Below are 71254 nucleotides of genomic sequence, written 5' to 3'. Positions count from 1 at the left end.
ACACTACCATGCCAACCTAAGACATCTGCCTTTTCATTTATCTTAAGATACACCTCGAAAGGGGTTGTGGTGATGAACATCTTTAATCCTAGCACTCAGAACTAAGGAGGCCAGCCTGCTGTCTTCTGCAGGAGATGAGTAAGAGCAGAGACAGAGCACAGGCTGCAAGGGAAGCCCTGCAGCAGCAGAGCAGAGCCCACCTGGCCAAGATCAGATGAGCCACAGGGCAAAGGTCTACCTTGGACATGAATCTCCATGTGCATGGAATGGCTGCCTACTACAGGTGTTTCTTGGCAGCTCTCACCTGGGTATCTTGCTCTGGGTTTCTCCATGGTCTTGGATGGGCCTAGGAGGAGAGCCTTAGCTTACAGGTTAAGGACGTGGGCTCAACATAAAATGTTTCCTGTAGCCTCATAACGCCCAATTCACCATGCCAAAGTCTACCTTCATGGTAGTTGGCAAAGATCTGTAGGGAATTTGATACTCTATTCTGGTGTCTATGGGTCATAAGTTCACCTGTGGTGCACACACATACATGAAGGCAAAACACTTGTACACAATGAAAAAGGTGGAGGATGGGAGCTGTGTGACATCAGTAGCAGAAGCAACAGTGTAGGTAACTCGAGTGTGAGGTATGCTCCCCGATGTGCCTGCAGGCGTGTATGTAAAAAGGATGAAAGCTTAAGAAAAATCGGAGCACTATATACTTTTATTTTTTTGCTTTGGACAAGGCGTTGTGTCAAGTGGATAGAGGGGACAGAGACAACTTCTCTTTCTTTTCCTGGTTGTTATTCCCTCTCTCAGCTATTCAGCTTCGTATTTGCCTCTTGTGTGAGCAGAGTATTTCTGGAAGAGAAAGACAGCTGTGTGTCTCCTCACCTGCAGAGGGATGGGGGGGGGGGGCGTCTTTTCAGCACCGTGGACAGGGCCTCCTCCCCTCCTGGTTGCCCAGGGTCAATTTGGGGACCCCATTTGTAAGGAAAGAAGGTACCCCAGGGATGGATGGGGTCTGCATAACCACTCTGGGTTAAGACCCAAATGTCTAAATATTCAGTCCAAGACCCTAGAACTGTTTTTCCTATACTGGATGTAACTGTATAGAACCATATAGAAAGCCTTAGGGCTTTCCTTCAACCTGACCACCTCTCTTCACATGCTGGGGAAGGGGAGGTGCAACACTTGACACCCACCCCCACCACCACACAAACAAACACACACACACACACACAGAGAGACACACACTGCTCCGCATAGTCCTGCTCTTTGGTCCACGTCCTGGGCGTGGCTGTTCTCCGCCCCACCCACCCACCCCTTTCCAGGCTGGGTTCTTCACCTTCAAGACACAGCCTTCAGGACTCACCCCTTCTCTTCTGCAGTTGACTTCATCGGTGGCTTTGACTCCTGTGGGTACCAAGGGCTGCAGAAGACGTCTCATTTACAGCTGCAGCCTCTGTACACGTGAGGCCCTGGCGGGGGCTGGGTGTAACTGGAAGGACAGAGACATTACTGTTGCTGGAAAAAAGGGCACAGAAAAGACGTGGGCATCCGGGTCTCTCTGCCTGCCTACTAGCAAGCCTGCAAATGCACTTTTAACCTACCTTTGTTTCCTGCAGGTCCTGGTAGCTTCTGGCCAGCACCCACCCTGGACCGCTGGAGCCTGAAGCAGTGCTGTCCTCAGGCTCAGATCAAGGTGGGCAGGCGCGCCCCCTGTCGGCCCTAAGGCTAACTGCAGCTTGTGCAACCTTCCAGATCTGCAGCCCCTGGAGCAAATGCAGACTCTCTGACTTGAACTTGGACCTGACCCTAGCTCTAGCTGGACTTCAGGGTTGGGACAGGACAGGGCGGAGGGGAGGGGGAATTGCTGGATTTGTATTTTTCTTTAATCTCAGCCTTGGTACATGCCGGGGTCTTCCTCTTTCTTCAACTCTACTCCTTACCTAGTATTTTGCCCTCAGTCCAAACAGCAAGACAGAGGAACTTACCCCATCTCAACTCCTGTTCACCTGCCCTGGGGAAAGATACTGTGAACTAGTAGCACAAGTACTGGGTTCCAGCTACAGCACCATAACTGACATCCTGTGTGACATCAGGCAGAGTCTTTGCTCTCTCCGGGTCTCAGTTTCCCCAACTCAAATAATTAAAATAATCCCTTAGTCAATGATGCTTCTAGCACTCTCGTTCAACTTTAAATTCCCTGGGCTACGCTGCAGATATGGAAACTAAGGCCCAGAGATGTAAGGTGTAAGATTTTAGCAGAGCCAGGTTTTGAATCCTGTGTACTCTAGTTTGAGACTGTGCAATCCAGTAGCTGGCCTCTGGACTTGGTTTACAAGCCCTTATCTAACTTGGGTATTCCCACACACTCACATGTCACCACCACTACGCACCGGCTCCACTCTTCAAGCAATGTACCAGTTCATTCTCTAGGGAACCAGACAGACGGAGCCTAAAGCCTTGAGTTTGGATTGACCCACAGGAAGCCTTTGTAGACTAAAGTCTGCTCATCTTTGGCAAACTTTTAAACCTCATCCTCCAGGAAAGTTGGACCACCACTCCTCCACCAGAACCCGTAAGCCTAGGTCCCCATGATCCCATGATCCCATCCCCCCCAAGCAATCCCACTAACCCTCAGTTCTTCACTTATTTCACTATTGTGATCTCTGAGGGGAAGAAGATGGTGTTCAGAAGCAAGCCTGGGGATATGAAGGGGCAGAATAAGGGTGGGCAACTATGGTCAGGAGGACCAGAACACCACCTTTCCTGAGGACAAGCAGAGAGGAGGGCTCTTCATCTTCTTCTTCCACAGATGCCCTGAGGACCCCTGGTCATCCTCAGTAGTGCTTAGTGAGTTATGTACAGAGAGGACAGACATCAGTGCCTCCAATCTGTGAAGCTGAAGCATTAGGAAGGGCAGCTAAGAAGCAGAGGGACCTAGCAGGGAGCTTGTGCAGTGGAGACAGTTCACACCACACTGTGGTGAGCACATCACTCTCCAGGTTTTCCTGAGCTAGAGTGGCAAGCTCATTCCACTATTCCATCCAGTATGCCACACAGGACAGCCAGGCCCAGGAGCTCCTCTGGCAATCACAGGTCCCTGGGTGTGAGCCAAATCAGATGAGAACAAATTTTCTTTAGGCCAGGCTACCTCTTGCCACTGGGCCAGTAATTCTGGACACAGGCAGCATCAGAAGAGGATGGCATAAACAGATAAGTCCAGTATTTCTCCATGCCAATTTTATGGTGCAAAAGGATGTTCTACAAAAATTGACTTTATAGAAAACCTCCATGAACCTCAGGATCTTTTCAGACAAATGCAGGGTCTATGGGTTAAATGCAGAAGGGCTAGGTAGTGTACCTTTCTAGGCCCATTTTACCTCCTCTGGTGAAGTGGAAGGCTGGCCATCATGAAGGAAAGTTAGTGTCTGGCTCCTTCTGACTTCCATAGTCCTACAAGAGTGCTCTGAATAGTTGGCCTGCCTCATGGCCTCATGCCTCAAGTCCTTAGTGCTCATAGTAGGGTGTGTTTATTGTCACTTGCATAGAACCCATGGACTCTGGATTTTACTCTGTGTGTGTGTGTGTGTGTGTGTGTGTGTGTGTGTGTGTGTGTGTAGGAGGGTCATCACATAAGAGAAGTTTCTTATAATCAGACAATAAATTTGAAAAGAGAGATGAGCCAGAATAGCAGACAGCAGACGAGTTAGTGTCCACCAGACAGAGCTCTCTACATGTTGCTTTCTTCTTTCTTTAGGTACAGGAGCAGAGCAGATGGAGACACACCTCCAGGACCCCTACTTCTACACTCCTTCTGTCTCCAGACCCCAAGCCACCTGGTCACAGGGCCACTGCCACTCTTCTGTACAAATTCCACGCCATGCAGAAGAATTTTTGGGGGGGGGAGGTGACCTGGTGGACCAGGCATGCTGCTGAGGCACTGTGGGCCAGCTGGGCTGACAGCAAGGCACTGGCAGGAGCAGTGGAGGGAAGGCACAGAGCAAGGGGATGGGGACAGAGCTGTCTTTTCCCATCAGCTGGCAACATGCGCAGGCCCTGCATCGTTTCTGTGTCACAGAGTTTTGCTGTCGCCATGACCCATGGGAGGAGGGGGGGTCTGGCTCTGCGCAGAGCTGCCAAGAGTGACCAGCATGACTGGCCGCGTCATCACCACCTGGCCAGGTCACTACTTTGCTCTCTTGTCCGAGGGCTCCCAGGGATGAGGGAAGACACTGGCTTCTTCCAGTGTCTCCTCCCCACACCCCTTGGGGAAGGTCGAGGGGAAAAAACATTTCCCATACCGAGGGAAGGAGCCAAAATCAGCACCCTGGCCTTCCTTAGTTTCTTCTGTTTGGAACTGGGGGAGGGGTCTTTCGTAGTCCTGGCTGAGGACATTCTAGTTCCTTGAAAAGTAGAGAAAGGTGTGGCTGGGGAATGAACTGTTTCAGGGTGACAGGTCCTCAAAAGAGACACAGAGGAACTTATCCAGCCCCAGCTTACCCCAAAGTCTGTTCAAATTGGACTGGAAGGCACCTGGAGGCCGAGGTGGTGTGTCTATGCAAATTATACGGTAATGAAGTCGTGGGTGGCCAATTTCAGGAGCTGAGTTGAAGGGTGGAGGAGGGGCGGCAGAAAGGGTGGGGCGAGCTCCTGTCCTCTTTCCCCCAACCCAATGGTCCCATCTGAAGTCTACCAGCTCCATCTTCAGCACTTAATGATTTTGATGGGCCCTACCCGTGTACCATCGGGCTTTTGAGTCTACCAGACCCACCCATCAGTAACCTGGAGTTCCAGTTGTTCCCAAACTACGGAGCAACCTCGCCTGCCACCACTACAAACTGGTTCTCAACAGCCGCTTGGAGACCCCTTTTCTGACATTGTCTCTGGACAAATGGCCTTTCCCCTGCACACTGCTCCTGGAGACCCAGCCCAGGCTTCCTGCTGCTTCTGGGAAAGGGGGTATTTGAGTTCTTCTAGGAAGCCCTCCTGACTTCGGGGCAATTAAAACCAACCCTTGTACCCATTCTTCCTGGAAACAAGACATAGAAGATGTTCTTAAAATATATTGGTTAATTCATTAGAGTGAATTTTTTCAAGAATGTAACAACCATGAATATTATTAGCATTAGAAGGCATTTCATGAGATTGTCTTTTTAAAAAGTTCATAATTATGACACATATGCAGTTCTACTGTGATTACTACTGTGTGTGTTTTATGATGAGCTTGGAAACCAAGTAGTGTGAGTTATTGAACCTTCTCAAAGTTTTGGCTTCTACAGGTTATTCCCATTTACCTATAAATTTTAGACCAGCCTGCTGACTGCCACAGAAAGGCCAGTGGGCATGTGTATTGGGATTATCTGGAATCTGAAGATCAATGTGGAAGAAACTGTCATTTGACTCCTCAGCTAATGAATATGCTAATGAATATGCTAATGAATATGCTAATGAGCACACGTCTTTCTTCACATCTTGCATCAGTGTCTCTGCTAAGTGTGTGCACAGGGCGTCCATATTCTGTCTCCTCACACACACATACTTCTTTTCTTTCTTTTTTGAGACATGTTTCTCTGCATAGCCCTGGCTGTCCTGGAACTTACTCTGTAGATCAGGCTGGCCTTGAACTCAGAGGTTTGCCTGTCTCTGCCTCCCAACTGCTGGGATTAATACTATGTGCCACCACCACCCTACAATTACCATAAAGTGATACTTTCTATTTTCTAGAGGATGCCCCTTGGTGGGTAGAGTGCTGGATGGTACACACAGGGCCCAGTGTTCACTCCCCAGCACTGCGTAAGTTAGATGTGGTAGTTCACATATGTCATAAAACTCAGTTGTTGGAGGCAGGGGAATCAGAGGTTCAAGATCACCATTGTCTGTTTGTAGCAAATTCAAAGGCAGCTTGGGCTACATGACACCCTGTCTCCAGACAAACAAAACCCTACCAATTCCCGCCCCCCTAATCCCACAAACATTTTCTAGATGCATACTATTAATCATTAGAAGCTATCGCATCTTGCAGGTGAAGAAATATAATTTTAAAATTCTATTTATTGATTTTGTGTATATATGTGTGGGTGCACATGACACAGTGCATATGTGGAGGTCATAGGACAACCTGTGGGAGTCTGTTTTTTCTTTCTACCATGTGGGTCCTAGGGGATAGAACTCAGGTTGTCAGGGTTGAAGGCAGCAAGTTTCTGTACTTGCTGAGGTTTGGAGGATGGCTAAGGCCTTTTGGGGAGATTTTTCTCCTTTTCTCATGGCTCAAAAACTGCCAGAGTCTTAGTCTGGGGTTGCATAGTGGTTGATGGGAGGAGCTTTGGACTATGTGGGGCCAGAAGGAAGCTCCAAGGCCAGAGGCAGCCATAGGTGCTGGCAGCCAGGAGACTTGGGGCCCTTTAGGATTGCTGACACTGAGAGGTGGCCAGTTCATGTTTGACTGTTTTCAAAATCTCAGAGCCCAGGGCTTGGAAAAGTGAATTTTGGATAGATAGATAGATAGATAGATAGATAGATAGATAGATAGATAGGGAATAGAGAGAGAACGAGAGACAGAGACAGACAGACACACACACACAAAGGAATTCAATTCCTCATGATCCTTGAACATAACATTCTTTAGGGCCTTAGTATTGAAGATGGGTGAGTCTGGGCAGTGGAAATAAATACAGGCATGACCTATGTCTGTCCTGCCATCTTAGCCGTTTATCTGTGGTGTCTACAAGGTATTTGCACTTGTTAGTTTCTTGTGTATACAGTCTCATGTGAACACTATGTCTGCATTCACACACCTGTCCCTGTGGGTTTGTGAGTCCCCCGAGCATGAGAACCCATGCTGTCTCCACTGATTACTTACCACCTTGTCTATATCCTCACCCAGAGAGAGGAAGGATGGTGAGTCCTGCCCCCACCCTGCACACATACACACATATACTGCAGCAGACTGCAGATGAGGGAGGGACCCTGTCACCAAGAGGACTGGGATGAGGGCTGCTCCAGGGGAGGCTCTTCAGGAACATTACACGGGCCTCTTCTTGGTATTCTTCAGTTGCTTTCACAAAGGTGATGGCTGTGGGCAGAATTAACTCCCTTCAGCTGTTCCTCTCCAAGTCCCCCAGGTTCTGGGAGACTATGAATCTTGGGGTTCATGAGGGAAGACCCCTCTTGAGGTAGAGCACGCCTGTCTGCCTTGTCACTGCCAGATGTTTAGAAGTGTGTAAATGTCACTGTGTGTGTGGGTGTGCGTGTGCAAGTGTGCATGTGTCTGCAAGTTTCCAAATCTGTGCTTTGATGACCAGGAAGTCACATTTCAAACAAGACTGATGATTCAGGTATCCAAGTTGATGTGGTTCTGTAAGCGCTTCCAAGTTCAGATGTGGCTATACATGTCCACACCCACATGCAGATCCTCACATATGTCAGGCTAGGACATATGCAGGTTTGCATCTGTAGAGGTGTGAGTGTACATGGTAAGGGTGGGAATATAACCTGTGTCTGTCCTGTAGTCTTAGGAATTTATTTGTGGTGTCTACCAGGTACATGCACTTGTAGGTCTTTGTAGGTAGCCTCATGTGGACACTATGCCTGAATTTAAACACCTGTCCCTGTGGACCTTTGAGTCCCCCAGCCGTGAGCTTCCCATACTGTCTCCATTTGAGACAATGACGGTTGAGTTTGGCTCTCAGGTACATTTCGATGTCAGCCCTTAACCTACCTCAAATGACCCTTACCAGGGTCCCTGCTCTGTGTGGTGATTTTTGCTCTTGTCCCTCACAGTGGCCCAGGTGTCTTGTCTTGTCTGTGTCCTCATCCTTCTCTGGGTGCAGAGGTTTGGCCACACACCTTCTTGAAGGGCTGCTGAAGGAAGAAACTCCCATGATCCTCTCTATACTCAAAGTAGACTCTGGTGTCTCAGATGTCAGGGTATGGAACTCTGAACCCATCCCCAATGTTCCATTAACATTCCTGCTTTGTTTCTGAGTCCTCACAGCCTTGAACTTGGATCTCCTCATCCACATTGTCTTCAGGTGTCCCCACTGTCCTCCCTCTGAAGCCTCAGAATCTACTCTGCCACCCAAACTTTGCTGTATCTCCTGGGTCTTCTGGAAACCAAGTGACTGCCTTCATCTCAGGACCCTCCCTATGGCATTAATATCTTTTGAGACAATTCCAAAACTCTCTCATGCTTCATAGCTATTGATCCCCAACCAGCTCACCAAGGGTCCCAGGCCAGCACCACTGGCCAGCCGGTATGGCCATTAGTGGGGGAACATAGAGCCGGTAGCCAGGCAGCTGTCACTCCTTCTTTCTTTCTTTCTTTTTTTCTTTCTGTCTGTCTGTCTGTCTGTCTGTCTGTCTTTCCTTCTTCCTTCCTTCCTTTTTTTTTTTTTTTTTTTTTTTTTTTTTTTTTTTTTTTGACAGGGTTTCTCCGCTCTGGCTGTCCTGGAACTCACTCTGTAGACCAGGCTGGCCTCAAACTCAGAAGTCTGCCTGCCTCTGCCTCCAAAGTGCTGGGATTAAAGACGTGCGCCACCACTGCCCGGCCTAAAGACTCTTACTATAGATTAAAAAAAATAATAATAATAACCAAAATCAACAAGAAACTCAATAAGAAATTTATGGATTCCTCCAGTCTATTTCCATGTTACAAAACAAGTTGCTAAAGGTGAACTTAATTACCTGATGATAACATTGTTTTATGGTTATTAAAACATCTAAAATTTTATTTTTCTAAACTTGGTCCTTCCTTATAGTTCTAGTCATAATTTGGGAGCAAAAATTTGGAAAGAAGTTCATTCAACTTTAAAAAAATGACTTAAGTTTGGATATTGTGAGATGTTGTTTTTGGTAAGAGGCTGTAGTGATAAATGAGGTGGGTTTGAAAGAAAAGAAGGAAAGGATTGATCTCTGGGTTCAAGGCCTGCCCCGTCCCACCTTGTGACCTAACTTCCCTAGTCTGGGTGGCTAAGGGTAAGAAAGCATATGGATCCATTCAGTATTTCTAAGGCTTGGCCAATCCCAGTCTAGTCTGGTCCACTCCCCTTTCGTGTGGACTGGAGAGAGGGACTCACCACAGGTTGAGCATTTTCAGGCAGCCATAGAATATATAAAGAGAAAAACATAGGAGGGGGAGAGAGAGAGAGAGAGAGAGAGAGAGAGAGAGAGAGAGAGAGAGAGAGAGAGAGAGAGAGAATAATTATTCCACAGGTGAGATGGAAGTGACTCCCTGTGAGCCATGCACACATGCAGTATGTGTCTGTGTTTAGTTTCCCCCAGGTGAGGAAGCAAGCCACTTGGTCTTCACATTTAAGAGAGGGGCGGCAGAAGCCTGACAGAAACATCAGTTTGGGAGCTGGATCTCAGGGGAATGCAAAACAAAAAAGAGCTGGTGGAAGCCTCAGGGGGGCTTTCCAGCGCTTCCAGAAAGGCAGCAGGGGAAGGAGCAAAGGACTCTGGCTTGTGAACCATATGGTTCCCATAACAGGTCTTCCACAATGTTCAGCTAACTTCCCTGAAACTAGCAAACAGCAAAACTAGCACTTAGGTCTTCTTAGAGGGAGGAAAATTTTATAAGATACTTTATCCTATTAGATGAGTTAATACACTGCTTGGGTATAACCACCAAAGAATAACCTACATTCTAATTACACTAATTCTCAGGAGAAATTGGGCACACAATTGTCAAGATATAGCAAAAGCATTGATTTAAAAAAAAAATCAACCTAAAAATCATTCACCTTCACTATTCCTTCAACCACATTTCAGAAAAGTGTCCTGTAGCTAGAAGAAAGGGGTGAGAGTTCAGAAAGTGGGAATATTATATAATTTATTGAGAATGACAGAAAAATATAAGCACCATTAAAAATCTCCCAAGCCACTTCGAAGAAAAGACCATGTTTAATTACTAAAAATAGTCTCCTGCTGGCATTACCGTCCCAGCCAACCCTGTCTACAGTATCAACAAGATAGAGCTGAAGTCATACTTATTCGACTTTGTAACCTGCTAAGCAGGAAAAGACCTTTTAAAGGCCAAGTGAGCTCACCAAAGAGATGGGCAGGAATACACCATGCAAAGTACATCTCGAAGAAAACCATAATTCGTGGTGACCCTAACTGATGCCCAGAGGTGTAAGATGTCCTCGTTTGTGCTAAAATATATTGCTTGCCCCAGAGAAAACATTTGGACACTGAAGTCCTCAGAGAGCTTCATAGAAAGGTCAGGATTGTCAGGAGTTACTGACTCGTGTCTCTTCAGCTTTCCCTTCCTGATAATATTTCTTGGTGTTTAAACTTGAATCTGAGTTTGGGATAGAGAAAAAATTCAAGTGGTAGAAATGCTGCGTGTACAGCAGAGTCAGCATCACCTTCCCGCCCAGAATGTCAAGAGTTTAAGCATAGACCATGCAAAAAGCACCAAGGAGCTAGTGGGAGAGCACAACAAGACATATGCATGCAAGAGAAGCAGAAAAGGAAGTGAGGAACTGCCTTGCTTCCTTGGAATTAGGGTTACTTCTTTGCTTTCCCAAGATTCTTGTATTTACATGCACAATTGTTTTGCCTGAAGTACTTAATTTTCCTGAGCCCAGACTGAAAGACAGCAAAATGTCTGCAAACCCTTTTATTCAGGACCATCCATCTGGAATGGTTAGTCAACAACTAGGAATGTGCTATCATACACAATCGCCCATGGTTTAACATTTATTTCTCTGTATCCCATAGGGAGTAAGAAGCTCCAGGGCCTCTAAGAAGCTCATGGCTACTATCTATTGTGGATTTTAATGCATCATTCCTCTTTGTTCACAATGTCTTTTGCCTTTAGCAGACTAAAAAGATGTAACTGTCTGCCCAGAAATAGGAGCTAAAAAGGGTGGCAACAACCTTAATGCACCATGCAAAAAATAAAATGGTCAGAAGAAGAAACCATGGACATAAGCATGAAGAATCCAGACCATGCTGAGCAGCACACAGAGGAGTCAGATGTTTCCAGCCCATGAGGAGACAACCCTTTTAAAAACAAGACAACCCCTTTGAAAGATGAACGTACTTACCTTCCTCCACTACCTCCACTTCAGAATGGGCTGTGATCAGTGCACTGGAGTGAGCTCCAGTGGAGTCATCAACATTCAGCTCTCCATTGGTTGAGCTAACCACCTGAAACAGAGATAGATTTCAATAACACCATGGTCACATGAAGCACCTGCTGCAACCAGAGTAGATTAAGAGAGATTAGGCCTCAAAGTACTGGCCAGGCAGGGCATAGAATGTGTGTTTACTTGGGTTATGAGAACAATGTCCTGATTTACAACAGGTTCCTAGACCTATATCATGTCAGAACATTTAACTTGATGATATAGTCACTGACAATTACCTACACTTTGAGTGCCTCTGTGCCTAGCACTTTGCTACACTGTGTGTATAAATTTGATCCTTACAAACCTCTTACTTAACATGTCACAATTATTTCTGTGTGCTCCTGTGTGTGTGTGTGTGTGTGTGTGTGTGTGTGTGTGTGTGTGTGTGTATTCGTGTGTGCGTGTGCCCATGCAGGCCAAAGGAATATTGGTCTCAGTCTTCAGGAGCCTTCTCCTTTGTTTTGGTCAGGGTCTTTCACTGGGACATGCAGGTTGCTGATTAGGCTACGCTGGCCTGTGAAACCCAGAGATTCCTGAGTCTCCACTTTCCCAGCACTGGGATTATAAGAGAAGCTACCACTAGTGTAGTCTTGAGGATAATGAAACAAACAACCAAAAAAAAAAAAAAATCAAAGAACAAAACAAAAAAACAACCCAACAACAACAAAAAAGCATAAACCAATAAACCAGAGGTTCTAGGGCTCCAGCTGAGGTCCCCATGTTGCCAGAAAGAACTTTATCAGCTAACATATCTCCCTGGCTCAATTACTTACAACAAAGCAAGTCATGCTGATGTGTAAGTAAGTGTGAAGGGGCAGTCTCAAGTGCCACCGTGTGCATGTGGAGCTTGGAGGACAGCCTGAGGGAGGTGGCTCTCGCCTGCTACTATGTGTTCCCTGGCAGTTGAACTCAGGACATCAGACTAGGTGTGCAGTCATTTACCGACTGTGCCATCGTGCTGTCCCTCAGCACTAATTACTCTCTTTTAATGGATGAGAACTCTACAAAGTGACTTAACCAAGGGTTAAGTTAGGGTCTGTATGCATGTACAGCTTCTGTCTGTTTGTCCACAGATTCTTTCATTTTTCAAAACTGTGCATAGCTCTGTATGAAAAAAATAAGTGTCAGCTAACGTCTAAAGATTAAATCATTCTGCCACTCTGTTTGTTATATTATAATTATACTATAATTATAGGGTTTAGGTAAAAATGGCTTTAAAATATTCTAAAAAGGAAACCAAGAGTGGGCACTAGAAACCATAAATAATCACACTTTCTTTGAGAAATTTCTTCAAGGCTTTCAGCACTGGTTTGAAGATACTCAAACAAGACTGCTACACCCCCTCTGGTGAGAGGGGGGACAGTAAGGACAAACTTCCCTTGGAAAACAAGTCTTATTTCAATGGCCTTTATTTCAGGTTCATTGTCATCCCACTGCTCACTGATGGTCCCTGAACTGTCAACGAGGGCTCTTTCCCACTCCTGTCATCTGGTTAGTGTAGACCTGATCAGGCTTGTCTGTCCCCGAACTGTCAATGAAGGCTCTCTCCCACTCCTGTCATCTGGTTAGTGTGGATCCTAGCAGGCTTGTCCCCGAACTGTCAATGAAGGCTCTCTCCCACTCCTGTCATCTGGTTAGTGTGGACCGGAGCAGGCTTGTCTTGTTGTGCAGCTGCTTCTGCCACCTGCTCTCATTTCCAGCACATGATTCCTGTTTATGTGGTGCTGGAGAGCGGGAAAGGAACCAGCGCAAACCTTAGTCTGCAGTGGGAAAAGGACCCAACACAAACCAGTCTGCAGTGGGAAAAGGACTCAACACAAACCAGTCTGCAGTGGGAAAAGGACCCAACACAAACCAGTCTGCTGTTAAGATCTTGGCTGAAAAGTGGGAGAGAACCACAAAATAGGATAAATGGTTCAGACAGCTTATGCTACTGGGTAAGTAACTTCATGTATTTGAGATGCTCTTACAGACCGATGTGAGGCTTATAAGGTAATGAACGGGACAGAAATGTGTATGATACCTTTACTGGAGGAAGTAAAACAAAAAATAGGAAGTAAGAAACCATGTTCTAAAATCAGGTAACCATGGGTTTGGAATCTAGCTCTACTGGCAATGGATGCCCAGGAAAGATCTTTGACCTTTCTATACCTCAGTTTTCTAATTTGTAAAATGGGGTAACAGTAATACTTATCCTATTGGGGTAACCATGCAAGATAAGCACAGTAAGTATTCAGCCCAGAGCCACACATACTAATGGTTCAAAAATGCTCACCTGATACTCTTATTTGCCTCAAGCCAGGGGTTTTTTTTTTTTTCTATCAGCTAATCTTCCAAGATTTTCTAATTTATCCTAAAAAGAAAAGTGGAAGGAAAGGTCCACTACTTTGGGGGCAGACTAAGTGACTCTATCTACTATTTTTGAGACAAGAATCTTATGCTGTAGACCTGGCCTGGTACCTACTATATAGCCTAAGCTATATAAACTTATAGTACTATATAAATTTCTCACACTGCTCCTGACTCAGTATCCATGGAGGTAGGTTATGACAGGTCTAGAACATCGGGCCTGACTTTTTTTCTTCTTAATAAGACATGATTGAAGGGAGGTTGGAGAGGTGGCTCAGTGGTTAAGAGCACTGACTGCTCTTCCAGAGGTCCTGAGTTCAATTTCCAGCAACCACATGGTGGCTCACAACCATCTATATTGGGATCTGGTGTCCTTTTCTGGTCTGTTTGAGACAGCTACAGTATACTCATATTCATATATATATATATATATATATATATATATATATATATATAAAGACATGATTGAGAAAATCACAATAATGATATATGGTTAGTGCGGGGGGGAAAAAGAAGCCTACATTAAATTTGGACTTACCTAAGGAAGACTCAAATTTTTGCTAGTGATCAAATTTAGTATCTCTGATTAGTGGACAGCCTAACCTTATAGATAGTATACAACACAGTATTTTCCTCACTCTGAAAACAGGTTTCTTCTGAATCTAGTCACAATTTCGAAAATTGGACAAACCCAGAATTGTATAAGACACCTGACTTGGACTCTTCAAAAAGAACCATATTAAAAAGATCTTCAAAAAATCCCTGGGGACTGATACTGATTTAGAGGGATTAAAGGGATGGAGAGATGACTCAGTAGTATTTGCAGGGGATTTAGGTTCAATTCCTAGTGTCTATAATGAGCACACATGCATCCATAACTCCAGTTCCAGGGCATTTGACATCTTTTAACCTCTGAGAGCATCAGGCACACATGTGGTGCCCTTACATTCATGCAGAGGAACAAGGAGACTAAGGAATTATGCAGGGTAGTAAACACCTAATATTACTAGGACTCAGGAGGCTAAAACAGGAGGATCAATTGCCATGAGTTGGAGGCTAGCTTGGGTTAAACAGTGAGACGTGGGTTAGCCTAGGCTACAGAGTAAGATTGTCAAAACAACCAAAATAAACAAACAAAACAGACAGAGATGAAAGGATTGAAAGAGATGGAAGAGGTAAAACAACCAATAGAATGCAGGAATCTTGGTTAGATTCTGAATACTATAAAATTTTAAGGACAACTGGAATTTGGGTTGTTAGGTATTATGAGATTATTTTCTTGGAGAAGGCAAAGTTGTCGTTGCTTACATGAAAGAATATCTTTGTTCTGAGAAGCCGTAGGTGGAAGTGTATGGAGCTAAAATATACTGTCTTAACTTTCAAAAGGCCTGGAAAGCGAATACATATATAGGCAGACATGCACATGCAAGCACACAAAATTAAAGTACATGTGGCAGAACCTTAATAAATTGTTAATCTAGGCTAAAGATATTCCCGACTTTTCTGTAGACTTGAAATTTTCAAAATGGAAGTTGGAGGAAGCCCAGCATTAAAAAATAGGCAGAGAAGGCTAACTTGATTGAGAACCACATTCTGTAGACTCCCTCGGTTCTGCTGTGATTCCTCTGGACATATTTTCTAGCATACACTACTGTTAACATTGGTAACTGGCTCATTCCATGAAAGCAGTCATCTTAAAATATTTGTTGGCAGGGACTGGAGAGATGGCTCAGCAGTTAAGAGCACTGACTGCTCTTCCAGAGGTCCTGAATTTAATTCCCAGCAACAACATGGTGGCTTATGACCATTTGTAATGGGATCTGATGCCCTCTTCTGTTGTGTGTGAAGGCAGTGACTCATATAAATTAAACAAATAGATCTTTTAAAAAATATGTTTGTTTGTTTGTTTGTTTGTTTAACTTATTTCTGTAGCATTGGGGAGTAAACCAAAGGTTGTGTGTGTTCTAGGAAGCACTGTTAGCTGAATTATATCCCAAGGCCTGAATCACTGATTCTTAATGAACCGGATAAAATGTAATGTAAGATGTCTTGGCTAAAAGCCAGGTGTAGTGGAGTAAACCTATAATGCCAGCATTCAGGTGTCTGAGGCAAGAGGATTTGAAGTGTGTAGCCAGTATGAGCTGAAGATGTATTCAAAGTTACCCTAGCATGGCTATATCTATTTATTTCTTCAACATGAAAGAACTACTAGTAAGAGTCACTACTGAGAATTACCTGTGACACTGGGTTATAGCACTTGCTAACAGCACTTCATGTCTTATACTTTATACTTGATCTCTTGCCTATGAATTGCTTCTGGTCCTACAAGCAATGTCCTTGGGCACTCTAAGGAAAAGGTTATCTCGCTTCATGGTCAACATTTTTATCTGTATCAGAAAGCACATGATTGCAAATAAATCAGGCACATACACATAGATCTACCTGCCTCTGCCTCCTGGGTGCTGGCATTAAAGGTGAGTGCCACTATGCCTTGTCTCAATTTATTAATATTTTAAACAATATCATTGTTAAAATTTTTTCTGCTGAAATTTTAGCATAATCTTTACTGAAAAACAAGACTTCCACATTATGTATATGCACATTTGTTTTGCTGTATCCATATTAGCTTTATTCACATCATTTTTCTGGCTACACAAAACCATGTAAGACTATCTATGAGGAAAACCAAGAAAATGTAATATATATATTACAACTCTCCAGCACAACTCTCTAGCACTCTCAGCTGTTAATTCTTAAGTCACACTTATATACATATATACATATATATATATATATATATACACATATATACATATATATACATATATATGAAATGAATATACAGACATATATTCAATATATATGTATACATACACACATATATTCATATACATACATATACACAAATACTATTGGTAATATCCCTTGTAGAAATCTCACAAGTTTCAATAATAATTCCTATTTTTTAAAATGTCACTGAGGGGGCTGGAGAGATGTCTCAGTGGTTAAGAGCACTGACTGCTTTTCCAGAGGTCCTGAGTTCAATTCCAGCAACTGCATGGTGGCTCACAACCATCTGTAATGAGATCTGATACCCTCTTCTGGTGTGTCTGAAGACAGTTACAGTGTACTCACATGAAAATAAAATAAATAAATCTAAAAAAAATGTAATTCAGGTGGGACCTGCGAAGACAGAGGGGCTTCACTATTCTGACAAGGTACTGACTGAAAAGGTGAAGTTATTGGAGACATCAGCATGAAATGTTTCAATCAATAATGAAGATGAAAATTGTATTTCTGGGAGCATCTAAGAAGTCAGGTATGGGTGTCATAGGCCTGTAATTCCAGCTATTTCAGAGACTGACACAAGAGGCTCCCAATGAGGCCAGCCTGGGATAGTTAGCATTTTGAAAATGATCATTAAAAGGGATTTAGGATGTAGCTCAGTTGGTAGAGCACCAGACTAGCATGCCCGAGCCCCACAGGGTGATCTCAGCAGCACTTAAACAGGCATCAATGGTGCCTGTCTGACATCAACACTCAGATAACAGAGACAGGAGAGTCAGAGGCTCAAGGTTATCCTCAGTTACACAGTAAGCTTGAGGTTAGCCTGGCTACATGCGATCCTGTCTCAAAGCAAAGTAAAAAGGGCCTGTGGATGTGGTTCAGAAGTAGAGCATTTGTCTAATATCTGCCAGGCCCCGAACTTAATCCCCGCACCATCAAACAAATAGTATCCAAGAAGAAAACATGCCATCTGCTCTGGTGAGAAGCAGGAAGGGAGAGCAGTGATTTGGTAGCAGCTTAAAGGTGGCGGAGATTCTGAAAAGCAGCTTTGAAGCCACGAAAGCTACCAATATGTTTCTGGTCCACACAGAGGAAAAGACAGCAGAGCATCAACACGGGAGGAAATTCTCAGGGGATAAACAGGGAGGAGGGGGATGATCTCGTGGGGCTCACAGACTGAACTGATGCTGTGTGTGAACCTCTCGCTGACAACACCCCTTCCACTTGTCAGCAAACACCTCCCTTTCCTCGAATCGGGTCCACAGTCCATGTCCTGCAGGAGCTCTGCCCCTGGACCATAGGAAGCAGCTCATCCACCCAGCACCACTTTGCGTTTCAGAATGCTGAGAAAGGTATGTGCTTTCCTGCTTCAGAGCTAGCTTTGCTATCCGAAGCCCTTGTTGCGTAGGTTGGAACCCCTTAGGATGAAAGTAGAAAGCTGCCTCACAGAACTGGTTTGCTCCTTAGCAGTGACTACCCCAGTGCTCAGCAGACCGTCTGAGTGGATAAAGTTAACATGTCTCCAGCAGTCGCTGTTGTCTCCGGGTTTATACAGTCTGCGCACAAGCAGATAAAATGATGGGCAAAGAGGGAAGAGAAGAATGCTGTGCGCCACCATGTGCCAGGGTCAGCAGGGACAAAGAACTAACCCCGAGTCATGGAGTTACCATGGGGATAGACCAGCGGTTCTCAACCTTCCCAATGCTCCAACCCTTTAATGCTGTTCCTCATAGTGTGGCTACCTACAACCATAAAATTGTTTTGTTGCTACTTCATAGCTGTAGTTTTGCTACTGTTATGAATTGTGATGTAAAGGCTTTCTGATGGCCTTAGGCGATCCCTGTGAAAGGGATCTTTTGACCCTCATAAAGATTGAGACTCGTAGGTCTGACGAGAACAAGGTGGAGAATTGAAGGAACTGAGCTGCGGAGGCTGGCAGAAGCCAAACCTTACAGGATTTTGTTTGTTTAGAGTCTTATTTATTTAATGTCTATGAGCACTCTAACAGTATGTATGTCCATATGACAGAATGGGCATCCAATCCCAGAATAGATGGCTACGGGCCATAATGTGTTTGCTGAGAACTGAGCGCACCAAGCTCTGTTTGAGCAGCCAGTGCTCTTAACCATTGAGCAGTCTCTCCAGCCCCTTGTATAGGGTCTTTTAAAGCAGAGACTCACTGTGGATCTATGGCTGCCAGGAGCTTGCTATGGACCAAGCTGGTCTCAAACCTGCCACAACTCTCTTAGCCCTGCCTCTCAGGTGCTGATATTATGGGCGTGTACCACTACATCCAGTCTCCTGTAGGATTCTAAGCTTTATCTAAAGGCATGAAGGATGAAAGAATTCAATGATATAAAATAAGGAATTTTATAACAATTTTTTGTTTTTAGTTTTTTAACTGTAGATCAGGCTGTCATTGAACTCAGAAATCTGCCTGCCTCTGCCTCCCAAGTGATGGGATTCAACGTGTGTGCCACCACTGCCCAGTGTATAACAATATTTTTATCTCTTCAGGACACTCTCCTGGCTTCTGTGAAAAAAGAACTGAAGAGTGGAAAGAAATTAATTTTTAGAACGACTAACATCATCTATTTTATCTACTTTTGCATAGATGTGACAAAACCCTTTACAGGACAAATTATCATCATCATCATCACCATCATCATCATGATTATGATTATGATTATTATTACTATTAACAGCAGGGTCTCATTATATGGCCCTGGCTGTCCTGGAACCCACTAGGATGAGGCTGTCCTCTCACTATAAATTAGGCTGTCCTCAAACTCACAGAGATCTGCTTGCCTTTGCCTTCCAAATACTGGGATTAAAAACATGTGTTACCACAGCCCTCAATGTAATTCTTAAAATGAGAATGTTGTCTGTGTTAGGGTTCCTCTTGTGTGTGATGAGACACCATGGCCAAAGAAACCTGGGAGGCAGCGGGGGTTATTCAGCTTACGTTTCCACATCACAGTTCATTATCAAAGGAAGTCAAGACAGGAACTTAAGCGGGGTAGGAACCTGGAGGCAGGAGCTGATACAGACTCCATGAAGGAACACAGCTTACTGACTTGCTTGCTTCTTATAGAAACCAAAACACCAGCCCAGGGGTGGCCACACCCACTATAGGCTGGGCCCTTTCCCATCAATTACTAATTAAGAGCTCCCCCCCAGGCTTGTCTACAGCTAGATCTTAATAGAGTAGTTCCCTCAACTGATGACTCTAGCTTGTGTCAAGTTGACATAAAACTAGCCAGGACAGTAACATATACAAGACTGGGGTGTAGGAAACACTCATCACTTGTGTGGCATAAAGAGAGTACCTGTTCTCCACTGGGTCTAACTCCTTGTCCAGATGAAGATGCTGAGGCATAAATTTATTTGTTGAAGCCACATAGTTGGGCAGGACAGTTCAGAGGAACCCAATCTCTTGATATTCGTCATACTGCTGTTACATTGTAGAAATATCACTCACACACACACACACACACACACACACACACACACACCTCATGCTTCCAGCCCCATCTCTGGGAGTCCCCGCTCACAGGCTTGCATTTTTATCTGTGTTACAGCCTTCAAGGCAGTGGCCTTGATCCAGTGATGGTACCGGTTCTACGTGGCCTACCTGGAGATGAGGCAACAATGTACCTGGAACATTTTCCAATCTATAGACTGAAAGCTATGCTGGACAGCAAGATCAGGTCAAGGTATGTGGTGATGACCGCAGGTGGGGGGGGGGGTAGTGCCAGGGGGGACCTGGTGTTGGAAGGTGCAGCAGATGGGACCACTCCTTTGTTTTTAAAGCTTGCCGCATCTGGTTCTTCCATAGTTCCATGAATTCTTCAGCTACATTGTAGACCACTTCACTCCCAGCAGCCACCATGAGAGTGAGTATGAGTTGCCACACTATGCTGTCCTGGCTTAATACTGTACTGTCCATGTTTCTGGGGGAGTGTAACTGGGAATCTGCCAAGAGTTTGAGATTAAGTGGCAAGGTTGGCAAATGAATGCCAAATAAACTTTTAGCCTGGGGCTCTCCTGTAAACATCCCTGGAGACAAGAGCTTACAGGCATAGAGTTGGTTTACTAAGAAATGCTGGACTAGAAGGAAGTGGAGAGGGATGATAGGGGGAGAGAGAGATGCTAGCCAGCAATGCAGGAGGCCTGTGAAATAGTGAAGAATGAACCTCCAGGTACCAGGACCTTGGGGAAACATCAGCTTGGAAGATCCTAGTTGAAGACATCCTAGAGAGCCAGGTGGGAGGGTGGTTGACTCCATGGCCTTTCTGGTTCTGCTACCCATGATCCTCTGCAGCCCGGGAGGGAAACCCTTGGCCTGAACCTTTAAAGCCTGGCAGGTAGAAAAGACTGCCATGCTAGAGATGGTCCGAGCCTCTGCTGTGCCCACTGAACACGATGAATGGCCTAGAATCCTTTCTCTTTGGCTTTGCTCTGCTCTTCCTCCTGCCTTCAACAAGCCTCTGCATTTTGGGATGTCCCCTGACTGATATTTTGATTTTTTAAAAAAATATATATATTTATTTTAAATCATGTGTAAAAGTGTATATGCACATGTGAATGCCAGTGTCTGAAGAGGCCAGAAGAGGGCCTCAGATCCCTCAGGAGCTGGAGTTACAGGTCATCGTGAGATACCAGATGTGGGTGCTAAGACTCTAACTCAGGTCTTCTGGAAGATTAGCAAGCACTCCTAACAGCAGAGACATTACCTCCTTCTCCTATTTCTGGTGATTTTTTAAAAAAGTAAATGTAGACCCACTAATGATTGCATAGACACAGAAACATAACCTTCCTCCTGCGCCCCCTCCTCATCAACTTCAGTTTCCCTATCATATCCTGGGCTGGAGGCAGTGCCCGACTGGCAGGGTCCCACTGCATTAACGGTCCCTCAAGGTCTGTTCCTAAGCTGGCCTGCCTTTGTCCTCTGTGTCTGAACTAGGAGACTTCCTGAACCACACGTTCACTAAGGAGAGATTCACCCAGGATGTGGAGACAGAGGAGGGCAGCAATTTTGAATCCATAGAGGTGCCCGACAGCTACACAGGGCCATGCCTTTCCTTCCCCCTTCTTCCCTACCACTTCCCTAGTGGAAGCTTTCAGGCTGAGACAAGTAAGCTTAAGTGGGTGGGGACGTGGGTCCCTACCAACTTGTATTTAAGAGTAAGGCCGGGAAATGTAGCCAGGTTCCTATGGTCCAGGAGCCAGCTTCTGGGAGAGTAACCTTTGTGGTTTTGTTCGTTCAGCCTGCAGGTAGCTGGTGAAGAAGGCTGGGGGGCTCACATGGATGTGGGCATGCGGGCTGCCACTGCCCTTGTGCAGCTGACATGTCAGTGGTGTAGGAAGTAATAAACTATAAAGGATCAGTAAGCGGTAGCACAGAAACTGATGAGACTATGAAAGAGAGGTCAGGAGAGGAGACCGTCTGAGCAAAAGAAGATGTCTGAGCAAAGGTCAGGGTGCGGAGAGATGCGATATCTGGAAACAGAGTGTTTGAGATAGATGAGGAAAGGTACCAAGGCAGGAACTCCGTGGATTGTCCAGGGACCTCAGAAAGGTCACTGCGATTAGTAAGAAAGAATTCAGGGGATAAGCAAGAGATGCTAGTGCAGAAACACAGGAACGATAACTTAGGCTTTCTCTTTAAAACAGTCACTGTGCATCAGACCCTAGTGGCACACACATTTAAACTCAGTGTTTGAGAGGCAGAGGCAGGCAGATCACTCTGAGTTCAAGGTTAGCTGAGTCTAGATAGTGAGTTTCAGGATAGTCAGGGGTTCATAATGAGAACTTATCTGGACTAGTAATAAACTTATTATTAAAAGCACTTATTAAGTGCTTGCCAGGTTGAGACTGGAATACCGGTGAGGGTGGAAGAGAAGCAGAGAGACCTGTCAGTAGACAATGGTCCAAGCAAAACTGTGTTGGCTTAACCCCCCGTCCCCCAGTCGCCAGTGTAAAGCTGGTGAGTTGTTCAGTTCTGTGAGCTACATAGATCACGGTCCTTCGTCTATCTGACAAGATGAAAGCAGTGTACGGATTGGCTGTCTCTCAGTAATGGCAGGGTTAGTCCACACCATCAATGGATGTGCACAAATTCATACATTGCTACTACTACAGTCATACACTGCTTCTTGAGGGCAAAGAAAAGTTCTATAGATTAGACAGGAAAGAAGAGGTGTAGCTCAATGAGGAGGGAAGAAAAGTCAGGTGAAAGTGGAGTTGCACAAAGAGGATTTACAGTTTAGTGGGTTCCTTTTGGGGTCTGGTGTAGCTGGACATTTGCCAGCAGAAGTGGGGCTATCCCTGTTATTTTATTGCCTCTCACCCCTTCCTCCTAGTAGCAGCTCCATGCTCTCTATGTCTTGAATCTTTTGTATGAGACCAGAAAACACCTGGCCCAGCTGCCCAACATCAACTGAGTCTCTACCTGCTACAGCAAGGGGGTCACAGTGTGCAGTAAGTGCTGGTGGGAGCTGCCTGCCGTGGGTAGACACAAATCAGAAAACCCTGCCACAGAAAGGGGCCTGGAGGAGCAGCTGAGCCAGAGGAAGACATGCTGGTAGATAGATGAACAGGTCAAATTGGCTCCCTTTCAGCCGACTGTTTCCATATTCATCACACATTTATTTAAAGGAGACATGGCTCAGAGAAGCAATTCATAATGACTCCAAGTTCACATTCCATACTGAGAATAGAATCACCACAACAGTCAACAACAACAACGCACACACACAAAGATACCCCAGCCTTTTGACATTTTATTTCTTGGTACTTGAGCAAATTTCAAGGCTTACAGAGTTTTTATTTCCACCCCCGCACATGCCTTTCAGGAAGAGAACCACAGTGACCAACCTTCTCCATTTGCTCAGTAGCATCCGTGTGGACAGAAGCCCACTCCAAATGTAGGGTATTCTCTGGGTAGCACTGCATGGAGGGCACTCTCACCCAGTCCATACCCGGCAGGTGATAGCTCACAGCTCCCCTAGCACAATGCCCTTGAACCATCTGGCCATACAAGTTGGCTGCCAAGGGAAGAAAGCTCTGTTCCTCTGCTGTCAGGGGAGGCTGCAGAGGGGACAGAGTGTCACAGCTGCCTAGTTTGGCATGTGTAGCTGTGCTGGGGACCTTGGGGTCACTGCTGTAGGAACTCGTCAGCTTCCCACCTGCCACCTGTGAAGATAGTCAGGGCCCAGGTGATTAAGAACCTGACAGAGGAGAAAGACATCTTCCCTGAGCCATGGCAGCTGGACAAAACAGCCCCAGCAGGATTATTCACCTGAGAGTTTTATATATATAATATTTAGAAAAAAAAAACGTGAGTGAGTAGTGCTGAGACAAGTCACGTGACAGGACTCCAGCTTAGAAACTCTGACCCAATGAAACTGCTTACAGGTAGGCCGGGCAGGTCACCTGCTCTAAAAAGTTACAGGCTGTCCTGAGTCAGAGAGTCAAAAGAATAGGCCTTCGATTTGGTACAGATACAAATTTATAATAAAAAAGAGTAAGTTAGTTACCCTATGCTTAGGATAGCCACCCATAAAGACCTTTGTACAGGTGATCAAGGCAATAGAAGAGTCTTTAGGCCAGGATCCCAACAGATTACTTCTGACCAGATCTGACTGAGACCTTCATGTGGCAGAAGGTAAGGGACACTTAAAAGCCCACACCAGATTCCATTGGCAGATCTTGAGAGAGCTACATGAGACCCCACTAATTTTGACCAAGTCACATGAGGTTAAGCAGGGATCAGATGAGTTACCCACAACCTTTCTAGACTAGCTCACAGAGACATTCTGTCAGTATAGACATGGCTATTAGATACCAAAAAAGGCTTCAGAGGCTAGAGGGACTACAAGATAAGTCATTAAAAGGCTTAGTGTCAGTTGCTCAGAAAGTCTACCATATCAGGGTGGAAAAGAGCAGAGAAAGAGAAAGAAAGAAGATAAAAGAGAGGTGAAGAAAAAGAAAGGTGACAGGAAAGGAATTCACAAAAAAGGTTGGCTACAGTAGTTTAAAAAGCAGAGAAGAGAGACTCCAATCAAAGGGAGATAGGAATAAGAGCAGTGTACACATTACAAGTAAAGGAGCCAGCTTCAGGGCCCAAGAGTGCCCTAACAAATAGAAGCCAGGGTCAGGAAATCCAAGGCCTTGAGGAAAACACCCCAAATGATGAAGGTATTAGCTCTGTGTGAAGATAGAGATTGAGATAGATGGGGTTTGGACCCAACCAACTCTTGGTGGACACAGAGACTCAACACTCAGTCCTCCTCCAAGCTGATGGCCCTGTTTACCAAAATGTATTCATGGACTATCTGAAAAATGGTGGACCAAGAAAAGGGCTGGATATGCCATTTATTTATGGTCATCCCAAACTGTCCCTACCCTCTGTTGGGTCAAGACTTACTCCCCAGGATGGGGGCCCAGATACACTTCCTACCCAACAGGCTACAACTAACTGGCCCAAAAAGGAGAACCCATAGGCTTCTCCTACTGACCCCTGCTGGGAGCCAAGGCAGCCTGCTTTACAGACAGGACCAGTTTTCTCCATACTGGTCAGAGACAAGTCAGTGGTACTGTGATAGATGACGCAAATGTCATCTAGGCTGACTCCCCACCCCTGGGCTCATCGTTGCAGAAAACAGCCTTGGAACATGGGACCAACAAGAAAATCAACATCTACATGAACAGCAGGTAAGCCTTTGCCACAGCCCATGTCCACAGGGCTATCTACCAAGAGAGAGGACTACTCATATCAGAAGAAACCTTAGATCTCTTAGATGCCCTGATGAAGCCAGCAACTGTGAGTATTCACTGCCCAGGACACTAGAAGGGAGGAAATTCAGTAGCCTGAGACAATAACTGAACAGATCAAGCAGCTTGATACAGGAGCCTGTCTCAGTTATGGGCCTAAGAAATGGCCTCACTTAAAACACAGGGAAAAAGGATTCAGATTTCTAGCCATCCTGCCAACTACTATCTAGAAAAAAAGGGGCAATGGTGCATAGCAGAAGGGAGAACTATACTCCCCAGAAAACAAAGAAAAGACTTACTAAGCTAAATGCACAGATGGAATCTTGAGATATAAGTGCATCCAAGCAGTCAAGAGATCTAAAGCGTATAATGGACTGTGGCGGGCTGACAGAAGGCAGCTATCATCCTTGCAGCCATCTTGAGCATATACCCTGACAAGAAACTTGTTCTCAACAGCCTACAACAGCTGAGCACACTCTGATAACATCTTGTTTTATATACCCAAGACTTTCCCTTTGGTGTGTATGACTTAAAGGTGTGACTTAAAGGCGTGACTTAAGAAGGGAGACTTATAAAAGGTGAGAGACAGACAGAAGAGGAGACTGGAAACTTGGAACTTGGAGGCACTAGGGACTATGAACTAGGAACTTGAGACTTGGTACTTGGACTAAGAACAGGGGACTTGGAAAGAGAGAAGAAGAGAGTCTTGAGTATAAACAGGACTGAATCACACTCTGTCTGGTCTCCATTCTTCCAATCTGCCCTTGCCCTCACTCTCTCTCTTGTTGAACCCTGACCCACAGACCGGAGCAGGACAATTTAGCCCCCAAAGCTTGGGGCAGTGTGGGCTCTAACCATTTTGGCCCCCAAGCTTTTGGCAGTGCAGGTTCCAACATTTGGCAGAGAGGTCCCCAACAATGGACCTCTGGTTTTGGGCCAGACAAATAATAAGTCAGTATAAGGTATGCCAGCAAGCAAAGGCTTATAAGACTTAGAGTAAATGAGAAAAATACCCAGGAGAAAACAGCCTACAGTAGAGATCTTCCCAAGGTTTTAAGTGTCTCAGGTAATTCGCTCAGATAACAGTCTTACTTTTGTTTCTAGGGTAAGTTAGGAATTGTCAGAGTAATTGGAGACTAATTGGAAGCTCCATTGTTTGTACTGTCTCCAGAGCTCAGGGCAGGTAGAGAGAATAAACAGAACCCTAAAAGAGACATTAACTAAATTGCCCTCAGGAATTGGCACTGGCTGGGGAGTGTCCCTTGTCCTGTCCCTGTTCCAAACCCGGAATGACCATCTTGTGTGAGAAATGACGTTTCAGGCTATTAACAGGCTGTTCCTGGTGCTGTTGACCATCTGACCTCCATTGAAGTAGATGGAGTAACTGCCTGACTTCACCAGCACCTATGCCTGATACCAAATGGAGAACAGCCAGACACCTGAGCAACCCCCTCAAGCTCAAAATTACCTGCTCTTCTACAAGGCCAAAGAGCAGCAGGCCTTGACTCCTGAGATATCCCCACCCTAGAGGCACAGGGGTAATACAGCCTTAAAGGGTGGGACTTAGGGTGTGTAAACCCAAAATTAAATGACAGCTTGAGTATTGAAATCACCCACAAAAGAATAAGAAATAAATGTGAATCTAGAGGTATATAGATTTGTTCTTTTTTTTTTTTTTTTTTTTTTTTTTTGGTTTTGGTTTTTTTTCGAGACAGGGTTTCTCTGTATAGCCCTGGCTGTCCTGGAACTCACTCTGTAGACCAGGCTGGCCTCGAACTCAGAAATCCACCTGCCTCTGCCTCCCAAGTGCTGGGATTAAAGGCGTGCGCCACCACCACCCGGTGATTTGTTCCTTTTACAATTTCACTTTATGTATGTGAATGTATGGATATGTGGACAACTGTGTGCCACAAGATATATGTAAAAGTCAGAAGACAACTTTGGAAGTGTGTTTGAAAGAAATAGAAACTTTTTGAGACCCCTAGCCTATAGCATAGAGCCCAAGGACTCCTGCTAACAGATACTTAGTGCCTGAGATTGATAAATGGTGGGCTTGCAGTTCAGGATTAACCCTTTGTATATCTACTTCTGTCTTTGATGAGGCCAAAGATTATTATGTACTTGTCCAGCTGGTCCCACGGGTTTATTATCACCCTGCTAATACCCTTGAAAATGAGTTCAAGATGTGCCCAAGATGCTTCTGCAGAGAGCCCATCTCCTTGACCTTGGCTGTCATACTGAGGCTTAGAGTGGCTGCAAGTGTAGGAACAGGCACCACGGTGCGAGTACAGACCCCTCATTATTTCCATGAATTAAAAGCCGCCATAGACATTGACCTATTTACTGTTTCTTAAAGGAGGCGGTTTATACACTGCTCCTAGAGAAAAAAATGTTGTTTTTATGTAGACCATTCAAGGGTGATTACAGACTCTATGAACAAACTCAGAAAGAAATTAGACCAGACAGAAAGACAGAGAAGCACAACAAAACTGGTGTAAAAGTTGGTTTGACAGATCCCTGTAGATGACTACTCTGATATCTTCCCTTGCTGGACCCCTTTTAATCCTGCTTTTGCTCCTGACCATAGGCCCCTGTGTGTTAAATAGATTAGTAACTTTTGTTAGAGAAAGAATAAGTGCTGTCCAGATCTTAATGCTACTCCAATATCAAACTTTACTGAGCCAAGAAAATTATGATGATACTGAAGTTTAGCTCTATGGTTAGAGCTAGTTACAAAAGAGGAGTAGGAAATGAAAGATATAGAAACTTATGAAAAATATAGAAAGTTTTCATGACCGCTAGGCCTGAGCTAGTTCACTAGTTCCACCAAGAAAGCAAAGCTGAATGTGGGATTTTAGGTCTTCACTGCCCCGGGATTCGGGATTCGTTCTACATTCCAGGAAGGGTACATTATCCCTGAGTCAGAGGACACTTGCTGGATTAACATTCAGGAGAGTAAGGGAGAGGCTGATAAACATTCCTCAGACCTCAGGGAAGAGAACCCACCTGCAGGTGGGGAAGGCCCAAATCACTAATGGTTGGGCAAGGTTACATTCTTGCAAAAGATGAGTGCACAGGATGTTTCCACATGTCTCTGGTTGAATTACCGGTTGGGACTTTTTGAGACCGTTCTACTGTTTTTATGTTATGTTTCTTTAGTTACCACTTCACCCACCCCCTGTTTGTGGGCTCCCCTATATAAGACCACTCCTAACCAGGCTGTCTTGTCAATTCCTCCGCTCCTGTGTGGGTTATGAATTTACCATCAGCTGGTTGATCCCGAAATATACCTTTTGCTGATTACATCTAGATCAGTGTCTTGGGAATTACAGGGTGGCTGTGACATCCCGAGACTTGAGTAAGGAACTCCTCTCTGGGGGATCTCTCAGCAGAATGGGAAAACTCCCCTGAGACTTAGGTAGGGAATAAGCGCCTTCTCCTAAGGGATGGGGCTGTATCTTAGTAACTGTCGATGCTAACAGTTCAGGCATGGTAACAGGGAATTTTATTTCTTTGTGCCAGAAAGCTCTACACACCTAGGAGCAGAGGACATTCAAGATTCCGACCTTTGGAAACCCCATTAGGAACATCTAGACTATGAAGAGTAGGGAGGGAAAGGGAAGAAGATTAGCAGCTCTGCAGTTATTTGTCTGGAAATGTTCCTTTTCCTAAGAGGTTAGAATTTTCATCTCCTTCCAGGTCACACTCATGTCAGAGGCTCCTTATCTAGTCTTGATCATGAGAATATGCTCCGCAAGTCCTGGGTATAGGCCCTGGGTGTATGCCCTGGGTGTATGCCCTGGGAGGTGGCATGGCCTGACAGTGTCACTGCCATTAGTCTCTAAAACATCTCTTTATCCAAGAAAAACTCCCATCCTGTCCCTTCTCATCCCCCGCCCCCTGCCTTATTGCCATACCAGCCTATTGTAGCAGTGCACTGCTACACTCACAGGATGTGAATGGTTCATCTAGCCTATTAAATTTGGGGTTTACCAATGCCCTGTCACTGACAGGACATTTTGTAAAATTTTGTAGGGAGTTGGGGGGAAGTGGTGGTAGTGATGGTGGATCAAACCTGGAGGCTTATATGTGCTAGGCAAATGTTCTACTGTTCTACTGTTGTTCTACTGTTACACCATGTAAAAGGTTGTGTAGGTTTCAAAAACAGAGTAAATTGAAGGTGGGTGGTGGTGTTATATGCCTTTAATCCCAGCACTTGGGGGAAGAGACAGGCTGATCTCTCAATCTGAGATCAGCCTGGTCTTCAAAGCTAGTTCCAGGAAAGCCAGGGCTACACAGAAAAACTCTGTCTCGGGGTAGGGGTGAGGTTGGGAGCGTGGGGTAGGGAGAGTAGTTCGAGACTCATATCCAGTGTTTCTACATTCTTGTCCCTATCAAAGAAAGAAATCACAAATAAAGTAAGGAATTGAGAGTTGGTTTATTCCAGGCCTAAAACAAGTTTACAGGGTGAAGAAGGCCTCTAGAGAAAAGACTTATCTCTGGAACAGGGGATAGGTTTTTTTCTTTCCTACTCTTCCTTTTTTTTAAAGCAAACTTTTATTTTTATCCATGACTTCAGGCAAGGGGGTAAATTGGGAATTTCCAGAATGGGGAGAGGTCCCTAGAATACAGTTTACTGGAGCTTCTGGGATGTAGAAAGAAATCAAATTTGTGATGGGAGGCAGCAAATTTGCAAGACTAATGAAATTTGCTATTATAATAAAGTAAATTTTGTGGTCTCAGCCACACGGCTCTCAGCTGGTTCGGAGCAGTCCTGCTTAGAAATAACTCTGCAGCTGCTACAGTCTCCCTCTCCACTTGCCCCTGTTTCCCCCTGAGATGGTCAAATCTATACCATCACAGCTGAGCTACACACATAACTTTTTTCTTTTATTTATTTTTAAAAAGACAACTTTATTTTGACCCAAGACCTCAAATTCATGATCCTCCAGCCTCAGCTTCCTGAGTATTAAGATTGAACGTGCACATCATCATACTTAACTCATATTTCTCTTACAGACGTGACTATTGGCTATTCAAAGACTCAATGGCAGCCTAAAGTAAACATGCAGGCACAGTTTGGGTAGAAACAAGAGGAGGTAAAAGTTCCTTCAGGTAGTCAGGACTGGAAATGGCAGAGAATTTTCTAGGTAGCCGAGTCTGAGGAGGTTGAGCATACTCTAGGCAGTCACTAAAGGGAGTAGAGCATGCATGGGTGGGAGGGTGTTTTGGATAGAACAGCCTATAAAGACAGGCAGGAGCCCAGGCACCAGTAAACATATGGAAGACTAGAAGAGAAACAAGGCAGGAAAGGGCAGATGGTGCTTACCTTGAGATTTTTAAACCCTACATCAGTGAAGTAGAAGTGAAGTGAAGTTGGAACTTCTGCTTAACTCCCCAGACTAGAAAAAGAGGGGTGATGGTCTACTTCTTAGCACCTGGGAAATTCCTGACATGTCTGTTGAATGAATGAATGAATGAATGAACAAATGAGTTATGTTGAAAACCATAAAATACTATATTGTGTAAGAGAAGAGAGAAAAGAAAGCTGGAATGATTTTCAAATATACCCAAATCATGGATTTGTAAATTATTTTAATTTATTTAAATTTATGTGGTTTCCTCCTCCTCCAGCTCTATTCTATAGGCTAGGCAATGCCCAGGAAATTGGGCAGGGGACCCAACTAAGCACTTCCTGCTTCTATCCCAAATACTGTCCTCATAGATGAATACCTGGAGCTTTCAGGGAAAAGGAGCTTCCAAAATATATTGTGAGTTCCACGATGGTGTGTGTTTGTGTGTCTGTGTGTGTGTGTGTCCACTCCTTTCCCTTTTGTAAGTTTGAGCCTGTGGTCTTTGAATCATCTTCCATTCCAACTCATCTTTCCCCTAGTTTGCTCCTTCACAGGAAGCAGTAGTTATTCATTTCCTCGCAGGCCCTGCCTTACTGTACTTTTTGAGAAAATTAAACGCATTATATTCTGGTTGTTCCAGGTGACCTCACCTGAGGTGTCAGATTACAAGCTGTCCTTCCAAAGGGTAATCATTTTCTGCTCTCTCCTTTTTAGCACCCCCTCCCCTCACACCCTTTCTTTTGTAAGTCAAAGCTGTTTTACATTCGTGGAGCAGCAAAACAATTTGCAAAATGAGAGGAACTCGTTCAGTTTCCAGTTGGTGCGACAGATTGCATTGACAAATAGCAATTTAAGGGAGAAAGGATCAATTTTAGTTCACAATTTCAGGGTACAGTGTGTTACTGCTGGGGAATGGAAGCAGCAGGAGCAGAGAGGAAAATGAGTGTATTCATGTCACTGCTTAACTTACTGTCTCCACTCATTTATAGTTCAGGACCCACACACAAGGAATGAGACCACCCACAGTGGGCTGGACCTCCCCACATCAATTAATGAATGTAATTAAAACAGTCCCCTACAGACACACCCACAGGCCAATGGGAATTTGACAATCCTTCACTCAGTTGTGCTTCCCAGGTGAATCCAGATTGTGTCAAGCGGGACAATTAAAACCAACTGCCACAGAGAGATAAACTGTTGCAATTGTTGTGTATGGCTGATGTTGGCTTTTGGAGAATATTTCCTTGTAATGGTAAAGTTCAGTGAGATGAAAGATAGAGAGCCAATCTTAGCTGATCTGAAAGTACATCTTAGGATGCAACCACAAACCAAAGTCAACCAACACCATTTTGGGTTTCACCTTCTGCATTCCTGCATTTGTGTTACAACGTGATTAGATCAGCCACCTCCATGTAGCATACTGTGCAGGGGGCCTGGGTTTTTGTAAGCCTTGCTGTGAATGGACAGGCACTGGGTGTAGCATATAAGTCCTTCCCAGGAAAAGTTACAGGCACTCTGTGGCCTGTGGGCTGGAAAGTCTAGAGTCTCTACCTTTATTGCTTCTCTCAAGTGATAGTGTCTTGTGAAAAAACATATTGTTTTAAATGATAAGACAGCAGGTAACTATGCAAACTTGCCTTGGTCCTTGTTTGGCCTCTTACATTGTGCAGCTCAATGGTTCAGCAGACCTATCCTGGCTATGAAAGACCCCATGGAGGGGAGACCTTCACTCAAGTCTCGGGGTATCACAGCCACCCAATAACTCACAAGACACCAAACTTGATGCAAGCACAAGAGGTTTATTTCAGAATAACCTCTTGTTATTCTGAATCAGAATCAGCTGAGGCCGAGACTCCAAGGAGTGTCGACCCTGAGGCAGGGGAGTACAGGGTCTTTAAAGAAAAGAAACCACAAACCATGGGGGTGGGTAAGGGGGACACCAAGGAAAAATAACATAAAAATAGTCCCAGCCCACACCATAAAAATAGTGGAAAGTCCCAACCCATTATCCAGGGTGGGGGTGTGAAAAACATCTTTTACATATTTTTTTCAAGAATTTAACCTTGTTCTGAAGAATGAAAAATTATAAAAATCATTTTTATAGAATATATACATATATAGATGCTTTTTAAGTTCTTTTAGGAACATAGAAAATTTTCTCTGAAGCAAGGCAGGCCAGTTTCAGGAACTGGCTGAAAGTCATTCAGGTGGCGAAACACAATGACAGGGCTGTGGCTCTACGGTTGAAACAAGTGAGAAATAATCAATAAATAGTTGGTAAATGACAGGGTAGGGCAGTGACATGGTAAAACCACATTTTTGAGAAGAATGAGTGTGCAGAGTGATTTTCACATGACTCTGGATCATTTAGGATAGATTCCTCTGAAATGTTCCACTGTTCTTGGTTACCCCTCCCTCCCTTGGCCTTCCCAGTGCTATGTTCAAAATTTGTAAAACAACCAATCATGTGTAACCTCGAGAAAATGCCTTCTTTCCCCACCCCATGCTATAAAAGACCCCTTAGCCCGCCACTCGAGGTCAAACTCTACTCTTGAGAGAGTTCATGGTTTGACCTTGACCGGTCAACTTCCCTAATGAAGCCTCTGCTGATTGCATCCAGGTATGGTTTTTTGTGATCTTTGGGTGGTTGTGATTTCCTGAGACTTGAGGAAGGGTCTCCCAAGTATGGGGGTCTTCATTTGGGGGCTCGTCCTGGATTTACGACCACCCTAATCCAAGAACCCCACTGGGAGGTGAGGGAATACTGAGTTTTTCTGTCTGGTTGTTGTGTGACCTTTTGTCTAAATTGCCTGGTTTCTGGTTTTTCATGTGCTGGGTTGTCTAAATCGTCTGATTTCTCATGTGCTGTTTTGTCTAGGTTTGTTTAAGTTGTTTGGTTTCTAAGTTGTTTGTGCCCATATGTCTGAATTATTTGGTTTCTGAAAAGTGCACTTTCGGTTTGGACTGGCAGCTGTTTCTGTCTCATGAGGGGCAGTAAACTGTTTCTGTCTCGAGAGGAGATAAACGAGTGATTAACAAACATGTTGAGAGGTCACTAGCTGCTGCACCCCCAGAGACGTCTGGGGGTTCATCTAGGTGCTGGAGAGGATGTGGAATCCCTCTCTGCTGGCATTGGCGATTGAGACGGGTTTTTTTGTTAGTCTTTTTGTGTGTTAACAATGAGACCAGAGAAAAGGTCAGAAATGGCCACCGTGGTTGTTGTGCTCTCACTTGCTGTGCTCTCGTGGCAGTGTGTCTATTTTTGGGTTGTTCATTGCTGGTGTGTTAGAAATCTGTTAGACTTGGTTCAGCATAGGCTGGCCAAGTCGTCTGAACCTGTTAAATCTGAATCTGTGAAGACTGACCTCGTTGTCTGGTTATTGGAGTCTTACTTGGAAGGCAGAGGCAGGCGGATTTCTGATGTCCTTCCTTATTGTGTAACTTGGTCCCTGGGCCCGTGGCAGGGGTGAGAACTGTCTGTATTACCTGGTTTATGTGCCACCCATGAAAGGGGTGAGCTATTTGTGTTGTTTTGTGTGTGTGTGTGTCTTTTCTTGGCAAATCATCTGTGTGTTAGCCGTTAATCTACTGTGTTAAACATCTTGAGTTAAAAATAGGTAACATGATCACCGGCAGAGAAAGAAATGAAGCCGCAGGTGCGAGAGTACTGCTGCAGAGAGGTGGGCAGATCCTTTAATAAGGGGCATCTGCCACGGTTCATGTTCGGACAGCCCACCTACCACATGTAGGGTATCCTCCAGGTAATACCACATGGAGGGTGCCCTCACCCAGCCCGCACTTGGCAGGCAACAACTTGTGGTTCCCCAGCACAGCAACAGCATGCGACAGCTACCTAGTTTGGTGTTTGTGGCTGTACTGGGTACCTTGAGGTCACTGCTGTAACAAATCGGCAGCATTCCACCTGTCGCCTATGAAGATAGATAGAGCCCAGGTGATAAAAAAAAAAAAAAAAAAAAAAAAAAAAAAAAAAAAAACCTGGCAGTGGAGCCAGGGCAGCTAGACAAACAGCCCTAGCAAGATTATTCACCTGAGAGTTATAATTATATATTTTTTTTTATTAAAAAAAAAAAAAGTAGTGAGTGAATAGTGCTGAGATTTTGAAAAAAAGGGAAAAGTAAATATATAGCGCTGAGACAAGTCACATGATGTGACTCCAGCTTAGAAACGCTGAACCAACAAACCTGCCTGCAGACAGGTCAGACAGGTTGTCAGCTACAAGAAGTTACAGGCTGTCCTGCTGTCCTGTGTCAGAGAGCCAAAAGAATAGGCCTCCATTTTGGTACAGATACAAATTTATAGTAAAAAGTAAGCTAGTTATCAAAGCAATAGATAGGCCAGGATCCTTCAGACACCTAGATCTAGTGCCCAATATAGTCACCTAGATAAATCTAGTGGAGGAATAGCCTTCCCCAGATAAAAGCCTTTCTTTCACAAGACCCTTGTAGGTTCTGGTCTTCAGGAGTTAAGAACAAGAGAGGACACCAGAAAAAGAATGTTCCCTCAGACATGGAGACATGGGGACCCCATTAATTGATCAGGCCGTGGTCAGAAGCAGGTTACAGAAGGTAAGGGACACCCAAGCCAGATCCCATTGATATATCTTATGTAAGAACATGAGATTCCACTAATTTTCACCAAGGTACATGAGGCTAAGCAGGGATCAGATGAGTTGCCCACAGCCTTTCTAGACATTCTGTCAGTATAGATAAGGCTTCAGAGACTAGAGGAGAGAAATAGAAAAGATTAAAGGATTTAGTGTAAGTTACCGAGAAAGTCTAGAGGAGAAGAGTGGAAGAGAGGAGTAGAAAAGGTTTAGTGTAAGTTTGGAGAAGAAGAGTAGAGAAGGTTTAGTTAAGTCTAGAAAAAAGAAGTAGAGAAGATAAAAGGTTTAGTGTAAGATAAAATGTCTAGTGTAAGTTGCTGAGACAAGAGACAGAGGTAAAGAAAGAGAAAGGTGACAGGAAAAAATTTACAGAAAGCAGAGAAGAGGGACTCTAATCAAAGGGAGATAAACTCTTTGAAAAAGACCAGTGTGCACATTGCAAGTAAAGGAGCCAGCTTTGGGGTCCAAGAGGGCCCTAACAAATAGAAGCCAGGGCCAGAAAATCCCAGGCCTTGAAAAACACCCCAAGTGGTGAAGATATTAACTCTGTGTGAAGACAGCTATTGAGATAGACGAGGTGGCTTGGAGCCACCCAACTCTTGATAGACACAGGGTCTTCCTCCAGGCCAATGGGCCAAAATGTATTCATGGACTATCCGAAAATGGTGGACTAAGAGATGGGCTGGGTATCCCATTCATTTATGGTCATCCTAGACTGCTCCTACCCTCTGTTGGGTTGAGATTTACTCCCCAGGATTGGGCATCCAGATACAACACTTCCTACCCGACGGGCTGCAACTAACTGACAAGAACTTACAGGTAGAAGAAAGGCTTCTCCTACTGACTCCAGCTGGGAGCCGAGGTAACCTGCTTTACAGACGGGAACAGTTTTCTCCATGCTAGTCAGAGACAAGCCAGTGCTACTACACAAATGTCATCTGGACGACTCCCCACCCCTGAGATCATCGGTACAGAGAGCAACCTTGGAACCTGGGGCCAACAACAGGTATGCTTCTGCCATAGCCCATGTCCGCAGGGCTATATACCAAGACAGAAAACCCTGATGAAACCAGCAGCTGTAAAATTTTGTTGCCCAGGATACCAAAAGGGAGGAGACTCTGGCCTGAGGAAATAACCGGACAGATCAAGTGGCTTGATACAGGAGCCCCTCCTGGTTTGGGGCCTAAGAGATGGTGTCACTTAAAAGACAGAGTAAAAGAAAGAACTCAGATTGCTAGCCATCCTGCCAGCTCCTATATAGAGGAAAAGAGGCAATGGTGCACACAAGAAGGGAGAACTATACTCCCCAGAAAGCAAAAGACTTACCAAACTAAATGCACAGATGAACTCTTAAGATATGAGTGCAACCAAGCAGCCAAGAGATTTAAAGCATATAAGGGACCTCAGGTTTTGAGCTAGAGAAATAATAAGACTTAGAGTAAGTAAGAAAATACCTAGGAGAAAACAGCCGAGAATAGGGACCTTCCCGAGGTTTCAAGTGTCCTAGGTAATTAGATCAGATAGCAGTTTTAAGGTAAGTCAGGAATTGTCAGAGATATTAGAAGCTCCACTGTTTATACTGCCTCCAAAGCTCAGGACAGGTAGAGAGAATATACAGAACCCTAAAACTAAATACCCCCAGGAACTGGTGCTGGCTAGAGTGTCCTTTGTCCTTGTTCCACATCCAGAATGTCCCTTTTGTGTGAGAAATGATTTTTCAGGCTACTAAGAGACTGTTCCTGGTGCTGGTGACCATCCAACCGCCTTGAAATCCACCAACACCTGTGCCTGATGCCAACCTGAGAACATCCAGACACCTGAACAACCCCCTGCTATTTAGCTCAAAGTCACCTGCTATTCTACAAGCCCAAAGAGCAGGCCTTGACTCCTGTGACATCCCCACCCACATTACACACACAGGGATAATGCTGCCTTAGAGGGTGGGGCTTAGGGTGTGTACACCCAAGGTTAAATTACAGTTTGTGATTCCAAGATTGAAATTGAAATGTGAATCTAGAGTTATATAGATTTGTTCCTTTTTGTAATTTCTCTTTATTATATATGTGATTTTATGTGTATGTAGACAACTATATGCCACAAAATATGTAAAGGTCAGAGGACAACTTTGAAAGTGTGTTTAAAGAAATAGAAATTTTTTGAGACCCCTAGCAAATAAAATAGAGCCCGAGGACACTTGCTAACAGATATTTAGTGCCTAAGATTGATAAATGGTGAGCTTGCAGTTCAAGATTAACCCTTTATATATCTACTTCTGTGTTAGATGAAGTCAAAGATTATTGTGTACTTGTCCAGCTAGTTCCCGCAGGTACTCTTGAATGTGAGTTTGAGATACACCCTAGACGCTTCAGCAGGGAGCCTGTTTCCTTGACTCTAGCTGTTACATTGAGACTAGGAGTGGCTGCAGGTGTGGAGACAGGTGCTGCTAAGAGAACTAGACTTGCTGTTTTTTAAAGAAGAAAGTCTGTGTGCTGCTAAGGTTAGACCAGAGACAGAAAGATAGAGAGGTGCAGCAAAGTTGGTTCGAAAGTTGGTTCAGTAAGTCCCCTTGGTCAACAACCCTATTATCCTCCCTTACTTGGCCTCTTGTGATTTTACTCTTGCTTTTAACCATAGGCCCTTGCATTTTAAATAGATTAGTAACTTTTGTTAGAGACAGGATAAGTGCTGTTCAACTTTTTGTGTTGGGCCATCAATATAGAGCTTTAGGTCAAGAAAATGATAATTATGGTGACACTGGAGTTTAAACCTTTCTAAAGATCCAAATTGGAAAAAGTGGGGTGGGAATGGACTTATTAATAATTGAGTTTTTATGATTAAAAACTGTCATTAGAGAAAATGGGGGAATGAAGAATGAAAAATTATAAAAATCATTTTTATAGAATATATACATATATAGATGCTTTTTAAGTTCTTTTAGGAACATAGAAAATTTTCTCTGAAGCAAGCCAGGCCAGTTTCAGGAACTGGCTGAAAGTCATTCAGGTGGCGAAACACAATGACAGGGCTGTGGCTCTACGGTTGAAACAAGTGAGAAATAATCAATAAATAGTTGGTAAATGACAGGGTAGGGCAGTGACATGGTAAAACCACATTTTTGAGAAGAATGAGTGTGCAGAGTGATTTTCACATGACTCTGGATCATTTGGGCTAGATTCCTCTGAAATGTTCCTCCCTTGGTCTTCCCAGTGCTATGTTCAAAATTTGTAAAACAACCAATCATGTGTAACCACGAGAAAATGCCTTCTTTCCCCACCCCATGCTATAAAAGACCCCTTAGCCCACCACTCGAGGTCAAACTCTACTCTTGAGAGAGTTCATGGTTTGACCTTGGCCGGTCAACTTCTGCTGATTGAATGAATCAATTAATGAAGCCTCTGCTGATTGCATCCAGGTATGGTTTTTTGTGATCTTTGGGTGGTCATGATTTCCTGAGACTTGAGGAAGGGTCTCCCGAGTTTGGGGGTCTTCAGTTCGACTATATATTTTTTGGCCAGCCAGTTCCTGGAACGACCCAGCTGACCTGTATTCTTGGTTCTGCTGCTTTGTGGTCAGCTAAGTTCCTGGACCATAGCTGGCTTCATTCTATCTGCTAGGGGTCTCAAAAAATTTCTATTCCTTTCATTCCCTACCTCCTCCATCCTGGAATGTGTCTCTGTGCTTTGGGTCTTCCCCTCCCGAAGGTGGGTTCTCAAACTCTGAGGTCTGAGGAATGTTAATCAGCCTCTCCCTTACTCTCCTGAATGTTAATCCAGCAAGTGTTCTCTGACTCAGGAATAATGTACTCCTCCTGGAATGCAGAATGCATCCTGGGGCAGTGAATTCTAAGACCTAAAAGTCTCACATTTAGTTCTGCTTTCTTTGTGGAACTAGTAAACCAGCTGGCCTACATTTTTGGTTCAGGTCTAGGGGTCATAAAAACTTTCCATACTTTTCATAAGTTTTCTATATCTTTCAGCTACAGAAGACTCAATGTCCAGTTTTGTTTGTGAGAATTGTATGGAAAGGACAGTGCATGTCCAGTCAAGGTTTCAGCTCTGTGAGCCTAGCAGTGGAGCCAGGTTCCATGATGGTGAGTTTCCCTTGCTGCCATTACAAGAGTATCACTATCAGCAAAATACTGGCAACATGGATCCCCAGTATTGCAGGTTTTAATCAGAAAAATTAATTTTGTGCACAATTCATGGAGTGTACATGGTGAGAAATGTTGCTGACCACGTGCTTCAGTGTTCTGCTCTGTGCAAAAGGCGTGTCACTTTATGTCACAGCCAACACACCTGCTGGCAATAAGGGAAGCTCCTGCAGAGGGCACTGTCCAGGTCCCTCAGGAATCTTATTTGGAGCAATTAAAAGAGAATGTGCTTGGCCCTTTCTGGAGGTGAGTGTGCAGCACCCATGGATTTGCCTTTCTGATTGACAGTTTTACACTCTGTTTTCCAAAGTGGCTTGTAGCCTTGGGAAGAGTTGTCTGTTGTGAAAATGTCCACAGATCTTTTCACACAAAGTGCATACCCATGCTTGATAATCAGTAGCCACTGTAAGACTTTTGGGTCTCAGTTTAAATTTAAGATTAAAAAAAATCCCACTGTCCCAGGACACATCCTGGGAGGGGCATTCCTGAGTCAGAGGACACTTGCTGGATTAACATTCAGAAGAAGAAGGGAGAGGCTGATTAACATTCCTCAGACCATAGGGAAGGGGACCCACCTGCGGAAGCCCCAGAGCACACATTCCAGGATAGGAGGTAGTCAGGAAGCCAGACCCTTAATAAATAATCCTGGGCAAACGGAAGAAAGTAATGTGTGAATCTGGAACCTGAGTCAGCCTTTGTGATTGCCCTCCTGTGCTCTGTATAAGAACTACTCCCAGCCTTTTTGGGGGGCTCTCTTGCCTGCATGTGAGAGAGTCCTGGTGCACCAGTATCATTAAACTTCATGTTGTTGCAACAAATCCTCTGTCCATGTGTGATTCTGGAGGAGCATGTCCCCTGGTTTAGATCTTAGAATTTACATTCCAACACCACCAGGGAAGGCTGGCCAGGCTAGACTCCAGTAGGGATTTGTCTCAGCCATTCTTGACAAGAGAACTAAAGTCACACCCACCACAGCTCATGCAGGGAGGAGAGCAGGCACCCAGCTAATTGTCCCTGTGAAACCATCAAATACCACCTATGGACCAGTTTTCTGTTTTTGGCCATGTGCTGACTTTCAAGAATATAGGACCAATTTTGTTAGAACAGAAAGCAGGACAATATAGTGGGAAATTGCCATAACCAGTTGAGAGCATGGCAGGACCTGATCATAACTGGAAACAGTATAGAGGGAAGATCAGGGTCAGAGAGGAGACCCAGAGGGAGGAGGCAGAGTTAGAAGAAGGAGGCAGAGGCAGAGGAAAGAGGCTGAGTTATAGGGAGGAGAAAGAATCAGAGGGAGGAGGCAGAGGAAGGATGCAGAGTTAAAGGGAGGAAATAGAGTCAGAGGGAGGAGGCAGAGTTGTGTCATGGGAGTTGTGGTGGGGGTGCCAGGTCTAAGCTTGTCTGAGAAGCCTATTGAGGTAATAAACTCCAGAGCTGAGAAACCCTGTTCACTGTGTGGCCCTGGTTTACTTTGAGCCCTCTCTCCATGTCTCTTCTGGCATGGCAAAGTGTCACCATTACTTTATCATCAGCTCTATCCCTCCTTTCCCCTTACCAACCTTCCTCTACCCAAGCATCTGAGCCACTAACCAGGCTTTACCTGTATTTGACATTGTTTGAGAGGAGACTGTAGTGAGCCGCTGTGGCTGCACACGTGCGTTTTCCAACATGGCGCTGGCCACATGTTTCCCCAGCAATAAACAATCATTCTGCGCAGCTGCTAGGCAGAAAGAGCGCCAAACCACTGGCCTATCCCGAGGCGTAATACTGGGTAGTGAGCAAGCAGCCATTCAGAAGTGAATACGTCACTCTAGGGTGTATTTAAGGGACCCTCTTCCGGTTTCTTGGGTCTTTCCGCTTTATCGTGTGCGGTAGTAAAAAGTTCCTCGTGGCAGTAAACCCGTATCGCCTCCTGTCCTTATTCGCGGGCGAAAAGGGATTTTGGGGGCGCGCGTTACATCTGGTGCCGATTAACCCGGGAAATTTTAAGGCGCTGCGGGAGACCACCCAAGCTTGGGGACGGGTTACAAACTGCGGAACTCGAGGTGCATCCTGGAAGGTATGCTTGGCGTGGAGACCTTTGTTGCGACCGAATTTTCATTCACTGCCGCTGCTGTAGTAGCTGGCCTTGTGTGGTTTTCGTTGACAGTCTATTTTTGTTGTGAGGAACTAGCTCGAGGCACAGCTAATAGGAGTGGAGAGGTTTCAAAAAAGGTCTGCTCTAAGCTATCAGAACCAGGATGTGGCAACAGGTGCTCAGCCATAGGGTTGGGAAAAGAGAAACAGACGAAGAAGTCTGGAGAGAGACTGGCCAGAGAGTTTGGTTATAGGAAAGAATGTTCAGGAGGGATACAGGCCACTGCAGGGCCTGTTAAAGCTAGCAAACCTTCACCGGCTGGTGAAGAGAAGCGGGAACCCCCGCACCCAATTAAGGAGCCTGCTTCCATACACCTTAGCAGCTCCGAGGAAGATCTAACACAAGGAGAGGAAGAGGGCCTGGGGCAGGAACCAGCTGCCTGTACTAAGGCTGGCGGTCCCAAAGTAAGACTAAGAAAGCCTTTGAATTCCTCAGCCCCACTCTTGCCTCCAACTTACGATTCGGGCGGAGGCCCTAACTCATTCCTCAGCCCGGCGGATCAGAGGCAGCTACAGCTTGCATTTCCGGTCTTTGAAGCGGCAGAAGGCGCCCGCGTTTATGCTCCCGTAGATTATAGACAGGTCAAAGAATTAGCGGAAGCAGTGCGCGCATATGGAATTGGAGCTAACTTTACTGTAGCCCAAGTAGAGAGGTTAGCTACAGCCGCCATGACTCCAGGAGATTGGCAGAACACAGTGAAGGCGGTACTTAACAATATGGGCCAATACCTAGAGTGGAAGGCCTTGTGGCATGAGGCGTTACAAGCACAAGCTAGGATTAATGCAAATACTGAGGGACAGGAATTATGGACTTTTGATATGCTAGCGGGAGTTGGCGTACACGCGAATGACCAGACCGCTCATCCTTGGCAGGTCTACGCGCAGACAGCAGCAGCTGCGATAAAGGCGTGGAAGTCCCTCCCTAGGAAGGAAGGCAGTAACCTTTATTTGTCCAAGATAATTCAGGCAGCTAATGAGTCGTTCTCTGACTTTGTGGCGCGGATGACCGAGGCAGCGGGTAGAATCTTTGGGGATCCAGAACAGTCGATGCCGCTAATAGAACAGATGGTTTTTGAAAACGCCACGGCGGAATGCCGTGCCGCTATTGCGCCGCGGAGAGCTAAGGGGTTACAAGATTGGTTAAGAGTGTGCCGAGGATTGGGAGGTCCTCTTACTAACGCAGGGCTCGCGGCGGCGAACTTAGAAATGGCGGCAATGCTGCTTAAGGGTCAGAATCGTGGAACCTTCCCGTCAAAACATATGGCCCGGTGCTATGCCTGTGGGAAGGCCGGACATAGAAAAAGGGAGTGCCCAAATAATCAAATACCAACGAAACTGTGCACTAGGTGTGGAAAAGGCTATCATTTGGCTCAAAATTGCCGTTCTATTAGGGATATAAAAGGTCAAATTCTCCCCCCAAATCTGTCAGCCATTAAGGAGGAAAAATTTTCAAAAAACGGATATGCGGGCCCGAGATCCCAGGGCCCCAAAAGATATGGGACACTGCAGAACACTCAGGAGACTCTGTTCGCTGCAGAGCCACAAGGGGTTCCGCAGGACTGGACCTGTGCTCCACCTCCCGAGTCTTATTAATGCCACACATGGGGGTGCAGCCGATCCCGGTCGATTACAGAGGCCCCCTGCCAGAGAGAAGCGTTGGTCTTATATTAGGCCGTTCCTCTCTCACCTTAAAAGGGCTTGTGGTACACCCCGGTGTAATAGATCAGGATTATACCGGAGAACTTCAAGTTCTCTGTTCTAGCCCACAAGGTGTATTCTCTATCTCCCCTGGAGATAGGATCGCTCAATTGATTGTTCTTCCAAGCTTACATGATTGTTTTCCATCCACTGAGAAGCTTAGAGGTTCTCAGGGGCTTGGTTCCTCAGGAACTGACTTCGCTCATCTGGTGGTTGATTTTAAAACTAGACCCACCTTACAGTTAGCAATAGAGGGGAAGAAATTTACCGGAATTCTGGACTCAGGAGCGGATAAAAGTATCATTTCCGCTAATTGGTGGCCTAAGGCATGGCCTGTAGAGAAATCATCTCACTCCCTACAAGGATTGGGATATGAAGCCAGCCCTGCAGTCAGCTCCCGCTCGTTGACTTGGAAGGCAGCAGAGGGTCAGACAGGAAGTTTTATACCTTATGTGCTTCCCCTCCCCGTCAACCTCTGGGGAAGGGACATTTTACAGGGCCTAGGGCTAGTTCTGACCAGTGAATACTCCCCACAAGCTGTAAACATTATGAAAAGCATGGGATTTAAAGAAGGGAAAGGTCTTGGCAGGAACGAACAAGGAAGGTTAGATCCTGTCTCACAAGAATCAAACGCAGGAAGGCAAGGACTGGGTTTTTCCTAGCTGCCACTGAGGGCTCTATACCCATACCCTGGCTCACAGAGGAGGCCGTCTGGGTACCTCAGTGGTCATTATCCTCTGAGAAATTGGAAGCTGCTACAAAACTAATTAAAGAACAAGTGCAGCTCGGTCATTTAGAACCTTCTACCTCCCCCTGGAATACACCTATATTCGTTATTAAAAAAAAATCCGGGAAATGGAGGCTTTTACATGATTTAAGAGCGGTCAATGCACAGATGCGACTATTTGGCTCTGTGCAACGAGGTTTGCCTCTACTCTCTGCCTTGCCTAAGCAGTGGAAAATTATAATTATAGATATTAAAGATTGTTTTTTCTCTATTCCCTTATGTCCACAAGATAGGCCAAGATTTGCGTTTACATTACCTACTGTTAATCGTTTTGAACCTGATAAGAGATATCAGTGGAAAGTCCTGCCTCAGGGCATGGCCAACAGCCCTACCATATGTCAGCTGTATGTTCAAATGGCCCTCGAGCCAATTAAGAAGCAATTTCCTTCGCTGTTGCTGGCTCATTATACAGATGATATTATTATGTGTCATAAGGATTTAGGTACTTTACAGACCTCATACCCCTTATTATTAAAAACCTTAGAACAGTGGGGTCTAAATGTTGCTACTGAGAAAGTTCAATTTTCAGAGATTGGTTCCTTTTTAGGGACAGTTATCTATCCAGAAAAGATAATTCCTCAGAAATTGGAGATTCGTAGAGACCATTTACATACTTTAAATGATTTTCAGAAATTATTAGGTGATATAAATTGGTTAAGACCGTTTTTAAAAATTCCCTCGGCCGAGCTGAAACCTTTATTTGATATTTTAGAAGGAGATGCTCATATTTCCTCACCAAGGGCCTTAACACCAGCTGCGAGCCGTGCTCTGCAAGTAGTAGAAAACGCTTTGCAAGACGCCCAGTTGAAACGCATAGATGAAACCAAAACCTTTGACTTATGTGTTTTTAAAACTAGACACTTACCAACTGCTGTATTATGGCAGGAGGGGCCCTTGTTATGGGTCCACCCTAATGCGTCTCCTGCAAAGATCATTGAAAGGTATCCAGATGCAGTCGCTCAGCTTGCCCTTCAAGGGCTAAAAGCGGCTATTACTCATTTTGGAAGAGAGCCTAAGGTTTTAATAGTGCCTTATACTGCTCACCAAGTCCAAATATTAACGGCGACCTCTGATGTGTGGGCAGTGCTGGTTACTTCCTTCAATGGTCAAATAGATAATCATTATCCTAAGCATCCCATCTTACAATTTGCTTTAACTCAAGCTATCATATTTCCACGTATTGTGTCTCAGGAGCCGCTCCCAGATGGAATGGTAGTTTATACGGATGGGTCAAAAACAGGAATAGGTGCCTATGTGGTTAATGATAAAGTTACATCCAAACAATATCATGAAACCTCACCTCAAATGGTGGAATGCTTAGTGGTGTCAGAGGTTCTGGAAATATTTCCAGGTCCCTTAAATATTGTTTCAGATTCCTTCTATGTGGTTAATGCAGTAAAAGCATTGGAAGTTGCTGGGTTAATTAAGACATCTAGCAGACTTGTGGAAGTTTTTCAAAAGATTCAGCTTACCCTGGCTAAGCGTAGATCCCCGGTCTTTATAACTCATATTAGGGCTCACTCAGGCTTACCGGGACCTATGTCCCGTGGCAATGACCTGGCAGATCGAGCCACAAGGTTAATTGCATTTGCCCTTTCACCAAAGTTAGATTTGGCTAAAGCTTTTCACAAAAGGTTTCATGTGACAGCTGAGACATTAAGATGTCGATTTAACATCTCTAGAAGGGAGGCCAGAGATATTGTTACTCAATGCCAAAACTGCTGTCATTTCCTACCTGTTCCCCATACAGGAGTTAACCCTCGGGGAATCAGGCCCTTACAAATCTGGCAAATGGATGTTACCCACATCCCATCCTTTGGTAAATTACAATATTTGCATGTTTCTATTGATACTTGTTCTGGAGTTATATTTGCCTCTCCTTTGACCGGAGAAAAGGCGGCCCATGTTATTCAACATTGCCTCGAAGCTTGGAGTGCTTGGGGAAAGCCTAAAATCCTTAAAACGGACAATGGGCCAGCCTACACTTCTCAAAAATTTAAACAATTTTGTCGCCATATGGAAGTGACACACCTGACGGGTCTTCCTTATAACCCCCAGGGACAGGGCATCATTGAGCGTGCTCACCGCACCCTTAAAACTTATTTGATAAAACAAAAGGGAGAAGTTGAGGAAGCTCTGCCCACGGTGCCACGAGCTATTATTTCTCTGGCACTTTTTACCCTCAACTTTCTGAATTTGGACAGTCAAGGCAATTCAGCGGCTGATCGACATTGCCTGGAACCAACTAGGCCAAAAGAAATGGTAAAATGGAAAGATGTTTTGACTGGTCTATGGAAAGGCCCGGATCCTATTTTAATAAGATCCCGGGGAGCGGTCTGTGTGTTTCCACAGGGGGAAGACAATCCATTTTGGCTGCCAGAGCGACTGACGCGGCGACTCGCGGTTCCTGAAAAGGACCCCCCCGAAGGATTCATCTGCAGACGCTCTCAGCTCCCATTTGGACTCTCCAAAATCGGGTTCCTAGTATATACAGTAAATTTAGATGGTTAACCTATCTGCTTCTCAAAAACCTATGCCCTTGCCTTCTTAAAAGGCGTTGCTGCTGCTAACTTGTACCAATGTAACTCGCTTTATATTACAGTGCTGGTCTGCTTTTCTATAAGCAGGTCTAATAGCCAGTTTACCACTCTGATCCCTATCCCCGTTCAGACGTCTGAGACCTTGATTTTATCCTGACAAGAAAGGAGATTCTAATATAACTGCAGCCCTTATCGATGCTATTACCATCCCTACAAATTGCAGCTGTAACAGCTGACTTAGACATGGTTAATCAAATCACAGCAGCTACTGTTGCTAATCAAATTTCAGAAAAAACCTCTGAGGCTTTTGACCCTCCCACAGAAAGTGGATGTGTTGGTCAATCAGAGAGTTTATTCGCTCCAAGCACACTTGATACAGCTCGCAGATATGGCTCAAATGAGCTGTGTCTCAATGACCCCATATCCAGGTATTTCACCTCTGAGATTTGTGAATGATACATTTATTTAAAGCCATAATCTTTCTGCTTACTTAAAAGGAAAGTGGAATGGGAAGTTGGACCAGATACAGCCGTGATTACAAGCTCGGATTTCCAGCGGATGAAACCTGCTGCCCGTGGAGATTTTACTTCTTAAAAATAAATTTCTTCTGCCTTTTCTTTCCTTCTTTCTTTCTTTCCAAAGAGCCGGAATAGGCCTGCGTGACACACTTCTAGGATGTGAACTAGTATTCATAGATGGATGGTTTGTAAGCTCAAGCCCAGCAAAAACGTGACAAGGTAGCTCTAAGCCTAAGCACGCGCAGCCTTGGGGCAAGCATCCTCCCTGAAATTTGATGATCTAGGCTAGAAATAGCCTATGACAGAGACATTCTCAGTCTATGCACCCCAAGAGCTCGGCTCATTTGCACTGGGTAGATGAGAAGTCTTGTCCAGTCAGCTCTTGCCTAAATAATTGTGATACCAGATAATAGGTTGACAGCCCTTGCACTCCTGGGAGCTATATATATACTCCATTGCACAGGGATGGGTGTCAATTCTCTTTATATTTCCTTAGCCCATGCACCCAGAGGACTCGTTTCCATGGCACCTGGAAGGGTAAGGAAAAAATCTTCGGGCTATAAGCTCTTGATCGCTTACTCCCCCCCAAGATGGAGTTTGCTTGATCGGGTTTGAGTTCGAATCTTATTTGGTACTACATTTAATAGGCAAAAGGCTGTTTCATATTAATAATTTAAACAGGGAGAGATGTAGTGAGCCGCTGTGGCTGCACACGTGCGTTTTCCAACATGGCGCTGGCCACATGTTTCCCCAGCAATAAACAATCATTCTGCGCAGCTGCTAGGCAGAAAGAGCGCCAAACCACTGGCCTATCCCGAGGCGTAATACTGGGTAGTGAGCAAGCAGCCATTCAGAAGTGAATACGTCACTCTAGGGTGTATTTAAGGGACCCTCTTCCGGTTTCTTGGGTCTTTCCGCTTTATCGTGTGCGGTAGTAAAAAGTTCCTCGTGGCAGTAAACCCGTATCGCCTCCTGTCCTTATTCGCGGGCGAAAAGGGATTTTGGGGGCGCGCGTTACAGGAGACAATGGTGGCTCCGATTGGAACCTTCACAACCTGTCCCAGTCACGGGACCAATTGCAGACCTGGTAAGGGGTCCTGGCCCTGGGGGCTAGACAGAGCTGGAGCATGCATTATCATACTGAATCCTGCTCAGTCCAGAGAAGATGAGCTTCATCTCTAAAGGAATGTAGGGGGCTGAAGAGATGGCTCAGCAATTAAAAGCACTTGTTGCTCTTGCCAAGGACCCCAGTTCACTTTCCAGCACAGAACCATCAATAACTCCAGTTCAATGGATGTGATATCCTCTTTTGACCTTCATGGGCACCAAGAACACAGGGTGCATATATATGTGTGTAGGAAAAACATGCATAATTATTGTTTTATATATGTATGTAATATACAATATCATATTGTATATTAATTCCTTTTAATTAAAGGAATGTGGCCTTATCAAAGTCAGACTTTAGCAGACTACCTGTGAAGCCACACTCTCTCGTCAAGCGGACCCTTTGCACAGGCACCCTCTCAGGAGTGGGGCATTTATGTATTATTCTAGCAGCTGGGTGACTCACATGGATAAGAGCAAGTACCTTAAGCACTGAACTTTCTCCACTGCTCATGTTCTTTCCTTCTACTAAATGGGTCTCAGGTCAGCAGGCTTTGACACACACACCTTTACCCACTGAGCCATCTCAATGGCCCAGAGCTCAGTGTATTGACTTGTCCATTCAACAAAAACTGACCACACCATGCTAAGTTCCACGAAGAAAGCAAATGAACTTTCTGGTTGAATTCCAACCTGATAAGCATTCCATGTGGAGAAGTGAGAGTAGCACTTGCCTGTTCTATACACTCTTTCTCACTTACCCTACAACCTCTCTGGCCCCTCCTTACTGCACCATGTGAAGAGACCATCCCAACCCAGAGCATTTTGAGGGAGGGTAGTCAGTGGATGGAGGCCTTGTGGCTCCCTCCCTGAGCTTTGGGGCTGTTTTATCTCTGTCCCTCATGTGAGAAGCTGCAGGCATTTGGACATGAGGACAGTGTACACTTGGTCTGAAAATGGCAATGACCCCACAAGTAACAAGTCACAGATAGGACCCTAGAAGAAGTTTTTGGGAAAGACAGAACAGGGACATTTCAGGATTCTTTTTCTATTATTTTTTTGTTGCTTAGATTTCTTTGTGTTTGTTTTGGCTTTGGATTTTTGGAGACAGGGTCTCACTACTTAGCTCCAGCTTCCTGAAATTCACTATGTAGAACAGGGTGGCCTCAAACACACAAAGACCTGCCTACCTGAGCCACCTCAAACAGCTGTGAGTTTCTGTCACTTTCTACAACCAAGGCAGTGACTCCAATGTCTCCTGGACTTTCTTTTCTAATTCTCTATCACTTTTTTATTTTAAAAAGAATTAGTTATTTTATGTATATAAGTACACTGTAGCTGTCTTCAGACACACCAGAAGAGGGCATTGGATCCCATTACAGATGGTTGTAAGCTACCATGTGGTTGCTGGGAATTGAACTCAGAAACTCTGGAAGGGTAGTCAGTGCTCTTAGCTGAACCAACTCTCCAGCCCCTCTCTGTCACTATTGAGGATCTGAACTGCTCTAACTGTAGAGTGAAAAATTATAAAGATTATTTTATAAAATATATACAGGCTGTTTCTTTACCCCTAGACCTGAGCAAAAGAATGCAATCACTAGTTCCAGAAAGTGGAACTGAATGTAAGATTTCTGGCCTTCACTGCCCCGGGATACATTCCAGGAGGAGTACATTATCCCTGAGTCAGAGGACACTTGCTGGTTAACATTCCTCAAGCTTCAGGGAAGAGAACCCACCTGTGGGTGGGGAAGACCCAAAGCAGGAAGACACATTCCTGACCACAAAGAAAAATACAAGTCATCTAGGTGAGACTGAGAAATAGTTGGGCAAGTGACAGGGCAAGACCACATTTTTGAGAGGAATGGGTATACAGAGTGTTTTCCACATGACCCTGATTCACTTAGATTGGGTTCCTCTGGAATTCTCCACTATTTTTATGTTATATTTTCTTAGCAACCTTTCACCCCCTCCTCACTCTCCAGGTTTGTGGTTTCCCCCTTTAAAAACCCTTCTCAGACTGACTGGCTTTGTCAAATTCAGCTCCTGCGTGGGCAAGCAATTTGACCGTTGGCTAACCAACTCTCCCTAATAAACCTCTGCTGACTGCATCCAGGTACGGTGTCTTTTGATTTTTGGGTGGCCGTGATTTCCCAAGACTTGAGTAAGGGTCTCCCGAGTTTGGGGGTCTTCATAACAACCCACAGAAACTGGATCCCACTTTCTTGCCATTTAAGGCACTTTGTGATACTCAGCCCAGCTTATGAAGTTGTCAAAGTCCTATCTGATAGTGAAACTGAGGCCCAACAAACATGACAAGGTCTTCCAGCACATTTCTCCTTACCACTTACATTTCTGACCTTTTACAAACCTTTTCTTTGGAATCGCCACTTTCTTTTTTTGTTTGTTTTTTTTTTTTTGTTTTTTTGGTTTTTTTTTTTTTTTTTTTTTTTTTTTTTTTTTGGTTTTTCGAGACAGGGTTTCTCTGTGTAGTCCTGGCTGTCCTGGAACTCACTTTGTAGACCAGGCTGGCCTAGAACTCAGAAATCCACCTGCCTCTGCCTCCCAAGTGCTGGGATTAAAGGCATACACCGCCACCACCCAGTGGAATAGCCACATTCTTAGATACAATTAAATCCCTTTCTTTCTTTCCCTGGCCTCTTTTCAGCACCACCCCCACCCCCTTTATGAAGGAGCTGGGCTCTTGGCTAATTTGTGTGTTTGTCTTAAAAGACAATGAAGAGTAGCAGGAAGAAGTAGAGGAAAATTAACATAAGAAAAGCCTGAAGTGAATACACAACCTACAGAATTACCCTCAGACTGGCTCCTGGCCTCTTCCAAAACACCTGTCCCCAGGTTAACAGCATGTCTTTCTTCAGGTACAAAACAGAGCCTCCAGAGGTGTTTGCTGAAGGGGTGAAAGTACTCTCTAAAAAAGCTATCAAAGCTCCCAGCCTCCTTACTCTGGGAAAGAAGAAACCAAAGGAGGTTTTTTGGCCTGAGGCAAGTAATTGCAGTCAGATTCCTGCATCTTTTGAAGAGGTCCTAGGCCTTTAGTCAGTATGACAAAAGCACTGAAGAGCCCCTTGCCCTCTTGTCTTAGTGAGCCTGTAAGCAAGGCTGAGAGAAGGTGGCCAATGGTGGGGGATGGGAGAGTAAGGTTTCCTGTGCTCTTTAACTAAGACACCCCAAGTCTGCTGGGTCCAGCAATTTCAGATACTATGTAAGGCCTAAGTCTCCTGAGACCCTCCAATCCAATAGCTGAGCCTTCTCTTCTCAAGGCTGACTGGCTTTAGCAGTCAGTCCTAGCAGTCTGATGGCTTCAGCTGAGATACTGGGACAAATATGGTATCTTACATGTGTTGTTTAGTTATATAAGACAACTATACATATAGAATATTACTCCTGAAGCATGGCCATGCTACCAAAGGAGCCACACTTTCTTTTCTGGAAAATTTCATACCAGTGTACCTGACTGGTACATATGTGTGTCAAGAGACAGGAAAACTTCAAGGTTCAGGTTGCTTCTCTATGCAGACTGGCTTGTGAAGCTGAATGTGCGTGAAACTAAAGCACAGGTCAGTGAGAGGAGCTGTTCAGCTCACCCACTGCTGAAACCAGCTGAGACCAGCTGAGAGACCAGCTCCTGTGGCCCCAAAGTTAACTATGGAAAGGATGAAGTCCAAGTCTTGTTGCTTCTAACACAGAAGCTACAGTTTATCTTTGAAGAGTCTGCCGTTTGATTGGGTTATTTATCGCTCTAATCTGCAAAGTGAAAGCTGACTGGAACTTTATTTCATGAGACTATAATGAGACCCAGAGATCAATATATGTAAAAGACTAGCAGAATTAAAAACAAAACAGCAACTACTACTACTGGGTCATGTGATAGGGCCCCAGTCAGCCTGGAACTCCTGGGCTCAAGAAGCCTTCCCTCCTCAGTGTCCTGTACAGCTGAGACTGCAGGTCCCTGCCCAGGAATGTTGGACAAGTTCTCCCCCCCTCCCCATTTTTTCCCAAGACAGGGTCTCTCTTTGTAGCTCTTGGCTGACTGTCCTGGAACTCACTCTGTAGACCAGACTGTCCTTGAACTCACAGAAATCCTCTTGCCTCTGCATCCTAAGTACTGGGATTAAAACCCTGTGCCCTTCCCCACTTGAGTGCTTGGGGAATAATTCTCTTTTCTTTTTGGTTTTCTCAGATATATTACCTTGAACTGAAAGGTATAGAAAAATTATGAAAAATACTAGTTCTACCAAGAAAGCAGAGCTAAATGTGAGATTTTTGGTCTTCACTGCCCCGGGATATATTCTACATTCCAGGAGAGGTACATTATCCCTGAATCAGAGGATACTTGCTGGATTAACATTCAGGAGAGGAAGGGAAATGCTGATAAACATTCCTCAAACCTTGAGGAAGAGAACCCACCTGTGGGTGGGGAAGGCCCAAAGCACAGATAGTTGGGCAAGGTTACATTCTTGAGAAAGATAAGTGTACAAGATGTTTTCACATGACTCTGACTAAATTAAGGGTTGAGCCTTTTGGGGGGACTTTTCACTATTTTTATGTTATGTTTCCTTAGTTACCCCTTTACCCCCCTTGGTTTGTGGTTTTCCTCTATATAAGATCTCCTCTCACCAGGCTGAATTGTCAATTCCTCTGCTCCTGCGTGGGTTATGAATTGACCATCAGCACGTTGATCCTGAAATATATCTCTTGCTGATTGCATCTAGATGGGTGTCTTGTGAACTACTGGGTGGCCATGACATCCTGAGACTTGAGTAAGGGACTCCTCTCTCAGGGATCTTTCAGAACTAATGGTGATTCTCCTGCCTTAGCTTCCCAAGTGCTGGAACTATAGAAGTGTGCTACCACATTCCACCCAACAGACAATTTTAACAAGATACATACAGCCCAGGTACATACAGCTTATTGGCACAGATGATTTCAGAAGCCCTTATTTAGCCTCCAAGTGCTGTGATTTAAATCATTGAAAACTTAAATACAAACAGTAAGAAAGTCTACTCCACTTCTAATATTTAAAAAAAATTAAAACTTTTATTTTTCATCTATTGAAAAACCTCTTCTTACAGAATCCAAAGGTCACCAGTGTCTCAAATCTACTTCATTAGTCCCACAAAGTATTTTAAGCTGGTCTTATGAGTCTATGTTCTTCCTACATTTTAACAATCTTAAGTGCCGGGCGGTGGTGGTGCATGCCTTTATTCCCAGCACTTGGAGTAAATCTGCAGAGGCAAGCGGATTTCTGAGTTCGAGGCCAGCCTGGTCTACAAAGTGAGTTCCAGGACAGCCAGGGCTACACAAAAAAAACAAACAAAAAAAAAAATCTTAAGTAAGAAAGCTAGAGAGCTGGAGAGATAGCTCAGCAGTTAAGAGCACTGGCTACTCTTCCAGAGGTCTTGAGTTCAATTCTCAACAACCACATGGTGGTTCACAACCATCTGTATTGGGATCTGATGCCCTCTTCTGGATTTTCTTAAAACAACAATAGTGTACTCATACATAAAAAAAAAAATAGGTCTTAGAAAAAAAGGTAACAATGATCTTAAGTGAGTTTTTAAGTCTGTCACAAAACAAAGATTTACTTTTTGTCCTCGAGAATCAAAAGGTTGTTAAATTTTTTGATTTCTAGGAGAAAATTTAGCAACTCAGGACCAAGTAGAAGTTTGTACACCAAAGGCAGACAGGCTAGATGTGTTGAGATAGCAGGTTTCACAACCTATATAAGCCTGTAATCTCAACATTTGGGAGGTAGAAGGATTGCCATGAATTGAGACCAGCCCTAAAGAGCAGGACTCTGTATTAAAAAAATTACTGAGACAATACTGAGACGATGTGTTTTGTGAGTGTTTGTGTATATTGTGTGTTGTATATTCTTTCTTTGTTCTGTAATTTAGTGTTTTGAATATTATGTGATAGGATGATTTTCTTTTCTAGCCCAGTCTATTTGATGTTCTGTAAGCTTCTTGTGCATTTATGGCCATCCCTTATTTAGGTTAGGGAAGTTTTTGTCGTGATTTTGTTGAAGATGATTTCTGGCCCTTTGAGCTGGCATTCTTCACCTTATATTCCTATTACTCTTAAGTTTGACCTTTTCATTTTGTGCTGAATTTCATGAATATTTTGGGTTAGGAACATTTGACACTTTGTATTTTCTTTGTCTGGTGTATCACTATCTTCTATGGTATCTTCTATGCCTGAGATTTTCTCTTCTATCTCTTGTATTCTGTTGGTGATGCTTGCATCCTTATTGTTTCTACTTTCATGTTTAGTTCTTGAAACATTTTGTTCAATTGCTTTAGTGGCTTGATTGTATTTTCCTGTATGTCTTTAAGGGGTTTGTTTCTTCATTAAGTGCTTCTACCTGTTTGCCTCTATTTTTCTGTATTTTTTTAAAGGGAATTCTGTATATCCTCCTTAAAGATCTCTATAATCTTCATGAGATAGGATTTTTAGGTCATTATCTTGTTGTTAAAATATCTGGATCTAAGGTATCCAGAGATTGTTGTTGTGGGAGAACTGGGTTCTCATGTTGCCAAATTGCATTTGGGTTCTGTCTCTTATGATCTTGGACTTGCCTCTGGCCTTCTGGTTCTCTCTGTTAAGTAGCCTGGGTGTTATTGAATAGAACAGGCCTCCTTGGAGGGAGGTAGAGCTATGTGATCTAAATTAGAGCTGGTCTCCTTCAAGGCAGGCAGTGTTGTCTCTGGTTAGTGTGTGTCTGGTTTGAACAGGCTTCCTGTGTCCCTGGTTGCTGCAGACATCCTGTGCCCTTGTTGGTTGTGGAGCTCCTGGGAGGCTTACAGATTGTAGTGTTTGGGCATGTATCAGGCCAGTAATTCAGCCTGGGAGGGGAAGTGGGCTGGCATGAAAGTTGAGCTCAGGGGTTTAGGGTGGGAGAAGTAGGCCTGTGTCATCTGAGCCCTATGGTTATCCCAGCAAGTGTGGGTATTTGTGTGAGATTTTTACCTGTGTCTTCAGTTCCTGCAAACCTTTGGGAGGCAAGCAGGCTGAAGCGTTTGTGCAGGTATCAGGCTCAGGCATTTTATTAATTGAATTTACCTCATTTCAGATAATTTAGGTTTTTTTTCAAGTTGACATAAAACTATCCATCATAATTGATGTTGAAAAATCCCACCCCTAAGCCCATCTTCAGTAACCTAGAGACACTGGCATAGCATCACCAGGTCTCCAAAATGACACACTTTTCCTCTGCCATCAAGAGTTGTTTATTCTCCTTATGTGCATGAGTTATAACCCTCCCCCCCCCAAAAAAAAAAAAAAAAAAAACAGTGTCTTTTGTTATGTCCCTTTTCCTGTTTCATCCTCTCAGAGGCAGCCTCCACATGCATGACCCCCCACATCCAATAAGCCTTGTTACTGTAATATTTTTAAAAGGCTATTTCTTGAGCCAACTATCTAAGTGGCGGTGGCTCTGCTTAGCTCTGTTTCCTGGCCAGAGGCCACATGTGTGCCACAGCTAGAAATGGCCAGCTAGAAATGGCCGGCTCTGCATCCATGAGACGCCAGCATCAGAGACAGGTGGCTCAACCAATCTCCCACGCTGTCTCCACAAGGCTGGGCTGAGCCCAAACCATCCCACCATCCTGGTAGAAATGAGACTTTAATGTTTAAAGATTATCCAATAGCTTTATATATTTGGTAATACTCAATTAACAAGATGCCCACACAATTAGAGGTGTTTCCTTTTCTTTCTTTTTTCTATTTTACTGCAGTCTTTTTTTATTGGATATTATATTTACGTTTCAGATTATATCCCCTTACCCCATTGCCCCCCCACCCAGGAACCCCCATCTCATCCCCCCTTCTCCTGCTTCTATGAGGATGTGCTCCCACCTACAGCCCCACTCCCACCTTCCCACCCTCTAATTCCCCCCACTCGGTGTCCAGCCTTCATGGGACCAAGATTCTCCTTTCCCACCTATGCTTGACATGGCCATTCTCCCATACTTATACAAATGGAGTCATGGGTCCCTCCCTATGTGATCCCAAGCTGGTGGTTTAGACCCTGGGGAGCTCTGGATGGTTGGTATTGTTGCTCTCCTCATAGGGCAAAAAACTCTTTCAGCTCCTTCAGTCTTCTCTCCAACTCCTCCATTGGAAACCCCTTAATGGTTAGCTGTGAGCATCCTGCTCTGAATATGTAAGACTCTGGAAGACCTCTAAGGAGACAGCTATATCAGGCTTTTATCAGCATGCACTTTCTGACATCCACATCAGTGTCTACCTTTGGTAACTGCACATGGGGTGGATACCCAGGTGGAATGGTCTCCAGACGGCCCCTCCTTCAGTTTCTGTCCCACATTTTGTCTCCATATTTGCTCCCTTGAGTATTTTGTTACCCCTTTTAAGTAGGACCGAGGCACCCACACTTGGTCTTCCTTCTTCATGAGCTTCATGTGGTCTGTGAGTTGAATCTTGGCTATTTCAAGCTTTGGGGCTAATATCCACTTATCAGTGAGTAAATACCATGTGTGTTCTTCTGTGATTGGGTTACCTCACTTAGGATGATATTTTCTAGTTCCATCCATTTGCCTAAGAATTTCTAGAATTCATTATTTTTAATAGCTGAGTAATACTCTATTGTGTAAATGTACCACATTTTTGTATCCATTTCTCTGTTGAAGGACATCTGGGTTCTTTCCAGCTTCTGGCTATTATAAATAAGGCTGCTATGAACATAGTGGAGCATATGTCCTTGATATATCTTGGAGCATCTTGTAGGTATATGCCCAGGAGTGGTATAGCTGGGTCCTCAGGTAATGCTATATCCAATTTTCTGAGGAACCACCAGACTGAATTCCAGAGTGGTTGTACCAGCTTCATTGTACCAACAATGAAGAAGTGTTCCTCTTTCTTCACATCCTCAACAGCATCTACTACCATTTGAGTTTTTGATCTTATCCATTCTGATTGGTGTGAGGTAGTATCTCAGGGTTGTTTTGATTTGCATTTCCCTGGTGACTAAGGATGTTGAGCATTTCTTAAGGTGCTTCTCAGCCACTTGAATTTCCTCAGTTGAGAATTCTTTGTTTAGCTTTGTACCCCATTTTTAACAGGGTTATTTGGTTGTCTGGAGTCTAGTTTCTCGAGTTCTTTGTATATATTGGATATTAGTCCTCTATCAGATGTAGGAATGGTAATGATCTTTTCCCAATCTGTTGGTTGCCATTTTGTCCTATTGACAGTGTTCTTTGCCTTACAAAAGCTTTGCAATTTTACGAGGTCCCATTTGTCAATTCTTGATCTTAAAGCATAAGCCATTGGTGTTCTGTTCAGAACTTTTACCCTGTACCTAGGTATTTGAGGGTCTTTCCCACCTTCTCTTCTATTAGTTTCAGTATATCTGGTTTTCTGTGAAGGTCCTTTATCCACTTGGACTTGAGCTTTGTGCAAAGGGATAAGAATGGATTGATTTGCATTCTTCTACATGCTGACTTCCAGTTGAACCAGCACCATTTGTTGAAAATGCTGTCCTTTTCCCACTGAATGGTTTTAGCTCCTTTGTCAAAGATCAAGTGACCATAGGTATGTGGGTTCATTTCTGGATTTTCAATTCTATTCCATTGATCTTCCTGCCTGTCTCTGTAACAATACTATGCAGTTTTTTAACATTATTGCTCTGTAGTACAGTTTGAGGTCAGGGATGGTTATTCCCCCAGAAGTTCTTTTATTGTTGAGAATAGGTCTCCTTATCCTGGGTTTTTTGTTATTCCAAATGAATTTGCAAATTGCTCTTTCTGTCTCTATGAAGAATTGATTTGGAATTTTGATGAGGATTGCATTGAACCTGTAGATTGCTTTTGACAAGATGGCCATTTTTACTAAGTTAATCCTGCCAATCCAGGAGCATGGGAGATCTTTCCATCTTCTGAGATCTTCTTTGATTTCTTTCTTCAGAGACTTGAAGTTTTTGTGATGCAGATCATTCACTTGCTTGGTTAGATTTACTCCAAGATATTTTATATTATTTGTGACTATTGTGAAAGGTGTCATTTCCCTAATTTCTTTCTCAGCCTGTTTATCCTTTGAGTAGAGGAAGGCTACTGATTTGTTTGAGTTGATTTTTTATCCAGGCACTTTGCTGAAGTTGTTTATCAGGTTTAGGAGTTCTCTGGTGGAAGTTTTAGGGTCACTTAAGTATACTATCATAACATCTGCAAATAGTGAAATTTTGACTTCTTACTTTCCTATTTGTATCCCTTTGACTTTCTTTTGTTGCCTAATTGCTCTGGCTAGGACTTCCAGTACTATATTGAATAGGTAGGGTGAGAGTGGGCAGCCTTGTCTAATCCCTGATCTTAGTGGGATTGCTTCAAGTATCTCCCCATTTAATTTGATGTTGGCTACTGGCTTGCTGTATATTGCTTTTACTATGTTTAGGTGTGGGCCTTGAATTTCTGATCTTTTGAAGACTTTTAACATGAAGGGATGCTGAATTTTGTCAAATGCTTTCTAAGCATCTAGTGAGATGATCATGTGGTTTTTTCTTTGAGTTTGTTATATAGTGAATTACACTGATGAATTTCCAAATATTAATCCTTCCTTGAATTCCTGGGATATAGCCTACTTGATCATGATGTGTTCTTGGATTCAGTTTTCGAGAATTTCATTGAGTATTTTTACATCATATTCATAAGAGGGATGGGTCTGAAGTTCTCTTTCCTTGTTGGGTCTTTGTGAGGTTTAGGTATGAGTGTAATTGTAGCTTCATAGAATGATTTGGGTAGTGTTCCTTCTGTTTCTATATTGTAGAATAGTTTGAAGAGAATTGGTGTTAGGTCTTCTTTGAAGGTCTGATAGAATTTTGCACTAAAATCATCTGGTCCCGGACTTTTTTGGTGGGGAGACTTTTAATGACTGCTTCTATTTCTTTAGGGGTTATGCGACTGTTTAGATGTTTTATCTGCTCCTGATTCAATTTTGGTACCTGGTATCTGTCTAGAAAATTGTCCATTTCATCCAGATTTTCCAATTTTGTTGAGTATAGGCCTTTGTAGTAGGATCTGATGACTTTTTTAATTCCCTCAATTTTTGTTGTTATGTCTCCTTTTTCAGTTCTGATTTTATTAATTTGGATACTGTCTCTGTGCCCTTTGGTTAGTCTCACTAAGGGTTTTTCTATCTTGTTGATTTTCTCAAAGAACCAGCTGCTGGTTTTGTTGATGTTTTGTATAGTTCTTTCTGTTTCTACTTGGTTGATTTCAGCCCTGAGTTTGATTATTTCCTGCCGTCTACTCCTCTTGGGTGTATTTGCTTCTTTTTGTTCTAAAGCTTTCAGGTGTGCTGTCAAGTTGTTCGTGTATGCTGTCTCCAGTTTCTTTTTGTAGGCACTTAGAGCTATGAGTTTTCCTCTTCGTATTGCTTTCATGGAGTCCCACAAGTTTTGGTATGATGTGTCCTAATTTTCATTAAACTCTAAAAAGTCTTTAATTTCTTTCTTTATTTCTTCCTTGACCAAGTCATCATTGAGTAGAGTGTTGTTCAGTTTCCACGTGTATGTGGGCTTTCCAATGTTTTTGCCATTATTAAAGACCAGACTTAGTCCGTGGTGGTCTGATAGGGTACAAGGGATTATTTCAATCTTTTTGTATCTGTTGAGGCCTGTTTTGTGACCAATTATATGGTCTATTTTGGAGACAGTATCATGAGGTGCTGAGAAAAAAGTATATTCTTTTGTTTTAGGATGAAATGTTCTATAGAAATCAGTTAAATCCATTTGGTTCATAACTTATGTTAATTTCACTGTCTCTGTTTAGTTTCTGTTTCCATGATCTCTCCATTGCTGAGGGTGGGGTGTTGAAGTCCCCCACTATTATTGTGTGAGGTGCAATGTATGCTTTGAGCTTTAGTAAAGTTTCTTTTATGTATGTGGGTGCCCTTGCATTTGGGGCATAGATATTCAGAATTGAGAGCTTATCTTGGTAAATTTTTCCTTTGATGAGTATGAAGTGACCTTCCTTATCTTTTCTGATAACTGTTGGTTGAAAGTCAATTTTATTTGATATTAGAATGGCTATTCCAGCTTGTTTCTTGGGACCATTTGCTTGGAAGATTGTTTTCCATCCTTTTACTCGAGTTAGTGTCTGTCTTTGTCACAAAGGTGCATTTCCTGTATGCAGCAAAATTCTGGGTCCTGTTTATGTATCCAGTCATAGTCTATGTCTTCTTATTGGAGAACTGAGTCCATTGATATTAAGAGATATTAAGGAAAAATGATTGTTGCTTCCTGTTATTTTTGTTTTTAGAGGTAGAATTATGTTTGTGTAACTATCTTCTTTTGGGGTTATTAGAAGATTACTTCCTTGCTTTTTCTAGGTTGTAGTTTTTCTCCTTGTGTTGTAATTTTCCATCAATTATCCTTTGAAGTGCTAGATTTGTGGGAAGTTATTGTGTAAATTTGGTTTTGTCATGGAATATCTCGGTTTCTCCATCAATAGTGATTGAGAGTTTTGCTGGGTATAGTAGTCTGGGCTGGCATTTGTGTTCTCTTAGGGTCTGTATGATATCAGTCCAAGATCTTCTGGCTTTTATAGTCTCTGGTGAGAAGGCTGGTGTAAGTCTGATAGGTCTGCCTTTGTATATTACTTGACTTTTTTCCCTTGCTGCTTTTAGTATTTTTTCTTTGTTTTGTACATTTGATGTTTTGATTATTATGTGACAGGAGGTATTTCTTTTCTGATCTAGTCTGTTTGGAGTTCTGTGGGCTTCTTGTATATTCATGGACATCTCTTTCTTTAGGTTAGGGAAGTTTTCCTCTATAATTTTGTTGAAGATATTTACTGGCCCTTTAAATTGGGAATCTTCATCCTCATCTATACCTATTATCCTTAGGTTTGGGCTTCTCGTTGTGTCCTGGATTTCCTGGATGTTTTGGGTCAGGAACTTTTTGCATTTTGCATTTTCTTTGACAGTTGTGTCAATGTTTTCCATGGTATCTTCTGCATATGAGATTCTCTCTTCTATCTCTTGTATTCTGTTGGTGATGCTTGCGTCTATGGCTCTTGATCTCTTTCCTAAGTTTTCTATCTCCAGGGTAGTCTCCCTTTGAGATTTCTTTATTGTTTCTACTTCCATTTTTAAATCCTGGATGGTTTTGTTTAATTCCCTCACCTATTTGTGTGGTTTGTTTGGTTTTTTTTTTTTGTTTGTTTTGTTTTTTTTGTTTGTTTTGTTTTGTTTTGTTTTGTTTGCAGTTCTTTAAGGGATTTTTGTATTTCCTCTTTAAGAGCTTCTACCTGTTTACCTGTGTTCTCCTATATTTCTTTAAGAGAGTTATTTATGTCTTTCTTAAAGTCCTCTATTATCCTCATGAGAAGTAATTTTAATTCTGAATCCTGCTTTTCCAGTGTGATGGGGTGTCCAGGTCTTGCTATGGTGGGAGAACTGGATTCTGATGATGCCAGGTAACTTTGGTTTCTGTTGTTTACATTTGTGCACTTGCCTTTCACTATCTGGTTAACTCTAGTGCTACCTGCACTCACTGTCTCTAACTGGAGCCTGTCTTTCCAGTTGTCTTGCTTGTGTCAGAACTCCTCAGGGTCCAGACGTCTCTGTGATCCTGTGATCCTGTGATCCTGTGATCCTGTGATCCTGTGATCCTGTGATCCTGTGATCCTGTGATCCTGTGATCCTGTGATCCTGAGCTCCAGCTGAGTAGAGTGGCTCCTCTAGGATTTCTCAGAATATGGTGTCTTCACAGGAGCAGACCAGCTTAGAGGTGTTTCCTAATATCTAACTGTATAAGTTTTTTTCCCAGGACTATTTACTCTCAATACATGTATGGTCCTCCATGGCGCCTACATTTCTGCTCTTAGCTCTTCTTCCTCCTCTTCCTCCCCCTCCTCCTCCTCCTCCCTTTTCCTTCCTTTATTTGTTCCTCCCAACTCCTCCCACATTACTGAGTTTATTGTAAAATATACAGCTACAGAGCTGCTGGCCTGAAACCTAAACTCAGCTCCTCCCAGATCCTTGCACCAGGCTGCCTCTCCCGGGCACATCTCCATTCTACAGATAAGGCAGTGTGCACAGCTGTCCCTGGAACATTCACAGGCAGAGAGTGTCAAGCCTTGCCTAGGAGATGTGAGGGGTGTATAAAGTGACAAAGTGTCCTGAATGTCCCAGACATTCTCCCATCAGGAAAGGCAAGCAGGGACAGGGCCATGGAGGTGACATGAAGAATTGACAACAATCGAAGAAGGGTCCCACCTCTTTTGCTTAACAATCCAATTCTATCTTTGAAGGGCCTTCTCTTTGTCCTTGCTGACTCCCAGGCTGCCAGACAGTAAGGTTCCTTCAGTTCTGAGTCCACTGCCAATATCCTTTCAAGGAGTTCTGCATGAAGGGCCAGGCCACAGTCTAAGGGACTTTGGGCTAGGAGGAATAATCTTTATTAACAGGCAGAAGGAAGTGTGTCCTTTTCAGAATGCCACAGAGACTCCTCTGACACTTGGACCAGGGAGCACTCCAATAATGTGATCTATAACTAAGTCACCAGACTCAAGGGGAAACTATTTGCCTACCCTAAAAAGTACTGTCACTACCAGCTGGAGAAGATTCAAAAAGGAGTTCATTCACAAGGATAAAAAAAACACGCTCAAGGTAAAGGGATTCTGAATACAGAGAATCCCCTCTGAAAAATGGAACAGTGTGGGTCCTCGTTCCAGAGGGCGTCCCATGAAGATCTTCGGCCTGGCCGGGTGCAGGACTTAGGGCCAAGGGGGTAGAGTGCAAGCAGGGAGGGGGATTTGCCTCTGCTCTCTGCCATTGCCATTCAGTTACTCCCAGATGCTGCACCTGTCTTGCTGCACTGAGTTGGTCCAGGCTAGCTAGCAAGGAGGGGAGGGTCTTGAAGGTGCTTCAGGAGAGCAAATCTCTTCCCAGGTGTTACAGCTCTTGCAACAGAAACTCTTGGACACCAGAATGATTCTCGCACACCTTTACTTCTCCAGAATAGGGCCCTTTTATACAGTTTTGGGGTGGGTCAGGGTCTGGCAACAGATAACACCTATTGGCTTAGTCTGAGAGCTTGGAGATACTTCATCTACATGTGGGAGAGCCTGAGGCACTGTTCCAACATGACTGATGGCCATAGACCTCTCTGTGGGAGGGGCTGTGGAGGGTTGAAGCTGAGTGAAGGGAACCAGGAGCCCAGGAGCAAAGCCGAACACCTTCCATCCCATTAGGGTCCAGGGTTTGAGGCCTGTGCTCGACCAGGCACCCAGCTGCCTCTCACAGCCCATTGCCCCACAGAAGAGAGTCCGGTGAACTATATCACAGCTTCTGGGAGAAAGGCAGATATAAATCCTGGTACTGATCCAAACCTTCAGGTGGCATGGGAAGGTTTTGTGGGAGACAGAGTCAACAGCTGCTTACTTTTTCATCTGTTTTATTGTCAGATAGCCAGAGTTCATTATATAAATCTTTCAAAGTAATAAGATATTACAAGAATAGCTTACAAGTCAGCTCTTATTGCACAAATACTTGACACAGAAAACTGTCTTACAAGAATACTTTAATAAAGAAAATAAGTCTCTATACATCTTAGAGCAGATTTGATTCAATTTCTGATCCTGCCATCATTCTGGATTCTTTTACAGTATGTCTATGATGTCTCACAAAGCAAAGTATAACCTGTGGCTGCTTCTCTTTCAGCTACTACTGAGGTTCACAACGCTAAAGGGCTTTAGGTTTCCTTTTCTAATCTTCCCTGAAATTAAAAGAATTCTCATATTCAGGTTTGAAGAGGTAATTTTACAAACATTCCTTCAAAACTTGGACGAGGTCAGCCACCACTCTTAGTGACTGATCTTTTTGGGTCTCACTCAGGCTAGACCAGCCGATAGTTTAAACCTGTGATATCAAGTTCATAATCTATGAAGGGAGCCCTGGGAGCAAGGATAAAATAGAATGATCAGGAAAGCTCAAACAGTGGATAGTGATTAGAGAACATACCCAATTCAAGGTTTCTCTCAGGGTGTGGCAGTAGTTGTATAAGATCCTGTAGATCTAAAAAAAAGGCTACTTATTTAGGCCAGTGGTGCTTCATTTCAAAAATGCCAGTGGGCAAGGAATTTTAGACTCTGCATCTGGTTGGACTCAATGGGTAGCATCCTTCTTCTGCTGTGGCTTTACTATATGACACAGTATGCCTGGGGAACAGAATTCTAACCACATCTGCCTAGAGACAGGACCCACCAAGGAAAGCATGTGGCTTCCATGCTCTCCCTCCAACTGTTACTGCAGTGTGTCCACTTGGCAAAGCAGACTGTCTTTACTTTTCAGGTAGCATGAATTAACATTAAGAAATTTGAGTGGCATTCTACAGTCAGGTTCCTGAGAGCTTGGGAATACCCACCGCCCTTCTGAAGGTCTGCATCCAGCTATTGTCCAACAAATTTAAATCCACGTAGGGCCTGAGGCCTGTTGCACTTATCTCCGTATTCCTTGTGGCTTTTTTTCACCCAGTCTAATGGACTGCCACAGGCTCTAACCAAAGTGCTGCAGCAGTCGGCGGAAATAAGTTGTTTCGCATTACCAGACATGTTTATCACATTAGCAAGGGTCACATGTGCATAAAGTAAAGGGCCAGCCGTCTACTGCAGTGACTTTGCAAACTCAGCATAGTCGATGTAGCCGTCATTGTTCTTGTCGTCATCTCTCAGGACGCCATCTATGATGCTGATGAGTTCATCCTCACTCATGGCTGGGGCCTGCTCATTCCCCTCCTACCAAGAGGCACACGAGAGAGTGAGGGGCAGAATTACAGAGGACATTAGCAACCACCTAAAAGGGCCACTTATCTACACGCCTTCGAGGTAGTATGCACCACTTCTAGGAACCCAGACTCACATCAGACAGTGTCAATTCATAAAACTCCAAGTGAGAAACTACATATGCCAGTTACAGAGAGATGCAATGAAAACAGGTCCTTGCTTTTTTGCCTAAATAATTACTGTTTATTACTGTTTAGTTACAAGGTAATGCATAGTCACTGCAGAAAGCTGGGTCTGGATTACAAAGAACTGTTTGTCAGAGTCTGTGACTTACACACCCATCATAAGGAAAGAGCTCACTGCCTGTATCTTCCACAGGGCCAGCCCACCCACAATTTGCCTAAGAAAATGGGATCACGGCCCAGTTCTAGAGGCTGCTGTAGGAGGGCTGTACCGGTGACAAAGCTCTGGCCATTCCTGTGGCAACTAGCTCTTTCTTGTCCCATCCCCCACCCTTATGTTCCACATCTCATGACCACACTGCCACTCCCGTGCCAGAACTTCTGGATTTAAACTCCTCTCTGACACTAGTCTCACCTCCGCACCAGATCCACTCTGGTGAAAACTTGTTGAGCTTCCTCTCACTCTCCGCCTCCACCAGGCAGAGGAGTGTCTACCCCTGCTGACTCAGGTGGACATGGAGCCCCGAGACATCTCTACTTGACCATACCTTGGAACACCAGGAGACACCTCACAGTATGACACAACCCCCAACTACTTCCAAAGCTCTGTCCCTTGGTCCTAGAGTCGCCCTTCTCAGATGAAATGATGGCTTTCCTGTGCTCTACACTGAGCTTGGCTTGTGTTTTTAGGCTGGACCCTCAAACTCCAGCTGTAGTAGCAATGTCGAGCCTTGGGCCAACCAGGCTCAGCGTCTCTGGGGTGAGGGTGGGTTGGTGGGATACGGGGACAGATTAATGCTAACGGGAAAGAAGCTCAGCAGCTCTGCTGAGGCGTGAGCACAGCACAGCACAGCTTACCAACGTGGGCACCATCTACCCAGATGCCCAACCGACCTCCCTGACCTACCTCCTTGTGTACATGAGTGATGGCTGTTGAGAGCTCTAGGCCGTCAAGCAAACTGTTGCCATCATAATCATGCATTTTGAAATAATAGAGCTGTAGTTCCTGGGAGGACATCTCCATCTCTGGCTGGCTGATGACACCTTCCAGATGCTCCATGATGTGCCTGAAAACCAACAGTCAGACTATGTCAAAACCTAGAAAGGCTTTGAAACAGTGCACAGTCAAAAACACAGCACACAGCCAGGGCCACCAAAGGGGCAGGGCCACAGCACACACAGCACAGCAGGCCACCTAGTGGCCTAGTGGACTGAGGCACCTTCTCTTTACTGTTACTGTTAGAACTTGGTTACAATACTTTTTGAACTACCAATTTAAATAAAGATTAGGACAGGCATAATGGCACATGCCTCTATTCCTACTACTTGGGAGGCAGAGGCAGATGCATCTCTTTGAGTTCAAGGATTGGTCTATATAGCAAGTTCCAGATCAGTGAGAGTACCTACTGAGACCTTGTCTCAAACAAACAAACACACACACATATACACACACATACACACACACCACACACACACACACACACACACACACACACACAAATAATAAAGCCAAATGTGAATCTTACTGGCCAAGAAAGACTCAGTATTGGAATGCGTCACTAAAGGAGAGTCTTGTCATAATCAAGAAACCATAATCATATTCTGGATTCTGTTACTATGCGTGTTGGGTGGGGATAGAAGTCTAAATTCTGACAATTAAGTCACTGTTTAGGCTTCAAGAGCCTCTACCTGTGAGATAATGAAGACATCTCACTATCAGGAGTCCCGAGGGATAATAAAAACACTGAAAACTGTTCAGGAGCCCTATAAATTGACAGAAAGGGAAGAAGGGTAGGGGTGACCTGTGAGCTATAGCTGCAGATGGCGGGGAGGCAGAACCCTGACCCAACTGAATACATACTCTTGGTCGTGCACTGTGCTCTTATCCAGGCCCATGCTGCCATGAGGAACACCAGCCCCATGCTCCTGGGCCCTTGCACCTGGAGCACAGCAGGCCCAGAGCAGGACACACAGGAAGGGAGCTGTGAGCAGCTGCAGAGATGCCATGCTTCCGGTACCTGGGTGGTGGGAAACACAAGGTGAAGGCACAGCCCCAGAGCTAGCAATGTGTCTGGGAATCCTGGGAGGCTGTGAGCTGCAGACAAGGGCACTGTTTAACAAGGTGTTGGATTTGTAAGACTGGGAGTGACCGACCCTTTTACTTGTCTGTTATTTCAAAATGTCCATTCTACCTGGATGTGGTGGAACCACCCCTTAAGCCCAGCACTTGGGACGCAGGGGTCAGTGAATCTCTGTGAATCTGGGGCCAGCCTGGTCTACATGTGTATGGAAGCCATGTTGGCTTGAGGTGTCTTACTCAGTTGATTTGTACTTTATATATTAAGGCAGGGTCTCTGGCTGAACCCCAAGCTAGCTGACTCAGCTAGTCTAGCTGGTGACCTTGCCTCTAACCCTCATCTCTGTCCTTCTCTTCCCCCCAAGCACTGAGATTATTGGCAGCTACCACAAATACCTGACACTTATATGGGTACTGGGTATCTGAACTCCAGTCCTCAGTTCACCCACTGGGCCAGTCAGGGCTACCTAATGAAATCCTATCTAAAAAAGCAAACAAACAAACAAACAAACCAAAAAACAAAACAAGCAGAAAACCTACTATAAATGATTTTTTCCATATTAAGTATCTAATCCCTCCCATAATTCTGTTCTAATAATAAGTGGCAGTTTCTAACTAACTCTTATCTCCAGATAATTCAAGAGAGTCAGAAACCATACTTCCAACTTAAGAAGTTAGCATCTAGACGCAGCCAACGCTACTGTACCCAGAACAGTGCTTACTATGCTGACTTCACTTAACCCAGGCCAGAGCATAACAACTTGTTCTGAGCCCACATCTTAAGAGTATGGGGATAGGAAGGACCAGAAAGGGGATCCAGTCCTCCCCAACCCCTCAGACTCAATTACCTTCAGCGTCTTCTCCAGGCAACTCACTGTTTATCCTCTTGGCTTTTTGTTGTTTTACTGTTTTAAAACAAGCTGTCGCTATATAACTCACACTGGCTTAAACTACTGTCGTCTACATTCACCTCCCAAGTGCTGGGATGCAGGGATGTGCTACCAGGCTTAACTCCCAGCAAGGTCCCCTGCGTCTGGCTTACATGTTCTTCCAGTGTATTTGGTTCCTGGCTTCTGGTCTGGAATAGGAAGACATTCTCAGTTTAGGGCACCTGCCTGGTATCTAGACTACTGGTTTGCAGCTTGTGTACCCCGTGGGTCATGGTCCTTGGTGGACTAGAGGGATAACCACAGATTGTCTTGTTTAACTGCTCTCTGTTTATATATTGAAAGGCAAGGTCTACAGCCTGCAGCTACATCCTGACGTCAGTATAACTGAGGGGAGGACCTTGGAGCTGTCTACTAGAAAGCTGAGTGGTCACTGACTCCATAGCTCCTTTTCCTCTAGCAACATGGTCGGCTCCAGCCGAGATGTGTACGTATGGGATGTTTTCAACCGACACGATAGCAGACATTGACCAAGTAGCTGATAAACACAGGCACTGCGAGTTCAGGTTATCCTCTTTTCAGTATAAAAGCCAAGAACCTCTGAGCTTGCCGTGGCACGTTCCCAACCATGAAAGCACAATAAATACCAGACCCAGTAAATCAGAAGGAAGATCCCACAAAGCACTATGATGACAAGAGGCAGTGACTGTCACTTGTCAGATTAAACTGTTCCCAATCAGAAGGAAAAACAGAGTACTCCATCCTGCCCAAAGAATATATTGCATCATCCACACAAACTACTTAGTTCAAGGGCATGGGCACCACGTGGCCTGGAAGATAAGCCCAGGGGTTCCTTGGTTCACTAGCCTTCAGGAAATGGCACAGGCCAAGCTAGAGAAAAATCCAACTAAGGAAGAGAGTGACAACTGATTTTCCTGTTCTAAAGACAGGCAGACTCCCATGTACAGAGGCTCATTTTGATGGGTCTGGAGTCTTAGAAACTTGACTATCTTATGTCCTCCTATAAATGGTTTATTTATAGGTTAGCACAATTATTTATATACTCTTGACTGAAAGACTCTTCTTCATCATTTGAAGGTCACCTTCAACAGAATGAGAAACTCTGGGAGAAACAGCAACGAAAGAGGAAAAGGATATTGCTAAGCCCAACAGACTATCACCAATCACCCTGGGGATCAGTGGGGTACGATCTGCTGCAACCAGAGTGGGCTGTAGAAAACAATCCGTGCCCTAGCATTCACCACAAGAAACAGCATGACTCTGACAGGGCAATGCTGACTCCAACAAGGTTCCTCTCACTGCTCTGGAGGACTCGGTTGCCACTGACTGTCCAGTCAATCCTTCTAGGCCCGGTTCAAATGTGACCTAAAGACTCTTGCGGCTAACACCCCTCGCTTCCTAGTCTGTTGCTTCCTTCCTATCTTTTCCTCTTTCCAAAGGCCAGGACCTGTGTTCTCTCATTTGTGAGCTAAACAATGCTGAGATGGCTTAGGACAACTGCTCAGAGTAGAGTAAGATGAGACATGGCACAGCACTTAGTCACTCTTTATCTCAGAGGCCCTGGCCTAAGGCTGAGCTCTCCCTTTGGAGCCCAGCTCCATGGAAGGACCTGGCCCACCCTTCCCTCCCACTGTGTCATTATTCCTATCAGGGAGTGAGCTTTCCTCCTAGCAGCTGTTGTCAGCCTTTTTCTAAGTCAGAGCCTCTTAGTTAGGAATTTACATTCAAAGCAGTCACATTTGGCAACACCCAGATATCCAGAGCCAATGCCAAGGAAAACCGACTAGTACTTCCTAATTCTGGTCCTCTCCATGCTCTTGAAGTAAAACCAACCAGTAAATCTCCAGGTTAAAGAAACCTCTACATGGGCTGAGGTTGAGAACTTGCCCTGAACAGGCTGGTATTTAATAGTTTGATACATCTGTTCATTGATGGATGGGGGGTGGGGGGTAACATGCTACCTTATAACTGACACTTAACAGCCTAGTACCATAGGAGGAACAGAACTGTGAAGGTTGTGAGAACAGTCGGACTCTTCTCTCACACAGGACAGCCTCATTCAAAACACAGGCCACTAAAGAGGCATGCAAAGGGGTATCACATAAAGCCCATCCACAGAAAGCATGAGAAGAAATATTTCAACCAAAAACAAAGTGTGCCCCTCCATAGACAGAACATGTGGCAGTGAACATCTAAACTCAGAAATGACCTGGGAGGAGGGACAGCTCTTGAGTGTACTACAAAGACAGTGAGTTACAACAGACACTGCAGGGTGGAAGAGCTTGGAAAGGCGATGAGAATCCACAGAAGGAGCAGGGAATGGGGCAGGGCTAGCTGAGCATAAGAGATTTGTTTTAAGAGCTCCTGTCTCTAGCTCCCTTGTATTGGACACGTTGAAGAGGGTCAGGAAATATCAAAGGAGAAGAAAGGAGAACTGATTGCTAAGGCAAGGTGTCTAGAAAAGTGAGAGTTCTGAACAGGTTCAATTAATTTGATGAGTGTAGGTGAGCATGATTCCCAGGACTCTGGTTTTGGCATATGTGTGGACGGATGGAGGTGCCATGCCCCAGAAAGGGAAAACAAGAGAAACTAGCATCCCTTGTCTACCTAACCTCCCAGGCTACTAGCCAACCCCGCCAAGACAACAGGACCTGTGGGTCTGCCTGGAGGAAGACGGAGGAGCCAGGAGCAGGAGTAACGCCTGCGGCCCGCGTGCTCCCAGGCCAACCGGGATCCGTGTCCAGCTCATACAGCTGGCCCTACAGCCTGGTACTGAGACAGCAGCGCGGGGCTCAGCCCGACAGACACGTCTGGCCCCGAAACCCTCTCGGAAGACAGGCTGCCTCCGTGGACCACAGGTCCCGGTATGTTCGAATGGTCGGCATCCTCCACCCCGTAGCCCAGGCCTCCCAACCCAAGCCCCTGGTCCTGGATCCGCCGAACGACCTCTGCCCCGAGGGTCAGGCCTCCGGCCCGCGGGTTCGCTCACCTTGATAATCACCGAAGCAGTCGCGAAGCGAAGCACTCCAGCGTGAACCTTGTCAGCTGCCGTCCCCCGGACGCTTTCACTCCGCACGCCGAACCCGCCCCTCGCCCAGCCGCGCAGGCGCACAACCTCCTGCCCGCCCACCGGCGCCGTCGGCCCCGCCCCCTGCGCGGCCTGTTCCTGTGAGTCCACGTGTACCTTGTGGCAGGCGTGGCCAGACCCGTCTCCCGAGGGCTACACCTAGTTGCTTGGGCCTTGGGGGGGGGGGGGAGTCAAAGCGGCGTGTGAGTTGCTAGGCAACCCTGAAGCCCCCGGGACTTGGCTTGACGTGGGTTGTGGACTGCAGGATCCGGAGGAGATGGACTCCCAAGCTGGCCAGCCTCGCCT

General features: G+C 44.6%; 1 protein-coding gene and 2 long non-coding RNA genes across 5 annotated transcripts; 1 reads left to right on the top strand and 2 right to left on the bottom strand.

Annotated features, from left to right (window-relative positions):
• Positions 1-719: 719 nt before the first annotated feature.
• On the bottom strand, positions 720-7849 carry LOC143443988 (uncharacterized). The gene is made up of 3 exons (XR_013113448.1): positions 7712-7849; positions 1361-1486; positions 720-846 (listed from the first exon to the last, which is right to left on the bottom strand). It is a non-coding gene; the product is annotated as an uncharacterized LOC143443988 (long non-coding RNA).
• Positions 7850-40871: 33022 nt separating this feature from the next.
• On the top strand, positions 40872-47381 carry LOC143443942 (uncharacterized). Its single transcript, XR_013113401.1, has 2 exons — positions 40872-41233; positions 46148-47381. It is a non-coding gene; the product is annotated as an uncharacterized LOC143443942 (long non-coding RNA).
• Positions 47382-63370: 15989 nt separating this feature from the next.
• Positions 63371-71024, bottom strand: Mcfd2 (multiple coagulation factor deficiency 2, ER cargo receptor complex subunit). Of its 3 annotated transcripts, XM_076942470.1 has the most exons (5): positions 70533-70831; positions 67822-68051; positions 66758-66914; positions 65804-65963; positions 63371-64726 (listed from the first exon to the last, which is right to left on the bottom strand). In XM_076942470.1, exons 3-5 carry the CDS (start codon positions 66901-66903, stop codon positions 64595-64597), a joined length of 438 nt encoding a protein of 145 aa, XP_076798585.1. In that variant the 5' UTR covers positions 66904-66914; positions 67822-68051; positions 70533-70831; the 3' UTR covers positions 63371-64594. The 3 variants fall into 3 exon arrangements, with proteins under 3 accessions (XP_076798585.1, XP_034369731.1, XP_076798586.1); XM_034513840.2 differs by lacking the exons at positions 67822-68051; positions 70533-70831 and adding an exon at positions 70871-71024; XM_076942471.1 differs by lacking the exon at positions 67822-68051 and having other exon boundaries at positions 70533-70798.
• Between the last annotated feature and the right edge of the window lie 230 nt (positions 71025-71254).

Source organism: Arvicanthis niloticus, chromosome 11 (assembly GCF_011762505.2).
Source record: "Arvicanthis niloticus isolate mArvNil1 chromosome 11, mArvNil1.pat.X, whole genome shotgun sequence".
Taxonomy (NCBI): domain Eukaryota; kingdom Metazoa; phylum Chordata; class Mammalia; order Rodentia; family Muridae; genus Arvicanthis; species Arvicanthis niloticus.
The sequence above is the reverse complement of the archived record's forward strand: the minus strand, read 5'-3'. Positions and strand labels throughout refer to the sequence as shown.

What these genes read in the sequence shown, in the direction of transcription:
- Mcfd2 (XM_034513840.2), bottom strand. Translation starts at nt 66,903, where the DNA reads ATGGCATCTCTGCAGCTGCTCACAGCTCCCTTCCTGTGTGTCCTGCTC. An exon ending in AGCACAGTGCACGACCAAGA is followed by an intron (nt 65,964 to 66,757) that starts GTATGTATTCAG and finishes GTTGGTTTTCAG; the next exon opens with GCACATCATGGAGCATCTGG. An exon ending in TCACTCATGTACACAAGGAG is followed by an intron (nt 64,727 to 65,803) that starts GTAGGTCAGGGA and finishes GCCTCTTGGTAG; the next exon opens with GAGGGGAATGAGCAGGCCCC.